The following is a 71,486-nucleotide window of genomic DNA, read 5'->3' as shown; positions in this document are numbered from 1 at the left end:
CTGCCCGTGGGCACGCCGAAAACAAATGCATTGAAACATTTGGTTAGAAAATGGTTTGGTTTGGGTTTTTTTTCTTTTTTCTTTCTTTTTTTTCCCCTGGGTCTGCAAGCCAAGGGTGAGTCATCTCCCAGCTTTCCTCAATGAGAGATCTAAAGCGCTTTAAAAAAAAAAAAAAAAAGACAAACCAAAACACGTCTGTTGTTTTAATCACGGCTCGGTTTCACAAGACATAGCTGGTCTAGGCTGTGATGCAACCGGGTCTCTTCTTCCAAGTCACACACACGGATTTTTATGTGTCTTCTGAGATCCTCTACCAGACTGGCAAAGCTGCTCCGCGTGCACCCCCAGGCCCCCCCGGGGACCTCCCGTCCCGTTCGTCTGGGAGCACGTCACGTCACAACATGATAAGCAGGACTTCTTGCCTTATTTTGTTCCTCTCCGGCATGGAACAAAGCAGTTGCTATTCTTACTTAAACAAGCAGCCGTTGCAATCAGCTGCCCAACAAGGTAATGGTGTTGCTGTGCATTAGCAGCCGAAGTGCCAAGTGGTTTAGGAGCCGGTGCACCGTGGCCACACGCGTTGGTGGCCAAACGCAGTTCGCCTTCTCCTCTGGCTTAGTCCCCGCTGTGCAAAGGCATCCGTATGCGTGCGAGGAAGGTTAAGGCGTGATTTGTTTCGCCCGTGGGAAGGTGGCGAGCTGCAGCCATGGGGATTTCTGATGTAAAATAACAATCGATCTTTATCCGGGGGGTAAAACCCAGCCAGAAACCAGGGCACGCTGCGGAGTACGGGCACAGCCAGCACGGTTTGCCTGCTCTGGGAGTGCTCGGGTGAAAAATGCAACAGCGAGAGGCTCTGGGGCTCGCTGCTGAGCCTGCAAAGGCAGGCAGCCGCGAGGAGCCTGGCATGAGGACGCTGGAGCAAAGGGCAGAGCTGTTTTCTCCTGCAGCAGCTAAGCCCGGGCAGCTCTGTAGGCAGAGCTGGTTTTTTTCTTCCTTGCATTTAATGCAAAAAGAGAGCTCACAATCCTGGTCTGCTCCATTTTCTCCCCTTCCCTCCAAGAAAAAAAGTCCCCCCCCAAATTATGGAGTGAGCGGGCATATTTACGAACTGAGAGAACATTGACCACAATGTTATTTATAAGTTCGTTTTTTGATAAGCACCTCTGGCTTTTCCACGATATAAATCAGCTGTTGGGTTGCGTTCTGCTGCGAGGTTGGTGTTTTGATCTGAAGGTGATATTTCCATCACTGGGAAACACCCGGAGAAGGCTTGTGTCCCACGGAAAATCATGCTGGGCTCTTCCCATCTGTTGTCGGGATCATTTGCCATGTGTTATCATTTAGAAACAAGCTCTTTTCATTTGGCCAGGCAGGAAAAGCGGTTGGAAAACGTCGCAGGCAGGAGTGACCCATGGAACCTTTTCCCTCCTCCCCTGCACCCCACGTCTTCTGGGGGGAACAGGGCACCTGGCTAACGTAGGCTCTTCCGTAACGTTAGACAGCCTGGATCTGGCCTGCGAGCCTTCGGAGAGCTGACGCTGACCATCCAAAAGCAGCATGAGCTGCCCAGTTAGCTCCAGTGGGCACCAGCTCCAAACCTGCTGGGAAGTGTGGGGAGGACCTTGCCAGCACCCTCCCTCACCCTGCGATGGGCTCGAGCTCTTATCGCACAGAAATTCCCACCTCCTCTTGAGAAGCATTAAATTTTCAATGTCTTCAAACATCAAGTCTTAAAATCTGCCTCTCCACAACGCATGGGAAACGTAGGCCTGGACTTACTATGAAAAATGTACAGTATTAAAAATATTAAACCTGCTTATTGTATTATACGTGTTTTCCAAACAATGGCTTCTCTTCAAACACGAGGCTAACCCTGCTCATGTGGGCACTCGCCACCCTCGTACCAGACCCGGAGCTTCCCTTACTCAAGGGGAAAATTAACCCTTGAATCCTCACCGGGGGCCGTGCAGCCCCCAGGGACGTCCCCTCGGGGGCTCTGCCCTCCCAACCAGCAGCGTGGTGGGCTTGGGCGCAGGGTCCCTTTGGGAACAGGGAGGTGGGCAGCGGGAGGGCGGCCCATGGGTCTGGTTTCAGAGGGGCAGGCGTGGGGAAGGGCTTGTCCCAGCCGCTTGTGGAGCCCCACGCTTGAGGAGCATCAGGCTCCCGCAGGGCTCTAACAGGCTGCAGGCAGGCTGGGCATGTGCCTGCGGGGCACTGGTGATGCTCCTGCAAAGGGAAAGGGCTTTGTGCATCTGATTTCAGGCTGAGGAGCTGCTTGAGCCTCTGCTCCCTACAGAAAGGAAAGCAATGCTGCAAAACAGGTAACTACGGAGCAGTGGGGTGGTGCTGCTTCTTGTGGGGTGTTCTGCTCCGTGGGGCTACGCTGTGGGTCTGGGTGTCAAAGCAAGGAGCGGGGAGATGTTAAAACAGAAGGAGTGTCTCCTGGAAAAAAAGAAGTTGGGGTTCTCAGCAACTGCAGGAGTCATTTATGGTTCTTGGAGGAGGGATTTTCTTTCTAGTCCAGAAGCCTGGAAGTAGCAACAGAGCAGTCTAAGGAGCCTCTGGGATCTGTGTGTGGAGACTTTGCTAGGAATTAAATGTACCTTTGCCCTGTGGTGTTTTAGAAATGTGCTGTTTGATTGCAGGGGTGAGCAGGCCCTGGAAGCACAAATGCAAGAGTGCATGCTCGTGTGTGCGTATAGAAAGGTTTTGAAACCAGAGGGCAGCTCTTCCCAGGCTGGCGTCACCCGGTGCTGAACCACAAGCTTTGAGAGAGAAGCTTTGGTGGAAAGAATACAAGACGCTGCATGAAAGGGATGGGGTAAAAGCTTTTGGTCCTGAACTCCACACTGGAGCAAATGCACTGGCAGACTCTCAGCTGAGATTTGTGGGGGTTTTGAGAGTCACAAAATCCTGTGGGTTATCAAACACCTCTTCAAACTCCCCGCCTGCCATGGAGGAGGACCAGGCGCGCTTCTTCCTCTTCATGTGGCGAGCCACGTGTGCCACCGTGCTGCAAGCTCACCAGAGGCGCTCAGATGAGTGAAGGTGGCCTTGCAGGAAGGCTGTTTGTTTTACAGTGAGGTAGGAGAGTAAAGAGCATATACACCTATGTGCTCTCTCCTACTACACATCCTAGACGTTGCAGACGGCCTCCCCGTGTGTGCTGCTGCTCGCATGCAGCTGGGTGCTTTGGGACTGGGGTATTGAGCAGCCACTGCTACAGGAGGGCTTGTTTGGGGTGGCTGGGAGCAAACAAATTGAATATTTTCTTGCCAGGCTGTTTGGGAGTTAGTCCAACTTGCCCCTTGCATGCTGGAAAGGGAAGAGAAAAGGCTGAGGCTCTGCTTGACCCCAGCACCGGCTGCACGTGGCTGATGTGACCCAGGAGGAGGGTGCAGCAGCTCGGCAGAGGGTCCTCGCTTAGACCCCAGCCCACAGGGCACCCGGGAGGGACGTGGTCGCTGCTGGCTGAAACAAATCCACTGAAAGGGCTGAGGAGGACCAAGCGGCATTAGCCGTGGTTATTTTTGACGTCAGGCTGTGATTTGAATACAACAACAACCACAGCAGCAGGAAGGCGAGGAGCTATGGTAGTAGATCTAGAGAGCGATTACCACTCCCCGAATCGCTTCTTGTGCCTGCTGCCCGCCGGGAGCTCGGGTCTCCTCTGCCTGCTCCTTGCAGCCCGCTGCACCCCCCAAAAGGGTCCCGGTCCCATCCAGGGGCAGCCACTGCAAAGAGATCTGCAGGGCTACGTGCTGATGCCAGGGCTTGGTTAGTCCTCCCCCCGCTGGGAGCCGTGCTGGCACCCTCCTAGAAAGCATGAGGTTTTCTAACTCGGAATAAGCTGTTTCCAGCGTAAATCCTGCCCAGAGCTGGCACAGGAACCAAGCATGCACAGAGGGAGCGTGGTGGCCTTGACCGCCTGGGGGAAGTGGGCTGAGAACTGGGCAGCTTGTGACTCGAGTGTGAGGCTGCCCTCCCGTTCATCCCTTCGTGCCCCGAAAGCAGGCGGGGAGGCTCGGGACGCGCCGGGAGGAACGGCCTCAGCGCTCCCATGCTGTGCCCTAGCCGGGCCTTTCTCCTAATTTAAAGCAGGCCAAAATTATGTGAGTGGTGAAATCCTGCCAGTGCCCTCCCGGAGGGGCAGGAGCTGTTGGGAAGCCCCAGCGCACTCGCCACGGGGAAGGAAGCAGTGCAGGACCTGGCACGTTGGCTCCATGCCACCGGAGGATCATCCTGGGCCAGCTTTGCCTCGGTTGGGGTCAGCCACGAGGAATCGCGGTGGCCGGGGCGCAGCGTCCAGCACTGGGCATGTAGGTCCCCACCGCCAGCCTCACCAGCAGAGCTGGGTGCGAAGGCGCCCTGTTCGAGGCAGAAGAGGAAGCAAGAGCGTATTTGCATGCCGCGGCTACACCCTGCCTCAACCAAATTACCAGCAGATGAGCACAGGCGCACCTCCTGCCTGTTCCCTAATTTACGGCAGCAGAAACAGGGAGGGGAAGGTGAGGGGGAGTAGAGGAGAGCGCAGCAAACACGGCCATTATATATGCAAATACAGTACTTTCTGGTTCTCCAGTGCTTTCCCTCTGAGCGCCCCTGCGTATTTTCCCACTGCTAACGAACCGGTTGTTATTCTGCACATTTCGGGGTGCAAAGGGCTTGGTGGGGAGAAGGGCAGCTCGTGCCATCCCGTCCCCGCTGTGGGTGCCAGCAGTGCTGGGTGTCTCCATCCCTGTGCCTGCCCGGCCGGACCTGCCCGGGCACCCGGGGCTGTGTGCAGGCAGAGCTGGTGCCCACACCTGCCTGCATGGCCGTGTGGGAACCCCGGTGCTCGCGGGCTCGCCCGAGGCCACGCGCTGTGTCTGGGACGGAGAACAAAGCCGGCGCTTCACCTCCCCGCCGACCCGAGCAGACTTCCTCCTTGGAGTATTTACCATTTTTCCAAGGCGGCTTCCCATGGGGACAAGCCAAGCAGAAACAGCCGTGGGGCTGGCCGTGGGCGCTGGGGAGGAGGTGTCCTCCTCGTTTACCTGGTGGAGCTGCCGCCTCTGAGGAGCCCAGCTACGAAACGGGGGATGCACTGACCCCCAGCTTGCTCGGGAACCCTTTTGGGAGGCACACTTCAGCCTTGGTACCTCTGGCTTTAGGTCGATCCTGTTGGAGAGGCTGAGGTTTGCCTGTCCCTGCAAATCGGGAGCAAACCTGCTGAGCAACTTTGCTATTAAAACAGCTAGTCCAGGATTAAGCAGTGGGAAAGCAGGATCAGTCCGTTTGCAGCTCCTCCAGAAAGGCTCTGTAATGAAGCGGTCCTTTGTGCATAGCAGGAATGGAAACAACAGCCCTCAAGTCTGACCCCAGACAATTGTTTTCAGCGAAGAGGGCTGGGGAGGCAATTAATAATGTTTAAACGAAAGAAATAAAAAAAAGCAGTACTGTATCTAGAAATTCTTCTGAGGGCCAGAGCTGTGACAGAAAGATATATGCTTTAGCATTTCTGTGAGAATAAATGACCCTCCTGAGAGAAGGAGTTTTTGAGGCTCTTTCTGCCCCGCTGGACATAATTTAAGAAATGCATTACTGCTAAAAATCACTAATTTTAGCCAGTAGATGAGTTGCAAAGGGTCATGTTTTTCCTCATATGCTGGAAGGACAGGGGATATATTATTAGAGAGCCATAATGCAAACAGTAGTTTCTGATTAGAAGAGAACATCGTCAGCATTTCTCCAATTAGGCGTGGGCATCAAGTTCCGCGGCACGCAAGGGGCTGTTAGCAAATCTTCGTCTCCTCTGCTGGGAGCAGAGGAGCAGGCTGAGAAAACGCAGCCCATCTCTTCAGAGCCGCCGTGAAGTTTCTCAGCAAGAGCCAACTTTTCAACTCCAGCTGTCGGTGCGCTCCAGCCCTGCCGCGAAGGGACCCCCTCTAAGAATCAGAAAAGAGGGCGTTTTTCATGTCTCCTTCCAGACCTTGCCCTTGCAGAGGAGCAGCGCAGTGCCGTTTTTTCTATGCCATGGACGCTCGTCCCCCGAGACATGAACCCAGACCACCAAATTCATTTTGCAGAGACCACCAAACAGCCATCTGAGATCAATTAGCTTGTCATTACTCATCCCCATCAGATCTGAACTGCTGACCTACAAGTGAAAGTCCATATATTTGTCTCCCAGCAATGTGCAGACCTGTCCAGCTATCTAATGAGAAGAGCTTCCTCCGTAAACAAAGCCGAGGAGGTCGTGCTCTGGCCGTCCATCGCCGGCTCCAATTAGCTTGAACCCAAGGGCCAAGTTGAGCTCAGCTTGATGGAGAGGTAGGAGTCTCCGGGGCGTCCAGCTCTGTGACAATAGGCTGCTGACTGGAGCAGAATGGCTCCCGTTAGTGACAATTTCAAACAATTTTAGAACTTGAAATGCCATTTGAACTTTGCATTTGAATGGTTGCTTTGTTATTTTAAACTGCTATTCATAACTAGTTAGTAGTTGAAATTGTAGCCTTATTTATTGAAGATATAAATATGCAATCCGGAGGCAGTATTTATTGGGTCGTGTGTATTAAAAGTTCATTATTTAGATGAGGATATTTAACATGGAAGGGGATATAGCCCTTTTAATTAAAGGAGCGTGAACTTGACTGAAGCATTTGCTGCCTGCAAAGGCTGTAATTATCACACATGATCCAATTCCTCATTTAAATCTAAAAGATCCACAGCCCCTTTCCTCATTTAAATCTATGTGTTCTTGCATATCTGTTTTCTGGTAGTGTATGGGGAGCCCTGGGAAACAGCATTAGTCCAAACTTTGAATTACTTCAGGGTGGCTGGGAGGCACCGGTGGGTTTTACACCGTTTGGGAGAGTTGCTCCAAGTTCCCAGAGGTCTGGCATGTGCGGATGCCGCGGCGCCGGTGCGGTGGGTGGTGGTCTCATCGTACGGGCTTGGGAACAGGCTGGGGCACGGTCGGAGGTAGCAGTTCTCTGCCCCTGTGGAGGGTCGCAGCTCCCTTCTCGCAGCCCCCCGCTCTGCCGGAGATGCTCTCCAGCAGCCAGCCCCTAAAAGAGCTCAGGCTGTAAATCATCCCCTCCACGCGACTGAAGGCATGGCTTCAGCTGGATGAGTACCTCTGAAGAGCAAGATGCTGTCAGCATCGCTGGGGCTTTTACTCATGCTTTTCTGGTGTTGGAAATGTGGTTGTGGGTACCAGCCTGCTCGGGGACATCTTCATGACAGTGACCAGCACAGGCAGACCGCTGGCGTGACCCTTCATCTGTGGCTATGTTCCTCTGAGCACAACTGTCAGACTTGCTTATAATTCACTGGCTTTACTACTGTTTAATTTTTCGACCTACCTACAGACCAATTGTTTTTCCCTTAGAGTGATGGAGAATTTTATTGTAAGCTGCATTTTCTAAAACCTTCTCGAGAGGTTAATAGCTATCAGGGAAGCAAGCGCTGGTTCCAGCGGGTAACTTTGTATTTGTCTTAAGCTTCCCCACTTTGGTGTGGGTGGGGTCCAATGTTGGCTCCTTTGGGTATTTCTAATTAAAATAATCATAAAGGCAAACGGCAGCAGAACATGACAGATGAGGCTAGTTTGGTGTTAGTGCTGCATGATAGAAACCCAAAAAGTGCTGTTCCGGTTTTTAGAAACAACGTGCCTCAACCTACACTGTTGATATAAAGAGAAAGCTTTTTGGAAATTGCCACAGCTTGGAAAATAATTGGTCCTTTTTTTAAAATGCTAGAGTTAATCAAAATTATACTCTTTATAATTACAGCTCTTTGAATGTTTTCTTTACTATACCTTTAAATTCCAAATAAATCAATGCCTCTATGGAATTATTCAATTGACACAAATTTCTTCCACCTAAAATGAATAGTAAGTCTGAGAAAACGATAGGAAATTGTTAATTCATCACTGCCCGCCTTCCCCCAGTACATATTTCTCCTAATCAAAATGCAACCTGATATTCAATCCAAGGAAAACATTTCAAAGTGTCCATCATATGCCACAAGCTTCCAAAACTTTTCTAAATCCGATAGCAAGAAAACATCGTACATCTTAGTCATTAATGTATGCTGTGGAAAGATAAATGTAAGGTTCAGTTTTTACCACAGTTGCAGCAACCTGTAACTGATGGCCTTTCCACAAGATTCATGAGCTGATGGAACAGCGGTAGAGGGACATTTCAATATACTGTGTTACCGTCTTGGGTTTCAGTGTTTAAACGAGCAGAAAAAAATATCCCATCTTTCAGGCCTTGATTCAGAACAAATCTGAAGCACAAGCCTGAGTCTCATTCAGGTCAACGGCTTTTAGGCATGTGCTGAATAAACGTCTTCCTGAACCGGGGCCGTTCTCGTGAGCACAGCGCAAGCACTGGTCATTGGAAACATATTGGCAATGTAAAGAAAGCAGCTGCTCTTGATCTAGTATTTCTGCCTTTACAAGTCGGGATAAAGCTGTGCTTGACAAGCCAACCCCTCAGGGCTAGGCAGTACATCTTGCAAGAAAATCCCACAAGAGTAAGGAAACTTTGGAAGAAAAATTAGGCTGAAGCTTAATTTTGCTGCTGTTGAAGTACCTCTGAGCTCTGTGCTAGGTGTGTGCACGTCTCGCTTGCACCGGGAGTGCCAGAAATGGAAAAGCGGGCCTTTCTTCACCTCCCAAGCCACCAGCAGCTGGAGCATCTTCTGCCCCAGATGGCTGTTTTAATAGCTGCTGCTGGCTCAGCACCCCAAGGAACTGTAATGGTCTTTTTGAACACCCATCTCTCACAGGTGCTCGGCACTATATTTAAGTTAGAGGTTCTCAGCAGAGAAATGGGCGTCCTGCTGGGGAACGCTTGTCATAGCAAAGGCTTCACGTGCTTAGAATGAAAATTAGGAAATCAAAAAGACAATGAAGGTATTTAAATAGTTTCTGAGTAGATTAATGGAAAATGCAGGAAAGTAAGAAAGGCAGCATGGTCTCTGCAAAGGTCCAAGAGTTTCTGAAACACTTGGTAAACTAAGGAGAGGATGGGCAAGGATGCATTAGGAGAAAGTTCAATGCTGGGCAGCTTTCACAAACCTATACGCAAATAGTTGGTGGGAATATAACTAGCTGCTACAGGAGACCAAGGCTGTGACTCGAGGTCCTGGAATTGCACTTGCTGCTTTGCTCTAGCCCATTTTATGCAGCTGAGCAGGGACATAAACTACACCTCAGTTTTCCTACCTCTGCTGTCAGGATTTGGGGTATTTTTTTAACCGTCTCTAATGTGTTTTCTGAAGTCTTTGAAGAGAAAGCAGGATGAAAAAAAGGGAGTACTTTGTGGAACTGCTAATGAAGACAAAGTGCTGAATTTTAGTCTCCTTTTAATCTTTCAGCAGTCATGTGTTCCCTGGCTACATATGTTTTCTTACAGAGCAAAGCATAATCAGCTTTGCATCCTGCATTGCCACGAGCACTTCCTCTTCAGTTCAAAGGCGGTGCAGAGGAATCGAGATGGAGAGACCCAGCTTTATGTCCATATTCATGCACACCTCTGCTTTGACTGTACATTAAATGTAGCTTCTTGCACTTAATAACTTGGGGCTCGTGATCCTGTTTTCTCACTTCTGTGTTGTGGCAATGTCACTTTCCTTGGAGAAAAGCTCTTGTTTGTCATTAAATACCGGTGTTTGAGAAACAAAGCGGAGGAGGACGGTGCTTTCAAACCAAGGGCAGCAGCGTGTTTAACAGCCTGCCTCCGTGCCTGGGACGGCAGCTAGTCATCCGAGGTACTCAGTTTTGCCTACGTAAGCATAAAAAAAGGTGGATTACAGGTGGCTTCAGAGAAAAAACATGCAGACCTGACTTTCAAAGCATTTTGCACGCCCTTCACATGAAGCGGAGTGAAAACCGGCACGCAGGCAGTAGCCGTGGGAGCAAGAAGTTCCCAGGCAGCGAGTTCAATCGCTGCACGGTGCTCCTGGGCTTTTGTTAGATGTTTGCTGACAATCGTGTTATTCCTAAATGCAGTGTTAGTGATAAATGCTGGGAAATGGACCCACAGGAGAGCACTGCTAGGACTTTCTGTACTCCTGTGCCTGGGTGGGGACAGTAGTGGTGTGTGGCTTCGACACTGAGCTCTGGTTATCTAAAGACCAGACTGACTCAACCAGCTTTAATTTCAGCGTGCTCCGAAGTAATTCAGGGACTGTAACTAATTGAAATTAAAATGACTAGGGTATTTTTTTAGTGGACAGAAAGTGGAGGCTTTTCCCAGCTTTGTGGTTCTCAAGGGGGAATTTGCTTCCTTGAGACACTTTCAGGTATCTATGGCTTCTTCTATGGGAGATAAAACTCCAGCCATGTACAGCTTAGGGGAGAAAACCCACTGAAATTCAGCCTTTCGCAACCAAGACTTACAATGTGGTGGGTAACACACCTTGAAACAGGGAGAGTTGGACCTTAAAGCTCTGCTCTGAAATGCTTTATCGGCAGCTCTTCCATGAAAGTTCAAGTGCTCGAATTAATATCTTCTGCTAAGAACAATTTCCCTGGTCACTGTCTCGTCCCCTCTCAGCTGAGCAGTGCCCAGACTATGTCTCTCCTTTGGCAGAGAGAAACAAGTCTGCCATGACAACTTACTAACTGGGAAGGAGCTGCAAAGTAACGGTTAGTTAAGCTTGTTTTCCCCTTCATAACAATCTGCAAGGTTTACCTTGGAGGTGATGAAGGACTACGCTGCCTGCAGGCAGATCTGTCAGGAAGGTAATCCTTGAGTGCCATTGCAGGTTGTTTTCGGCACACTTTCATCCAGACTGGTTACTCGTGAAGCCGAAGGTGTGAATCCTTTGAATCTGTACTTGGCTTTTACTGGAGGCAGAAGCCTAAACTGGGTGGCCAAACATACCCCTTCTTGACCCTAAAAGAGCAGCATGAAGACGCACGTGGTTTTCATCTTTGGAAGTGAATGTTGCTTCAGGTTCCTGTGAGATAAAAACATATTAAAGGGCAAAACTCTGAAATGGCAGTAGACTCCTTACGAGAGCAGAGAAGAGCCATTAAGATACCACAGTGGAAAATGAGTACGTTGCCAAACTGAGTGAGAGCAGATGTGATAGAGGCTGGGATCCAACACTGTGGGAAATCAGTCTGCAGAGTGCAAAACGAGAACAGATCCTGAATTAATTGTAGCTGTTTCCCATCTAGAGGCAAACCAAAGAAAAACAGGTGAACAGTTTGGTGCTACTGAGAAAAGATGACCATAAATATGAAGGACATGAAAATCAAGTCTAAAAGACAATGGGGTGGAAGAAACCAAAAACCTCTGGATCTCAAAAGATCTGTGAAGCTCAAAACTGATACTCGTAAATTTGTTGATACATGATAACGTGGAGGAAGGTGCTGTTAAGAGCAAAAGAGAAGTGGTGAGGAAACGAGCTGTTCCCGAGGTCATGAGCTGCCCACCAGACATCCTTGGCTGGGCAGCGGTAGGACGTTCTCTGTTGAATCTTCGTACACTTTCAAGTGGCTTCCTACGATTCCCAAAGGATTCCTCTTTGACTTTCTACAACTAAAATGAAGCCTTGAAAGAGAAGGAACAGAAACAGCAAATAAACAGGAATCCCCATTTTATGAAGTAGTTAGACATATAGTGAAGACCTGCCAGGTTGGAAGTGAAGGGAAGGAGCTGAAAAGTAGATGATGAAAACAGGGAGGAAAAGCTCCCATCCAGGATCTTTCCTCAGAAAGACGAAGCACAGCAGACTGCTAGATAAAAGGGACGTATGCAACCTTGGATCTGACAACAGAGTGGAAATCCCCTGGCTGGAGAATAGAAGAAGGAGATGATGAGGTAGCTGTAAGGAGATCCTAGAGTACTGGGCCCAGATAAACCCTAGAGCAGAAGAAGAAGCAGCCAAAAAAAGGAACTCCATCAATCAGTGGCCATGAAAATGTGTGTGTGAACTTTTCTGAAATTCCCAGGGAGAAGAACGATTTGGGTTGAGAAGCGATGAATGCAGAACTCTAAATACTGGTGTCATCAGCCTTACCCGAACTAGTTTTCTATGAGCATGGACAAGTCGCACAACCTCCATGTGCCTCTGCTTCATCACTTCTGTCAGATGGGGGTAGCGATATTGTCTCTGTTAAAACATGAATGTGAAAAATAGATCACTTCAACAGTTATAAAATCCTTCTACTAAGGGAAGAGCATTATTGCTCATTGTTAGCATGTGTAAATTATTATGTATAGAGTAAATATTGAGGAGTCTCGATGTGTCACCTGGTTCATTTTTTAGCTGTTCGTTGCTACGGCAGGGACGGTTACACTCCATCCGCTTCTGGCAACCTCCCGTGATGGAAACTGATTTCTCCTGGGAAATCTATCCCAGGACTCAAGTTATCTTTACAGTTAAATGTTCTCCTGTTACCTAATCTTGATCTTGCTGCGGCGATTTGAACCCATTCATTACTGCTCACCCTACCTGCTGTGGAGCACAGGTTTTTGTAGATACAAGAGGTGTCTGCGTTTTTATGAGTGGGTATGCAGCGATCAAGTGTGTCGGGTGGTTTTCATCGTAAGAAGCAGTCTGACTGCTTACAGCTTTGCCAAAGCTCAGCTATTTAGGCTAAAGCTTTTCCATGCCAGGCATTTCCCTCAAGCTGTTTTCCACCCCCTGCTTTTTTCCTCCTCTTTGCCTTTTTGTTTTAAAATGCAGCCAAAAATCTCAGCTGTTTCTGAGAACGAGGTTAGGGAACGATACCGCTGCATTATGGCTGAACGGGAGAGCTTCGATGATGGGACTATTTTTGGAAACCTCGAGTGCTCTGATCTGAAATCTGGGAGCGGGGCTGTGACTTGAAGATCAGCCAGCCAGGTGCTAACCCCCCCAAAATGACAGCTCTCCGTGGCGGACACAGGTCGGTTGGTCTGGCTCCAGCCTGGGAATCTCAGTTGATACCGAGATGTTTCTTGTGAGAGGTTCAGCAGTCACTCTCCTTGTCCTGAAAGGACTTTCTGTCCAAAAAAAGTCTCACCCTGCACAAACTCAGTTTGACACTGGACTCATAGTAAAGCAAGGTGTGGGAGATCACTACACCTGTGTGCCTTTTTTCCTCTTTTCTGTTCTCCTACACAACAAATTGTTGAGTCCGCAGGTCAAATTCAAGCAAATTTGAGAGTGGGAGGGAAAGTGGGTTTCAGAAATTCTTTCGACGGCTTTTAAATTAGGTGGTATAGGTGAAAGGGGAAGATGGAGGTGCAAATCCTGAGGGAACCAGCCTACCTTTGTTTTAATGCTCCCCAGAGCAGCCCGTGTTTGTGTAGAACATTGTCATTTGTTAACTCCCCTGCAACAGGATCCAACTTTGTATTTGAGCCATATTTTTCCTCCTTCAGCTTTCAAGGGTGGGGTTTTTTCCCCCCCCCAGTTAAGACGGTTCAAAATCTAGGATCTCTAATGAAACCAGATCTGCCTTCGATACGCATTAATCATGGCTGGATTATGGGGTTGGAGTAGCCACTGGAATTTCTTTCTGGTGAAACTGGAAGTGACCTTTGTTTCTCCTTGTTCTGTGGGTCAGTCTTGAGCTTAACTGGACATCTACAAACACTGCAGCTGCTAACAGAGACCACAAAGGTGACCGAGAGGTGAAAAGCAACCTCTGCTGCTCTTGTGCCTTGTTTCTTTCGCTGCTGCTGTAGCGTTGGCTCGTAGGCATCTTGCTGGTCTCCTTCCTGTTGGTAAGCACAGGCCTGGGCAGGGGGAGCAAAGCACAAAAATACAGCAAATTACAACGCCAAAGACTTAAGGAGGGAAAATTCACATCTAATAGGAAAATCCTGTGGTAGAGTGTGCTGAGGAATCTGTCTTGGGACGTAAAGAAGGCAAAGGGGCAGCTGTAAATATACTCTCCAACCTCAAACGTGCAATCAAATCGGCACGGGGAAATTCTTGTGCTCTTACGAAGTCAAGGGAAAGTCTATGAGACTTCGTTCTGACACAGGGCATGCCCGTTTGGATCAAGGTGGAGGACTGGGGCCATCCTAATTCCTAGTCAGTAAAAACAAATAGCTCTAGCAACAGAGGAGAAGCACGAAAACAAAGTTACCATCAACAACCTGCCTCTTTGAAATCCCTTCCAAATTCTCAAAGGATAAGATCAATGCGAACAAAAACAATAACAGCACTGTATTAAAAGAAGGTGAAAAGGCAGCTCCCTCAGCAGCACACACCCAAGAAATGGGCTTTTCTTTGCGTTCTTGGAGCTGACAGGAGGCAGGCAGAGTTCGGTAGAGCCCCAAAGCAGCAGCCAGGTATTTTTTTTTTTTTTAACTTTGCGAGCTCCATAATGAAAGCAGCGGTCGGCACCCCCCGTGCCAGAGCGCTCCAAACCTGCCCGCGATGGAATGTGCTGATAAAGAGGAATATTTCCTTGCGGACTTGGTTTGAGACACAAATTTAAATATTGCTAATTTCCAGTATCGGCCTCAGCAAGAGACTTCACCTCTCAGTGATCCATCTGTAAATGGTGGCAGCTCTTCCTAGCCTTGAATGGCTAATTAGACAACACACTTCATGAATTTCTCTCCCAGCCTCTGCGTTCACCTAAGTGGAGCACTGATTTCTCTGAAAGCACAATAAAACAGCCGACAATCCATTTGTTATGATACGACGTGGCAGCCTGGTGTGTTAGGTGTATGGAAATAGAAGGTTTTGATGTGTTTAGTGTGTAACAAGACAGCAGAACTCTGCTCAGTTCTGAAATGCAACTTTCACCTTGAAAATGAAATTAATTCTTTAAGTGAGAACAAGATTTTTAGAATAATCTGATGGTTTCAAAGTCAACACTTTGCTGCCTTTTATGAGGCAAATTTAAAGCTGGGCATGTGTCGTAAACGTGGATGAAGTGTGAGTGACCAAGAGGATTGAATGGCAGTAGAAAAAAATTACACTATCTTCAGGAAAACTTCCTAGAAACAGAACAGGGGATTTTAACAAAATTCTCATTAAGATTAATGCAAGTTGTGCTGATAAATCCTCTGGAGTTGTCTGACTCTTCTAAACAAATACAGAATTTTGGAAGGAGAGATCTTTTTGTGCATAAACTTCTTTGTTTCTCACCAGCAGAACACTTTCAGCTAAGATGTGCCTGTGGCAAATCTCCCCTCCTGTGAAGTTTATTGATATTTTTATTTCAGTTGGGCAAAGTCTTAAAATCCTTGATTACAGTTGGGAGTTCATTTCTGCTTTGACCATAGAGAAGGTAAAAAAGCTTCATAAATGCAATTGCCTTCCACCACTGGATCTATGAGAGGAAAGAATTACAGCTCAAAGCTTACAAGAATAATCTCTTCTGAATCTGAAGAGTCACTTGGACATTATCTGTACCAAGACTGAATCACCTCTAACAGTTGTACTGAGTATAATCAAAAGTATAACAGACTATAACACAGCTTGCTCAGCGATAAACATTCACATGTGAAACAAGAACAGGGCTTTGAGTCACCCTCTGTTTAGTTTTCTCCCCCATCATCTCAAATTCAACCCATGAACAGCTATCCCTGCAAGTGTTTGGTTTCCATGCTTTGAATACGAACATGCCCTGTGCTGCGCAGGCTGCCCTGCACATGAGCTCCTCTCTCACATCAGCCACCAACTCACCAGTTCGTGTCAACCAATTTCTTACAGTGCTGTATATGCTAACAGGAAGGGAAAAAAACCCCACCAAAACCCCCTGAAGACTGGAAACAGAAGAGGAGCAAATATAATTAATCCAGAGAGATGATGTTGCATTTAGCTTATCAGATAGAGATTTGGCTGGTGGAGGCTACTAGAGCATGTGCATGTTTTGGTTGTTTCTTAGACAGGCTCTCTGCTTGTGACCGCTTAGTGTCACCCTGATTCCCTCATGTGGAAGAAAACCTCAGATATCCTGGGTGGGCAACTTCGTGTCCACTCTGAGCTGCCAGAGTACTACAGCTGGCTTGTGCTGGGCCTGAGGAACTGAAACTGTCTGCATCGTCCATTCTCATGTCGCTTCCTGGAAGCCCTTGAGATCTGAAAATCTGCGGGGACTTCTAGAACAGCTACAAGATTACAGATCTTGTCCGTCCCTTTTATGTCTCGCTGTGCTTAATGTTTTAAAAAAACGTGTAAAAGGCTCTCTACCATAGCATGCCACCCCCCAAAACCGTGCACATACTTTTGAAGAAGTTTTTAATGGATTGAGAAATGCAATGTAATGAGACAGCGTGGCTGATAGCAGCACAGTAGATAATACGCAGAAAAAGCTATGCCTGAACAACATACAGCTGAGTGCCATTAGCATTGTCCGTATGCCGATAACAGCATCTTCAGAACTAATTTCACAAAGGCAGTTTTTAAACACTTCCTTTTATGTATGTAGGCTTGGGTGAGTCATGCCTTGCGCTCAGTTAAACTTTCTCCTCATTGCTCAACATCAGGGATAATGACAGTGCCTGGCTTTTTACATAGAGATCTCGAGAGCTTCATCTGGAGATCTTGACTCATTTGATAGGTGGGGGAATTGAGGCATAAGAGGTGAAGCGATATGCCCAAAGTCACTTAGCAGGCCACAGGCAAGGCTGGAAGAGGCACCCAGTCCTGCCCTCTGCTCGCCAGACAATGGAGACTCTGAGTTCAGACAATATTTCTTTGCACAGATTGTGCTGCGATTGGTAAAATGAAAAAAAGGGGTTTAATATAAAAGCTGCATAGTTCCATTGCCAAAACATGTATAGATACCACAGAATCATAGAAATGTATACCTGCTTCACTCATCATCACTGTTCCCAATAACCAGTATGAAAGTCAAGTAGCCTTCTGGGATAATCTGTTTTAGTTCTCTAACTAATTGTGTAGTTCAGCCTCCGTTGCATCATTGGAGGAATAATTGGTTTTGATGTTCTCGAGTTTCATTTCGTGTTGGTTTCTAGAAAAACATCTGTATTCCCCTGGTTAATTGAAAGAATTTAAACAGATTTTCAATTCATTATGATGTTGTGTTTTCCTAAGACAGTGCCAAGCTCAATAATCAGAGGCCGCCTTCACTACATCAGATTCCTGTACCTGGTATCACACTGTACTTCCATAGTTGCACGTCCCTGATCTTTTTATGATTAACTGCTGGCACGCAAGTGTCAGAAGAGTGTATTCAGGTGGATGTCCCAGGCTGTACAGGCCATGCTTCTGTGGGAGATGCCGCACAGGTATGTTATTGAAACAAAGGCTATTTCTTTGTGAAGCACGCTGTTAAACTGCCAGTGCTCAAAACCAGAAATAGCCCAGGGTGCCCAAAGCACCCAGCTGGGAAAGGATGGTTGTTTTTACTGGCTTTTCGCTTAGGCCTGCCCATGAAGACTTAGGTCTTTTGTTGCACTGTGGTAGTAACCCAGGTCGAAGCAGAGGTGTGAACGCAGCTACTCCAGCGTGAGAGTCCTTGTGACTAGGGTGCTCGGTGGGGAGGCTGGGAATTTGGGCTTCAGCAGCTTCAGCGTGGGAAGGGTCTCCTATGTCCTGGCTGAGTACTCCAAATGCTTGGGAACAACAAAGGCAGGCAGGAGTCATGTTCTGATAAAGGAGAGTCCCACTCAGTTATTTCAAGCAGCACCTGCAGGCATCTTCTTTTAGGAAAAAGGTTCCAGCTTTGGTATCTGGAGTGAACAGATGGGTCTGTCTTGTAGCCTGGTTTAGAGAAAAGAGACATCAGGTGCTGCTTCCTCCCTCATACCTGCCGTGCTTAGCATTTTTTACCTGGTAGGCAGCTTCCCACTCAATGCAAAATTAGATCATTTTGTTTAACTGTTGTGGTATGGCTCTCATCTCTCTGTGTGCCATGTAAGATATTTAGTTATCAACTTTGGACTTGGCCAAGTCCTGAAAGCCGTGTGTTGTCACATTTGGAGTCCCTACATCCATCTCTGCATAAAGTGCTTCCACAGACGTGAATTGACTCCGATAGCTCACGGCCCTCTGCATTGCCCATATCCCTCATTAGGGTTGTTTTGGGAGTCCTGAGATAAGATAGATCGTTATGCTGATGTATGCAGGCTAGACACGAAAGGCTGCTCTGGAGGTGAGTTAGAGCATTTCAGGATGGTTTCTGCATGTGACTGTGGGTCCACGAACGGATCAGCAACACCCCACGTCACTGGTAGCGTCACTTCAGCGAGGATATTCTGGCTGGGAGCATCGGTTGTAGTAGTAGGGAAATAAAAATTAGTCTGGGGGAAAGAAGTCAATTCATCTGCTCAATTTTGCCCCCTCTCCCCGAATTTTGTAGAACCCATAAGCATAGACCTTGCGTAAGTGGATTGCATTTCACACCTAATGTGCATAATTATATCTTGCAGTTTATTAATGGATCTATAATCATAGAGTAGCTTGTATATACATAACACTGGTGTTTGATTATGCTGCAGCTGCTGTAGATCAATGGATACACAGGAGCCTTGCTTATTAGCGTCTCACATGCGTGAAGTCTGGAGAACAATATAACATCAGTGCCACGCAGTTGTTCATCAAATACTGCTACCTAGGGGAAACCAGAGGTTTTGAAGACATGGCAGAGAAGGGTTATAGAAAGAACAGTATATACAGGACTCGTGACCTGAAGAAAGCTCCCTTTCTCAAAAACATCCCATCTGTAAATCTTTCAGTGGTATTTTGTCTCAATTATCTGTGCACGGTAAACACGTTAGATCTTATTTTGGAAAGGGGGCTGTTGTGAGAAATCGCTCTGAAAGCAGCATGCCTACAAGCTTGACCATTTCTATTTTCTGAAAGTGACTCACCCGGAGGCCCGATGAACAGCCTAAGTTCTTGTGAATCAACAGACCAAGGATTTGCAGACCAAAGTAAGCCTACTAACATTTGAGCAGCCTGAACCACGCTGAAAGGCTTTGCAGAGAGATCGCTGAGACACCTTTAGGAAGCAGTCGCGTTTGGTTACGCACAAGGAAAAAGATTCTAGCTCGTTTCGGTGTGTTGCTGATATAGCACTAAAAGCAAAAAAAAAAAAAAAAAGTTTGGTGAGCCGCAGAATTCCCATGAGTTTGTATCCCATCTCCAACACGATAACCTCAGCTTTCCCTCTCGTGTCCCCCAGGTACCACCTGCGAAGCTGCTTCTGATCTATGTTGACTGTCTGGCCGGCGGCCAGCGACTCTGGCCAAACAGGGTAAAGAACTGTGGAAATTATGCTCTAGCCTTTCTTGCAGCAAAGAGACGAATTTGCGTGCCTCTCCTCTGTCCAGCTTGGAACGAAAAAAGTAGGAACTTCGCTGTCTTTAAGACCTGAATTGCCTTGTTAAATGTTGAGGGCTGCACGGGGTAGAGAGAGGAAGAGCTGGTCCAGTTTTATAAGCTTTCCTTGATGAGAAAACAGGCCTAAAATAATTGTTTTCTCCCAGTTGTATCTGTTACAATATAAAGGAATCGGTTCCCTTCCCTCAGGAGGTGTTCTTCAGAGAGGAAGTTAACTTTTTTGTGTCAGCTTAGTGTAGAGAAACTGGATAAATTCAGAAAAATAATATGATACTGTGCCACTGTTTTCCATCTCGCCCCTTCTGCATCAGACCGACTGAGGCAACAAACACAGGCAGTGTCTGATCTGTCACAGACTTTCCGATAATATTGACTCTCTTTATTTAAAACAAAAACTTTGCAGCGGAGAGATGATAACTCCAGGATGACAGTTGTTAAACAAAGACCCGTGTGGAGGAAAGCGGTGAAATTTGATGTTGTTTCCAAAGTCTTGAAAAACGTATGCCAAGGTCAAAAACCCAAACTTGCTAGGTGATTATGTCTCCCGTTTCTTATTTTAGGGCTTCATAACCACTCATCTTGCTTTTGACCTTGGTAAATTTTTTTGCAAATTGTTGTTTGGAAGGAGGCACAGTCAGTTTGGGGCGTGAGGAGGTGGGAACTGGGCAACGTACTAGTAAGTAGTGAAAGATTATTGGGGGTTAAGAGAGCAGATTTCTACCTTATGAACTTGGCAGTTCTCCTGCAGGTCTACGCTCTTGGTATTGATCTTGCTGTAAGATGAATAGTGATATGGATTTTTTTTAAAAAATGTCTTATTTTGGGACCTTTAAATGTGCCTGACATTCACGAGAATTTTGCTTAAGGGTTCATATTAATCTAAATTAATCGAGATAATACGTAACATTTTTATGTTTTCAATCTCAGCGTCTTTTCAGATTTGGTTATTATTGAAGAAAGGTTTTAAAACAGTTCTTTTAGTGCTTTTAACTTCTAAATTTACACGTTTCTGCATTACGGTAACGTACTAAAAATGGGAAGATACAGCTTAAACACATATGGAGTTACTGCCTAAATCTGCAGTTCACAAATGTATTAAACTTCTCCAAGATTATTTTCTACATTTAGAAAGAAACTTGTACAGTTTTTTTAATGAAGCCTGTATACAATTAGTTAAGGGATACAGACACTTCCCTCATTTTTTATTAATTTGCTCGTACTTGATTCAAATCATGCCTCCTGGCTAACCTTAGCATTGCCCTCTTCCAATTTGCATGAGTACGTGTGAAGTTAAGATTGTAATACTGAGAGATTAGAAAACCTCATTTCTTTATCAAAAGATCTAATAAGCTCTAATATTTTTATGTTGGCAATAGGTATCGTAATACCCAACTGTTTTTTGGCATGTGCAGCTATCCTTACGACGCTCCAGAGCTGCTAAAAAGCTGGGGGAGTGGTTGTAGGAAAAAAATAATCAAGGTATGTATGAAGAAATGGACTTAGGGGCAGGTGATGTATGTCCTGCTGTGGTCCTTGATTGAATTAGCTCCTGTAAAATGCCTGTTCGTGAAGATGAAGAGTTCAGGCTGCAGCTTTGGTGCTGTGTGTTTAGCATGCGAGTAAGCGAACTTTTTTACGTGCTGGGGAACCCAAGCGCTGGGTTTTTTGCTCTAGGCTGACACCAAGATTTCAAAGACACCGAGCAGCCCTGCTGCGCATTTTGAAGTGGCGGGTGCTTCTGCTCTCCTCGGGCACAGGCCCCTCGCCTGCGCTCTGTGCGCGGCTCGGCAGCTGCTGCCGGGAGCGCCGGCTCCCCGCGGCTCTCGGACCGAACAGGCTGAGGCGGCCCCGGCGTAGCCCCGGTTTGGACGGCGGCCGGACAGCGGGGTGTGTGTGTGTGTGGGGGTCCTTTGGCAGCGGTGGGGTACGGTCCTGGGACCCTGCTTTGGGCTAAGCCAGGCCTTCACACTGACCCCTGGGCCGCGGCCGGCCCTCGCTGACCGTGAGGGGAGCCCGAGGAGGCCGGTGCGACGCCAGCACGGTCCCTCCCTACCTGCCCCCTCCTCACCACCACCACCACCACCCGCGGCTGGGGCGGCGGGGCCACGACGCGGCCACCTCTCCTTTCTCCCAGCCCAAGCGGGACTGCCGGAGCAGGTGCAGGGGGCGGCCCGGGAGGGACGGCCGAGTCCCCGCCGTGAGGGGATAGCGCCCCATCGCCAACCGGGGCGGCCGCTGCCCGCCGCCGGCAGGGCTGAGGCTGCTCCCCTCGAAGCAGGAAGCCGGAAACCATCGAGACGAGCCGCGTTACCGAGGGGGAGCGACCCCGCTCCCCTCAGCCCTGCGGGGTGAGTCACCGCCCGCCTCGGGGAAGGGGGGGGGGGCACTGACTCACACCTCCCCCCCCCCCCCATCGCCCCGCTTCCCGCCTCGGAGGGAGGCGCGCGAGCCCCTGCGGCGCATGCGCGGCGGCGGCGGCGGCGGAGTTGTGAATGGTGCGGCTGTTCGGCCGGAGTTTACGAGCCGGGGAGGAAGTCGGGGGGGGGGGGGGGGGCGGGAGCGGGCGGCGCGCGGCAGCGGCAGCGCGAGCTCCGGCGGCGGCGGCTGCGGCTGCGGCTCCTCTGCGCGCGCGGCGGGGGGAGGAGGGAGAGGGAGGAGGCGGAGGAGGGAGGGAGGAGGCGGAGGAGGGAAGGAGGGAGGGAGGGAGGGAGGGAGGGGGGCGCCGCCGGCGGGGGCTAACAAAGGGCGAGGCGAGCGCTGGGGCTGGGACAGCGCGGGGCGGGAGGGAGGGCGGGAGGGCAGCCGGCGGCGGCGGCCCCACCACCATGCCGCGGGTTGTCCCCGACCAGCGGAGCAAGTTCGAGAACGAGGAGTTCTTCAGGAAGCTGAGCCGAGAGTGCGAGGTGAGGCGGCGGCGGCGAGGCCCCCCCCCCCCGCTTCCCTCCGCCCGCCGCGGGGAAAGTTTCCGCGGGCCGCGGAGAGGCCGGGGGGAGCCCCGCGCCTCGCCTCAGCCGCGGCGGAGGGAGCCGAGCCCGGCGGCGCGGGAAGGCGGCGCAGTCTGTGCACTCCGCTGCCCCCTTATCGCCGGGATTGGCCCCTCCTGATTGCGCGCCCTGTTCCCCGCAGATTAAATACACCGGCTTCAGGGACCGGCCCCACGAGGAGAGGCAGGCCCGCTTCCAGAACGCCTGCCGCGACGGCCGCTCCGAGATCGTAAGTGGCGCCGCGCTCCCCTCGGGGCCCGCCGGGACCGGGCCGGGGCGGCCGCCGGCGCCTGTCAGCCGCGGGCGGGGGTAAAGCGGCCGGCCCCGGGGCCGGGCAGCCGCTCCCGGGCCCCTCCGCCGCTTCGCCCCTTTATTTTATTTTTAATTTTTATTATTTTTTTTTTTTAAATAAAAAGTTTCGGGGAGCCTTTGAGGAGGAGGAACAACGCTTGCAAGTAACTGAGCTAAAAGGCTTCGCGCTGGGTGTGGCGGGAGCGGGACGGTGCTCGGACGGTGCGTGGTGCCGGTCGGGTCTGGGTGGCCGCGCCGTGCTGAAAAGTTTTCCTTAAGGAAAGAAATTACATCTGCCGCCTTCCAGCCGCCGAGGGAAAGGGGGGCTGTCGTTAAAAGGCGGCGTTTCTTTCCCTTTAAGAATAGTGCTTTTTCGCTAAAATGCGTCAACTCGCTCTGCCTTCGCTGGAGCAGTAAAAATGTAGTTGAGTTGAGCGCTAGGGTTAAAGGGAGGTGATAGGTGGGTGAGGAAAGTCTCTCGGAGCCTTCAGAGCCACCCGCGAGTGCGAATTGGCTGTACTTCCTTCCCTGGGCACGTGTTACAATTATAAACTGCTTATTTCAATATTCAGCTTTTTTTCTTTTCTTTTCTTTTTTTTTTTCGGAAACAGTTAAGTTTCAGAAATGAGTAAAATTGTTCACAAGACGCTAGCTAAAAGTCTCGAATGAGCTGTTTGATGTATTTGTGAACTAAATCAAATGCTTTTAAAATTAGGCTTTGAAACTCGTAACTTCAGCCCCGTTTTTCTCATTCATTAAGGCTAGTTACAGACTATCTTCTGAATTAAGAAGTGAGATGAAGTATGGCTCGGAGTAGTCAAGAACTGACTAGTTATTTCCTGGTTTGATTTCTGCTATATGTTACTTCTGTAGGATCAGTATCTCATAGCATTGTTGTTAAGTTCTTAACTCTTGGCGGTTCTTAAAATGCAGAAGTAACCTCTTTTTCATTTACAGTATATAATGAAAGACAAGGTAAAAATTCCCTTCCCATAGAAAATAACTGTGACTTTCGCCAAGCTTGGTTTATGATGATTCTTTAATTTCACGTGGTATAGATATTGCTGGTCAGTGCACAATGAAATTATTCTTATGCACATCCAAACAAATATGATTGAATACCAGTTATTGCAACTGATCTTTTTCATTTGCATTTGTGAGTAAAAGGATATACACTCAAGTACACGGTTGTCTTTTACTGGGTCACTTTATTTTAGCTGAATCTTATCCCTGCTTGCTGTCTGTGGTCTTAGAACCTGTAATATTATTTTGTGAGAGGCCCCCTGTAGTCTGTCTCTTAATTTTACCTGGTTTTTTTTTTACATTCATTTTTCATTGCGCATGTTTGCTTCCTTTAAAAAGTCACCAGGGAAACAATGGGTAGGTAGGGAAAATGTAGTGTGCTAGCATTTGAAGTTCCTGAACAGGTGAAAGTGCATAGTATACCTGAGCCCTTCCCTAAAAAAAAAAAAGGGACATGTAGCTTATAAACTTGCTTTCTAATGCAGCCTATGCAGTTATTTATATAAGTGGGAAATCACTGTAGTTTCACCTTTGTGCTTCGAAGCCTGCTGCTGCCTTTCTCTGCTAGAACTCTGTCCCTTGGAAGCAACCAGTGATGCCTGTTCTATGCATTTTTACTTCTACTTAATTATAAAACAGCTTCTAAATTTCTTGATCTGAAACATCTGGTTTTGTTTTGTGAACAGGGCACAAGTAGTCAGGTTTATTTAGAAATGTAGTGTGTGTAATGAGTGATGTTAAAAAGAGCTAGCCATTTTACTTTTTTTTCAGTCTTGAATGTTTTTCCAGACATCAAGGATTTACCCTTTTATCTCCAAAGGGAGCCTTTGCAAATGACCTTACATATTTTTAAGCAGGCAAAAAAACCCAGAGAACAGCTTAGGGATTTAATGTGGAACCGGCAGTAGGTTGTTGGTTACTTCTGTCAAATAACTCTTGAATAAAGAAAATAGTTACCAGTATTACTGAAAAAGTAACTGTGACACATTAAATAAGATTTTGGGTTTACTGCTGTTGCTTTGATAACTTGAAAATAGCTTTACATGTTCAGTTTGTTTTGGGAGACTTCCTAACTATCTATTTGTTTGGAAGGTGCTTGTATTTACTCTGTCTACATGTGGGTCAGATCACCCTTGTACTACCTGATAAGCTTTTTGCAAAATTTGAGGCATATGTGTATGATAGCATTTCAGACTGAGCTTTAAAAGGTTCTGTATAGAAAATTATAATTTTCTTACTTTCGAGTCTAAGACCAAGTGAGTGTGATTTTTTTTTTTTTTTTTTCAATTTTTTAAAATTTGCTTGTTACTAGAAGAAAATTGTTGGGTTTGGTGTAGTCCTGTGTGGTTACTAGTGAGACTGTTCTCGAGTTTTTCAGTGTAGGCCTATGATTTTGATTCGAGAAGCACGTGGGTATTTTAATTGGATGGTTTTATCTGTTCAAAGGGAGGGAACAAGCTTCAAAAACCCAGAGAATAAATATCTGTGTAGCTTTTTAAATAGCCTACAGTTTAAATGTTGCCTGCATGACTCCATGAGGATGATGGGAATTTGTGTACTTTCATTTTCTTCTTTTCTCTGGTATTTTTCCCATGGTTTTTCATGGCCCTCTAGCACAAGTTGGGGGGTGGAAGCAGGGAGGCATGGGCATTTCACTGTCTCGCTCGGTTTCCCAGAAAACAAGTATAGTACTTCTGACCTAGTATCCTTGGGGCCTGCAGAAACTGGAGTGGTCTGGAGGGCTGCAGTAGTCAGCTGGTTTACACTCAAAGATCTCACTCCTTGGCATTTGGTTTTAAGTGTATAAATTAAGGAGTATAAAACACGTATTTGCTAAAGATGCTCGGAGGTGGGAAGGTAGTTCTTGAACAGACTTAAGTGGTGATGGCTTATGAGTCAAAAATATTTGGTGATAGGTATAATTTTTTTGTTGATATGTAAATAGAACCACTTAGAAAAGCAAAGGGATAATACAAGCTAGTCAGCCTGATACTGATGGTCTGCAGCCCTCGCAGTTTTGATGTTTCCTATTTGTGCAAGTGTATCCTCAGTGAAGCTTCTATTACATTGATTGAAATGTTTGTCTTTGCGTATCGTAGGGCAAACAAATATTAATATACCAATGCAATATCCCCCCCGATAGTAGTAGGACCGATTTATCAATTTTAATGACATTGAGAATGTGCTTAACAGGAGATTTTAAAAAAAAAAAATCTGCTTTTAAGGATAGTCTGGAATGGAACCTGATTGCAGAGTGTTAGTCTCCCCTGGTGGAGGGGAAGAAGTCAAGACAAAGCACTTCTACTTTCAAAATGGGAGGTATTAATCGTGTCACAGACAGCGTTGCAGTACATGACCGGAACTATCTTAAATAACATGTAGAGCTATTGTGTCATAGGTAGCAGTATGGTTATACCATAGAGTTGCTGAAATCTGGGTTGCTTGAAAGGAATCTGCTTGTCAGGAAATTCCGACTATTAGAGTAGTATTTGTATAGCTTTTAAGAAAAACTGTATTCTGGATTAATGACCGTTTAAATCTAAGTGATCATGGTAATCAATACAGTTATTTGATTGCAACAAATTACGTTTAACCCTGGGATTTTGAGTAGAGTTATATTCTGGGAGCTTGTTTGAGTATTTGCATGCTTACGGGACGTACTCACGTGTACCAGAGAAGGGTATAAATACTGTGAATCTTCTACTTGCAAAAATCATTTTTTATTTCATGTCTAGAAATTGATGTACTCCTCATGGCTTGGAGTTGATAAGATAACAAATAAACACAGAGAGTTTATAAAGAAAACTGAATCTTATTTTCATGTGAAACCATAGGAAATCATTTACTTGAAAGCAATGTATGCTTTTTTTAATATGGTTAAGTCAGTCCCTTTAATGATTTTACAAAGGGCTGCAGCTGAGAAGAATTCCTATGGTTGCCTGTTCTCACTGACACAGCATCTGCTGATTTGGATTTCACTGGTGCCTTAATGTGGCAAGAGGACTTTGTCATGTGAAGTTTAGTTGAGCTGTATATTGATGCTGCTTGCCTGTAGATGATAGAATAGGAATATTTACATTTCAGTTCAGATAAGTGTTTATCTAGGCACAAGTAGATTGTGAAAGAAAACAAGTCCTTTTCTTTCAAAAAAAGTTGTCCCTAGTAACAGATCTCAGGAGTTCATTTTCCTTCAGCAGTACTTCTTTTAGAGATACGCAAGCTCTTTAAAAAGCATGGGCAATTTTTAATGTTGCAGGTACTAATTTGGTGCAGGGTATCCAGACAGAACTGAAAGGACAGATTCTAATGTCAGCAAAACTGATTTGAAAGAAGTATTGATTCCATGTTGTATTTTATATCCGAACCAGCCAATGGCAAATGTTGTCAAAATGGAATCAGATGTTTGTAACTTAATACTTAAGAAAAATGATGAGTGCATGTTTTTGACTTTAAGTATTCTCTATGCTGCCTGGCTTAAGACATAAACTGATGTAAAAATAAATGACTGCCTGCATAATTTATGTAATGTCTTGCTCCCTGATCCTGTTTGTATTGATTTTTCTAAAAGGCTTTTGTGGCCACAGGAACCAATCTGTCTCTCCAGTTTTTTCCGGCCAGCTGGCAGGGGGAGCAGCGACAGACACCGACCCGGGAATATGTCGACTTTGAAAGAGAAGGAGGCAAGGTAAGAAGGAAATTGTTGTGACTGAAAGAAATTTTTATGTTGTGCTTATGATCTTATTAGTATAGACTGCATGTATGATGTGAAATTATTAGTAATTTCACATCTTGGTGCATGTCGGTAGTCACGTGAGTACAACTGAAAGCTGGTAGGATAAAATCTGGTATCGCTTTGTTTTAAAGCATGTTAATATTTCTGGAGGGAAACACGTGGGCAGTACTGGTGGCTTTTTATTATTTTGAAGAACAGAACTTTATTTCTACTGTCATTCTATGATAAAATTTTGGGGAACAATTTAAATTTGGTGTTGAGTAGGTGCTTCTAAAATGGTTCAGGAATTAGACTTTGGCCAGTGGATTGTGGTAGACTAATGAAAATTTGCGCTTTGAACAGGTTACTTCATTGGGTCTTAGGTTGCCGGTTGATACAGCAAGCATTCAGTGTGCTGCTTAGTGGAATGAAGCTTTTTTTTCCTCAGTTTTACCATGAGCTATAATACAGAAGAAGCATCACTTTCATAATTGATTTCTGAATATTTTTTTTCTGAGGTGGATGTCCCATAGACTGATACGGAAAGCTAGAATTCCCTAGTGACAGTGATGGTTACTGTGAAGCTGTATTAGATTTAAAGTCAGAAACCTTGCTTAGTCTCATCAGAAGAAAGTTACTGAAATCACTTACAGCTGGTTTTATTTTACAGGAAAAACATACCTTTAAAATGCAGATGCTGTCTCTTATTTATGCTACTGTAGATGCTTTGGGACTGATCCAAAGATCACTGAATTCAATAGGAGACTTTCTGCAGACCTCACTAGGTTTGGGCCAGCACTTAAGCCCACATAGCCTTTCTGTTTCAGGCTAGTTTCTGTATAATGTTTTGACTTAAAGATTTTTAATAGACTACAGAATTCTTGCTTTTGCCTAAAATTTTTTACCCACTCTTGTTACAAGTAACAGCTAATGCTACCAAACCTACCAGGCTGGAGGAAATATTTGAAGCATATTCAGGTTTAATGGCATATTGGGTCTTTTAAATGCTGCTAGGTGGAAGATAAATATTTCCTATAGTGGGAAAACTTGATTGGAAGAAAAAAAAATTCCTGAGGGCAGATATGGTATTTGGAATTCAAGTTAATGAGGTTTTTTGGAAAAAATTCTTTTTCCGTTTAGTCCTGTGAGGCTTGCGGAAGTTTGACAAATTGGGGGAGAAGGAGTAAAGTTGGCTATGCGGGGTCCTGACTGCTTTGCTAAGGAAACTGAATTGAATCTGGCTCTTATTGAAAAATATTGATTCTGGCTCACAATTGAATGAGGAATTTTTCTTGTAATGTGTAAGAAGACTGAAGTCTCTCTTCTTGCCAGTTCAAAACTAATTTTATTTACTCCTGTGATTTTTTTTAACTTTGTTTTCTCTGAATGAATTCTTGAAGTACTGAACTACTTCATCCATTTTCTTGTGTTGTCTTAATCATGTAAGAGCGTGGTAGATATGCTGTGTATTAAAATAGAACATGAGCCTCATTAATGAATGCCACTCCCTGTTTTATGTGTGTTTACAGTAAGTTCTGGAGTGCTTCACTAAAATGTTTAGAAGAATTCCTCTGAATGAGGCTAGAGGTGGACAAACTAATAAATGGGAATAGTGTTATGCTCTAGTATGAACAAATCACAAATTCACCGTTGTAATCAAACTTTACTGGTCTAAATCACATGTGAATGCAGGCTTGCTCTGCACAGTGTTAGACTTGGCTGAAAGTAAGCGACTCCCATAACTTCAGAAGAGGAGTAAGCAGAATGGGAGAATGTTTCTTATGTTATCAACAGAAACAGTTAAGTGTTTCATATGAATTGTCTGAGATTTTGTCCTCTATAGATTTTGTCGTTTGGTTTTATTAAGAATTTCTTTCAGAGGCTTCAGCAGTCTCTTAACACCATGTGATTTTTGTAGCTCTGTGCAACATTGTTTTATGAGCTTTGATTCTTGAGGCAGTGCATAATGTGTGTTTGTTCATCACTGGATTTAAGCCAGCAAGGCATGTTTTTAATTATATGAATAAAAAAAGGCTATGGGGGGAGCTGTCAGTTAATTATTATTTTAGGCATTAGTTTGAGATCTAGAATGTAGATAAACTTACCAACACTAGAATATTTTTATTCTGGAATTCTGCTTCGGTGTTTGGCTAAGCAAATGATGGCCCAAAATAGTTTATCCAGAGTTGAAATATGTCACTATTATGCCTAAGCAGTTTTGTACACAGATTGACAAAGCTACCAATGCAGCATCTGCTAGAATTGCTTCTTAAATTATTGAATTTTAGAAAGAGCAACACCCTTGTGAATCCATGTGAAAGTCGGGATTCTGTGAATATCTACTGCATAGGCTTGAGGTTTTTCGTTCTGGTATTTCTTAACTGAGGGGTTTTTAGTATGCTTAATTTGCCTTTTAATTTGATGCATCTGATGTTCACAACGGGTGGGTAAGCCTCTAGTGGATACCTTGTCTTCATTAACTCAAGAATTGGATAGTTAAGTGTTCACTTAATGTTTCTACTCATTTTAAACTCAAGCTTACTTTTTTTTTTGAGAAAGTTTTAACATTCTGTGCTGTCTGACCTGTAGCAAATTTAGTTGTGTATTTGAGCAATTTTTCAGGTTTGTCACAGCAAAAGAAAAAGTAGCACTAAAAATAGCTCCCTAGATTGTAAAAATGATAGAACGTTGTATTTCACTGTGATTGTGGGGGTGTGGGGGGTGTGTCAAATTCGGTCTATGTCCTGTTTCTGGATATCCGAACCATACCAAGGCTTCCTGATCTTTTGTGTTGTCAGCTAATGTCGAGGTTTTTTTTTTTTTTTTTTTTTTTAAGAACAAATGAATAGATATTGTTAAGGAATTCAGGGGCAGACAGTGTAGTAGTGTAATGTGTTGCCTGAAATCTCACATAATTGAACCCTGGAATGAAATGGAGAGCTTTATTTTCACCTTGGTTCTCTAGTATCATTAATTACTTAGACTAGTTTTATTGTGCTTAATGAAGTTCTTTAATTTTTACTTCAGTTTTATACCGATACCCTATGAACTTCAGGCTGAACTGTGCGTCTGGACTTCAGTGCTTCTTTAAAATCTAATTTTATTGAGAGTCCCCTTGTTTTGTTAAGAACTGTGTGACCAGCTTTCTTTGCATGATTCATTTTGTATGCTTCTTACAGTAAGATAAAATGTCCCCGGTTTTCATTTGTTATTCGAGATGTTTATATAGCTCTGGTCTTTCTTACCTGAAAGAACATTAGTTCTCAGATATTCTTTTTTATTGTTTAAATACCAGTCACCACACTGATGAAGTGTGTGAAGTTGTTTTACTTCCCCTCCCCTTTATAATACTATTCTCCATCTCGCTTCTAATGCAGTGTAACTTCCTGTCTGCTGTTCGGTGGCAGCTGCTCATAAACCAGAGTCTTCCACACAGGCTTATTTCAGTATAATATGCTATGAACGCCGCAACTCTGGAGGAAAGCGCATCAGACATGATTTAAATTGATTCAGAATGCCTGGTATGCCACATGTGTGATGTAGCTAGGATTTCTACTCATTAGAACATTAACTTTGTTCTAGGTCGAACTAAAAATTACCAGACTTCAGCTTTCTTCCTGAAGATGCTGAGCTTCTACTCGTGCAGTTTTTTGTCGTAACTAGGAAATTTTATTTGGCTATAAGTTGATGTTAAGTGCTTGGATGAATCTAAAAAACTGAAAATCTCTGTTGTGCTGCAGACATTACAGCAGTTACAGAAATGTGTTGAGAAAGAAAGGCGCTGTATTTGAATAAGAACTATATTTAAATGGCAGCCAACAGCACCAGTTTTCCACTTGTGTCCTTTTCTCACTAGAGGATTGATAGATAGGACTTGTCCCCAAAGCAACTGTTTCTTTTCTTACTTTAGCAATAAAATTTCATACATTATTGGGACGGTGTATTGGTTGCTCCATTCTCTGAGCAAATGCATTTTGCAGTCAAACATAGGATCACAGTGTACCCAGTGGAATTTGCTTGAAAAGTGAAGGCTTAATTTATGAGAAATATCTGAATATCAGTGCTAACCTGTATTGAGTCAGAAGTTTTACTTTCTTTACTTTCTTTGGTCCCCACCACTTTCTGAAGAATTTAGATGAAACATTAAGTCATTCAAACAAAGTTGGGCTAGCTGCTTTCTTTTTTCTTTCTTTAGGTATGCTTACTTTTAAAAAATCGGTAAGGGTGTCTGGGAAACTGATTTACAATTTCAGCTCTCATTTTACCCTCACTGTAGTGCTAAAGAGCCATATTCCTTAAGTTCCTGTGTTTTCAGTTCAGCAGGATTTGGGGTTTTTGCATTGTCACCATCTAAAATGTTCTCACAGTTAGCAGTTACTTGTATGTGTTCCCTGCAATCCACTGAGTCTCTGGACAAAAAGAATTTGAGTTTAACTTTTTTCCGGATCAGTGGGAAAGGATGTTTGATGTTAGGGATTTAGGAAAAAAGTATGCTAGAGCCATAATATTAATGGAAGATCATACTGTGGTGTGCCACCACTTAGGGCAAACTATCTCAGCCATGAGATGCATGTGGTCTTAACAGTTACCAAGACTTCATCCTTTTATTTGTCTGTAGTAATTTAATGCTCCTTCAAATTATTGTGAAGGTCTCTGTTTAAAGCACTTCAGGAGACAGTGCTACAACCCTGAAGAGCTGGGCATCACCTAACAGAAGTTCACGGGGCTGTTTATATGTGGCGGAGGCACATGGGCATGTAAGATGTAACTTAGTTAAAAAACTAGCAAATGTCAACCTTTAAGGGGTATCTTGGCATTCTTTGTGGATCACCTCTTAATATGTGAAGGCATCTGGTGAGGACATTTTGTTTCCCAGGAGCTGTCCTGCTCATAAACACTTTCTCTTGCAGAACAGTCTTGTTGCTTCCAGATCTGAAGTCGAGTTGAGGTTTATTGCGTGGCTCTGTACAGTCCTTGACTGATTTTTTAGCTGGTCCCTTAATGCACTGGTGGGTTAGGATAACGATATTTTGGGGTCAGATTTTTGTCATGTTCATCTGCTGTTCTCTCCCTTTGTGCTAGCAGAATGATGCAGAATTCCTCTTCTGGCTTAGTTTCAGCTTACTTCAGGAATGTGGAGCAGGGGAGATCTGACTGGTGCCTATCCTCTGAGCTGGTGCTTTTCCTGAGCACCCTTAAACAACTGTTTGTACTCCTACTCGGGTCTACCTGACGATCCCACAACCCCAAAACATTGTGATAACTGGGAGAGATTCTTCTGTGAAGAGCAGCTGGTGGTCAGTGAAGGCACATCAGCTGCTGAACTGGCTGTGTGCTCGGGCCCTTCGAGGTGCTTTTGCCTGCTTCAGCCCAGGGAAGTGGTGTTGTCCTGATGAAGCCCACATCACTGTCATTCCTTTTTATCTTTCTCAGGCTTTTTCTGTAAGCTTGAAACAAGAAAAGTCAGTGTGCAGTTATTCTGACAGCAGATAATTGGGTGTGCTGGTTTTGGCTGGGATAGAGTTAATTTTCTTCACGGTAGCTGGTATGGAGCTGTGTTTTGGATTTATGCTGAAAACAGTGTTGATAATACAGGGATGTTTTTTGTTATTGCTGAGCAGTGCTTACACAGAGTCAAGGCCTTTTCTGCTTCTCACCCCACCCCACCAGCGAGGAGGCTGGGGGTGCACAAGAAGTTGGGAGGGGGCACAGCCAGGACAGCTGACCCCAGCTGACCCAAGGGATATTCCATACCATAGGACGTCATGCTCAGCATATAAAGCTGGGGGAAGAAGAAGGAAGGGGGGGATGCTCAGAGTGATGGCGTTTGTCTTCCCAAGTAACTGTTACGCATGATGGAGCCCTGCTTTCCTGGAGATGGCTGAACACCTGGCTGCCGATGGGAAGCAGTGAATGAATTCCTTGGTTTGCTTTGCTTGCGTGTACGGCTTTTGCTTTAGCTATTAAACTGTCTTTATCTCAACCCATGAGTTTTCTCACTTTTACCCTTCTGGTTCTCTCCCCCATCCCACTGTGAGGGGAGTGAGTGAGCGGCTGTGTGGTGCTTAGTTGCCGGCTGGGGTTAAACCACAACAATGGGTTTGGTGGTGTATCCAGTTTGTACCCAGCCTGGCTAAACAGCTTAATTTTTTTCTTGGAATTGTGTGGTGGGAGTCCTGCAAAGGCTTGGTGAATGAGAAGAATCCACTTTCCTGAGTGGTCCCCTTGATCAGTTTTCATCCAGGATCATCTGTATGGTTTGGGTAAAATACTAGTTTTCTTTAGGTGCTTGTGATTCTAGATTTTATTATTGTGTTTGTGCTTAAGAGTCTTTTATTTAGCAGAGACTGCTCAGTTTCTTTTTTCTCTTTTTTTTTTTTTCCCAGATATGTCATTTCTTTGTTTATGCTCCTATACCATTTTTGCTTTAGAGGAGGGTGAAACTTTTTCTTGTTTTGTCTAGATACTTTGAGGTGTTACTCATTATGACCTGCTATTGCATAGAGGAGAGCTGTTTAATTGAAAGTCCATTTGAAGCTGGGTAGTCATAGTGTATCTTTGCTTATTCACTTTCCCTCAAAATTGGGAGATGCCTCTGCGTGCATCCAGTTTATACACTATTAACAGGAACTTGGATTTTGGGCAGAGAACTCTTTAGAGCTCATAGCTTGTTAGGTACATGTTGTCCTGTGCTGGCAAGCAGCCACTGGCTGAGATTCGGACAGTTGTTCCTGAAGAGTGATTTATCATAGGGTGCCCTCTGCCACTAGAGCATGAGTCACACCAGGCATCTCTCATGTGACAAGTATCCACAGCCTTTTCCCCATAATCCTTTCACTCCCCCCATCCTCCAAATACTTCTGTCGCTGCACACAGCCTTGTTTATGCGTTACGGTGCATGCAGTGACGATGCCATTTTGAAACAATGCTTATGAACAGTACTTACAGCATGGCTGTGCTGTTTGTGATGCCTACCTATCAACCCTTTCTGTACGTCATACGTACTTAAGATCTGTGATCCGTAAACCTGCTTTTGATTAGCTTTTATTACATGTTGTAGAAGCAGTTATTCAGTCATATTTTATATATTACCTTGAACTTTTTCCAGTGGTCTAAATGCACCCATTAGAGTTGTATAGACAAGACTTCAAATTTACTCATACCGTCATTCTAAAGTTTCCCAGAAGGGGAACAAAACCAGAGTTAGTGAGCCATATTTTGCATTTGGGAACCAGCTATATATAAGGACAGAGGAGTGCTGTGTGGATGAAAGCAGTACTTGAGGTCTCTGCAGCATAGATACTGGAAGAAATCCAGACATTTGGATTGTTGAATCCTCTTGTTTGCATATCAGTCTCCACTTACTAAGCAAAGTTGTTAACATTATGCTTCTCTGCTCTTCTTATAAATGAATGAAAAAAGAGCATCACTGTTGAGGATGTCTGTTTCTCCATGAAAATCACTTAATACTTCATATTAAAAAAAGAAAAGTTCAATAAGATGCTGAAACATTTGCTACAAGAAACTGTCATTTTTCTGAAAGTTACTGAAATGTTTCTTCAAGCTTTATTGTCCAAAGCACAAGTAACAAAATGAGCTAATTAGCTTGCATAATTGCATATTTGATGTTTAGCAAGTTGGCCTGGTGAAATACATACTGTGACAATAATATGGAAAAAAAAAATGAGGACTCTTGCACAAGACTGCTATTCCAAGAAGATGAGTGTTAATGAAAGGATCATTTTTTGGGGAATAGCTGATGCTGCAGATGTTTTGTCTAAGCAGAAAGTCTATATATTTTCTGTTACAGTAATGTCTAGACTTGTATATGAGATCCAAATTGTAGCTACTTGAGAACTTCTGCCTTCTTTCTGTATGTGAGATACTTGCTTAGACAGTTGTAGGCAGCAGCTCTATGTTGTGGGACTTCTGGGTATGCAACTTGTTTTATCTGTTCCTCTCAGTATAAATATAGAACATAAAACCTATGGAAGGTGACAGAAGGAGTTCTTAAACCTGGCATAATTTTTACAGTAAGGGTCATTAAACTTTTAATTTTCTATTGAAATACAGTGACTGAGGACAAAGTGTTGTCTGTCACACATTTCAAATACTTTTGGGTCTGAAATCTAGGGAAGAAGGCAGCTCTGGAACACTTGATGGGGGTTTTTATGTCCTGATGAAAGATCTCTTGACGGCAGTTGGGGAGTAGCCAGCATTGTTTGACAAAACAGGTTGGAGGTGACAAGAAGAAATTTTTGCTGCTTTTCAGCCAATGTATTCCTTTAAAAAAATAAGAGATTAAAAAAAGGGAAAAGCTTACATTCTTTAGTAGAGGCAATATTGGATTTTTCTTTCTCTTTTTGGAAAATTAGTACAAGCCTAAAGAACGCTTAAGAATAAGAAAACTAAGGCAGGAAGGCATCTAGACAAAGTAAAACAACTGTAGTAGTGTATTTGTCTCATGCTTCTCAAGAGCGTTTGGGGATTTATAATGCTTGCATGCTTCTCTCTCTCTCTTTTTTTTTTCTTTTTTTTAAATGTATTGAGGGCAAGCATTTTCACATGAGTAGAGGGGTAGTGGGTAATCATCTCATGTCTGGGTGCATCCAGCTAGGGGAATCAGAGTACAGTACCCTGCAATGTGCACAACCTGGTAGCCTGGTGGGTTTTCATTGCAGAAAACCATCAGGATTTTAGTTAGAGCAAACCAGAAAGCTGATGTTTCTGATCATTTCAAAAGGTCTTACAACAGACTGTTCATGAAACATACAGGATGGTACTTCCTGACAAAGCATTCAGAGAAGCAGTATGAAATTTTTTTAAGGTCTATTCTGATACCTAGAACTTGAGAATCAGAGTTTTGAGGAAGGATAGCTCATGTAAGCTGTAAATTTTTTGAACTTCAAGAAAATTAATTAGTAAGTGGTTTATAGGGAGTAAAAATAAATAGTGCATAAGAATTTAAATCCGTTCCCCTCTCCTGCGGATCATATGGTGTTGGTTCTGTCCTTTCCTGGTCTTGTGACGGGAGAATTCTTGTTGCATTTTGGCTAACCAAAACTGTATTTGTATTATTCACTATCTTTATAACTGTGTTGATTTTTTTTTCAGGATTTTGCTGTTTGGAGAACTTGGTATTAAATGTATATCTGAAAGTGCTAATTACTCTATTAAAGAAAATTCCCAGCCATTGCTAATGATGTTTCTCTGCGGAAGCTAATAGTTTTCTACAGAATAATTATGACACTATGAAATTTTATTGGATGATGAAAGCTATGTAGTTGTTATGGTATACAGAAGACAAAAAATTACTAACTTGCATTATTTCAAGGCTTGATGCAGCACTACTTGTTGAATAAATGTTCGTGCAGTTTTTCCAGACTTGAATCCTGCTTAAGGGGGAAGGGTGAGGCTTTCAAAGTGCTCAAGAACATAATGAAAGCCAAAGGGCAGACAAGGTAACTTTTCTTGCCCCTCTCCTGCTTGGGTCAGTTCCTGGATGGGTTTTATTAGTTGCCTGCCCATATTGTCAAAATTGGCTGTCTTCTAGTTGAGTATACTTGCATTACACGTTTCAAATTTTCAGTTCAAAAATACAGGTTTAATAGGCTGTTTATTTGCACACAGGTGGCATGGTGTGTAAATGATGTGTTTTAGATAAACCTCTCTTTCTAACCCTCTATTGGAGTTTCTAGTTATAACTGCTTTTTGCTATGCTATTTTCTGAAAGCTTGAAAAGAACTAATTTCCCAACCAATTTTGAAATTTCCATCTGGAAAACATATTGTGTCAACATGGCAGAAAACTGTGCGTGTCCCTGTTAGTTAACTGGTTTTGTGGGCATAAGCATTTGTCAGTTGCATGCATGCATACTTGCAGCAGCAAAACAGCAGCAGTCTGCTAGCAATATTTTGCTGCAAAAACATTATTCCTTTTAAATGTTGCAAGAAAAATTGGGTCTTTTTTAATGCATGCCACTTTGGCAGAGTAGATTTAAAATCCAGCCATCTTTCTCATATAGAATCTAGTGGTAAAGATGTACTGATAAAAGACCCTGTAAAGTTTCACAGGGGAAAACCCAAGCACGTGTTTGCCTTTCAGATTATCCTTATATTCTGCTCAGTGCATTTTTGTTGATTCTGAGTTCCAGCTATGTGGTTGGTTTTGTGTTTTTGAAGGTAAATGGAGTGAGTCGGAGCATGAGACGCATTTCATGTCGGGAGGCATTAGACCTTTTTGTAGTGACACTGCGAAAACAAGAAGCCACCTACTTTTTGCTTTGTATTGGGGTTTTTTTTGGTGGTTTTGGTCAAGTGTAGTATATGTTTCCTGCTCAGTCCAGCAATTGCGATATTTTGGCATGATGAACTGTGTCTGGAGACTTATTTATTATTAAACGATGAGTATAATTTCTGTGCAGTAGCATTTTAGTATTTTTCTCTGCTAGTGTCTAAGCATAAGTACTGACCAGTGTTCTTAATCCAGGAATAAAATGCTGTAGTCTCCACTGATTTTAATCACATTTGTTCTGACATCCTTAATGCTTCATATCTGTTCTTAATTGTAGACTTGTTTTTTAGTTAACTGAAATAGTAACTTGCATAATTTAATGAAACATTGATCTCCTTTTGAAAAGGAGTCATGATTACATAGTTGAGCTAACTATGCAGAAAAAACCTAACAAACAACAACCAAAAAAACCATAAAAATATCAGGTTTTCTAAAAGTGACCTGTAAATTCTGTCTCTCCTGTAAAGTGAGGACGATTCTTCTGCTGTTCTTTTTTTGAAGTTTTAGAAACCAAAACAAAAACCATCACTGTAGTATTTCAGTAATCCAGAAAGCATGTTGAGAGAGGTTTTGTCACAGCTCTGATACTACTTATAAAGACATTTTTAACATCAGTCCATACATGGATATTTTTACTACATAGAATTGAACAAATCGATTGTGTTGCATCTGAATTTTATCTAGATGGGCATTTTCCAAAACTTTAGTGACATTTGTATTAAAAACAGGTGATTTATATAAGCATACTGAAAAATTGGCCGAAGTACATAATACCAGACCATCAGGTTTTGCTATGAAGTTGCAAATTGTAGCAAGTATTTTCTGAGATGGTTTTCTAGTTGTGAATTGGAGTACATTCTTTCCTCAGGGAATATGCCAAGGGAATGCTATTACCTGTTACCCAAACACCTTCTGCTATAGTTAAGAGAGCTAAAATAGATTTTTGTGGTGTTGGTGTTCTTGAATGGAACTTACTGCACAAGTTTTTTGAGAATTATTTTTTTTTCTTGGCTGTGAAAAGCCTTAAGCTAATATTTCAAGCTGTATCTTGAATCACCTTTAACATTAGCACATATATATATAGGCATGTATAAATTTATAGGTTTCCATGGGGGGAGGGGAAATGCATCTAAGAGTCTAAAACTTAGATTTTTAAAAGAAATTGTATTCCTCTGACTCCTGAGTGGCAGGTACAGTATTTTGATAAGGGTCAGACTAAATTAAAAATCTTTCTGAGAAATTAAATCATAGTTGCAACTTTATTAATAGACTTTAAGCAGAAGTACGCAGAAGCAGAAGTACGCAGAAGCAGAATGAACCAGGGATATATTGCTCTAAAGGGGGGAAAATACAAGGGTTTAAAGTCTTTAACAACAGTTTTAATTGCTTATATACAACAAACCCCTGCAAATAATAGTTAAATTAGTTAGCCCCGTGCTCAGCTGTTTTTACTTGTTGCTATTAAAATTCTAGTACAGGCTGTTAGCAATTCATGGGATATTTTGTATTTCAGCAAATTCTTTTCTTCAAGATATTTTGTTCCTCACAGTTGGTGGATTTGTATTTCCACTGCTTTTTGTAATGTTAAAACATTGTGGTATGAAAGACTGCATTTAGAACCTTTATTTTCTTCTTTTTTTTTTTTTTCCTAAGCATAACAGTCTAGATGGAGACTCTTAGCAAGCATACTGTTTTGTTAATATTTCTGGCTTTGCTTAAGGAATCGACCTTTGTCATAGCTGATGAAATAGAGTAACCTATTTCATTTTGAATGCTAAACTTTCTTTCCAGAAATTATTCTTGTGTTCTGTAAAAACTAATGCCTGGGTCGTTGTTTTTTGGTCTATTTGTGTTTGGTTTTTGAGTGGGCGTTATGGCATGTGTAGGTAACATAGAGGAAAGAAGAAAACTAAAAAGTTGAAACGGGCTTTTTCCAAAGAATATTTCATGCACTACAACAGGCCTGGTCATGGCTGATCTTACCAGCCTCTTTTCAAATTACTTACATAGTCTGAAGTTGCAAGTGAAACGCCTTTGTGCGATCACAAAAAGGAGGAGCTATAGGAACAGGTCGCAGGGAGAGAGATGATGGTGCTGGGCACTGCAGGGTCTGCTGTGCCCACCGTGGTGTCCCCGGGCAGCCCTGCTGCTCTGGCCAGCACCGTACCGGGAGTCCCACACTGGCAGCCGCTCGTGAACCAGCAAGGGCCTGTTGTCGGTGGTGTGATACAGTTGTGACAGAGCTGCCACCCTTGAGAAACTTAGAGCTGTATTCATCTTGAAAGCCACAGCTGGGTCATCCATGTACAACTGTTTAGGAAAGACTCTTGTTTTGTCAGGAAGTATCACTTCCTTTGCGTTTTTACAGAATAGTATAAGGTTTAAATTTTAACAAAACCTCATTTTCATATAGGGGAAGCTGTTTCAAGATGTAGCTTTCAAAATAACTTAGAAAACATTTTCCTTTTGCGTTTAAAGGAAGAACAATAATATGCTTTGAGGCATGAGACAGAAGGATTGATCTAAATTTGTTGGATTTTTGAGCTCTTGTGATTTGTAGTGATGTGTCTATTGTTCTGAGATTAAAAACACTAAAAAGTCTTTCACTCATAGTGACTGTCTAAAAGGGGTCCTTTTCAACTGTTTCTATTTACTGTTTCATTCCCAGTTAAAACTATGTTACAAGCGTTTTGTTTCAGAATTGAACTTGCAAAGTTTGATAAATGCTGTAAATTCTGTCCATGACTTGGTGGTTTTTCTTTAGGTTCTTTTAAAATATGAGTGATCAATATCTAAAAGTGTAGTCTGAAGCCTTGTGTGGAGTTATCAGCTTTTGCTGTAACTTCAGTTGTTGTGACACTAATGAAGGTACTATTCTGTTTTGTTCCCCAAATAATTGAGGATTTTAGTGTATAAGTTCTGTTGCAAAGTTTTAAAAAAACGCCTTTTTTTTTTTTTTTTCCATTTCATAGACGCTTCCTCTCTCATGCTCTGCCCCCTTTTTGAAACCCAGGCTAGCAACCCTTCTCTGATTATGATATGAGAGTGAGTCTTGGTATTTGGGGGCAGGGGGACTGACTCAACTTTACATTTCAGAACAGTCATGCCAAATCTGTATGGCAAGACCACTGCATTTTATTTATGAAAATGTATATATACTCCTTTAAAATTTCTGTTCAAGGAAACAGATGAATACATGATTTCCTATCTGAACATTTTGAATAGGTCGTCTCCTTTTACTCGGCAGTGTATACAGACCATGTTAAGAGAAAAGCTGAAATGATGAGGTTAGCCTTAACCGATTTAACATCTTTCTTACTTGGAGTAAATGTTTACAGCTGTTTCTTTCTGAGTGGTCAGTGTTTCATATATGAAGTCACTGGGGAGACTGCTGTTCAAATATTTAAAAGTGGGGTATGATTCAGGGGAGGGTGGGATCAAAACTGGGACATACGCACTCGGCTCAACCAAGAGAGAGGCAGCTTGTGTGAGCAGTTATGAATGGGCAGATGTGTGTGTGATGAGGCAGACGGTGAGTCAGAACTGAGCCTCTTCTGAAAGAATGCGTTTTGCCCAAGTGTGCTGGGAAAATGAAAACAGAAGGGAGGGGACTGCACCACTTCACTGGGGACTGGTGTTTCCTGGGGGGTGAAGTTGGTCTCCTCGGTGGCAGTGGCTGTTGTGAGCGTGCTGATTCATTAGTCAGTGGGTGCCGAGAACTGTGTGCAGTCTCTGGGGGAGGAAATGGCTTGGCTGCTTTAGGGAGAAGGAACATTTTCTGTAACTGCAGGATGTGTGGATGGAGCATACAGATAGCCTATCTATAGCACATCAGTTAAATACCCTGGTGTTGTGAGATAAGGATTTACTAGAGGACTAAAATAGGATGCGAAACTGAGGTTTTGTCTTGTGCTCAAGTAAAGCAGCTTTTAAAGTCATTGAGAATTGTCCTCTGTCTGCTTCACTATATTCAAATCAAGTTTGGTTTTTAAAATACGAACGAATGGTGTTACAGGAGCCACCTTCCTCCCTATTTTTAACAACAAAGCTAACTCCCAGTTGGTTGGAGTTGGAGGAGAGGCTTGCTCATTTAAATGCAGATGAAAAGTAGCAACAGATTAGTTGAAAGAGTACAAAAGGGAAGGTGAGATACACTGTATATTGAAGGTGTGTCACAGAGGTCTTTGAGACCAAGCCAGCTGGTAGGCCGAGAAAGCACAAACACAGCTCAACAACTTAGAGCCTAACGTATTCATGCAGCACCTTCTCAAGTTTACATGTGTTGATGGTGCTGTTCATCCTCCATCCAGATAATCTGCCACATTTACTCTAAAAGCCTGTTTCCAGTGTAAAAGTAACATGTCTACTTTTCTCGTTTAAAAAATTCTAATGCTGCTTTGATTTGTAGTGGGAGTTTGAAATGGAAGATGTAGTTTGAGGTGAAATGAAACTTTTGTGTAACAGCCACCTGAACAAAAATTCAGCTGGTATAAGCTAGTAAAAATTGCAGATTTCAGTATGTGACAGTTTACCTGACAGTTTACCTCAGTCTCAAAATCTAACAAACTAATTAGCTTTGGCTGTGCCAGTGTGTGGAAAATGAGGGTGCAAAATGAGGGAGAACTTATTCTTCTCCTCCAACATGTGTGTGTAACTTAGTTACACAGCCGTCTGCCGTCACTGTCAGAAAAGCCATACCTTGTTTGGTTTATAGGATGGACTGTACTCTGAAAGGAGGCAGCTGTATAATATATCTTCTCCTCTTGTATGTCCCTATAATGGTGTTTCTTTATGTAATATTAAAGTCATTCGCTGAATATGAAATTGGTAGTTGCCTGACTTCCAACCCCTCCTTCTTCCTACTGCTCTCTAGTGCTTTTCACCCAAATGCCCGAATTTTACAAGACTGACTTCCAGATATTATTATGAAAAGCACCCAGAGGTGTGGGAGGATTTATAAAATTATGTAAACGCAGTTAATCTGGGGTTAGCAACAAAACCTTGAAAGAGCTATTCTAACAAAGACATCCTTTTATCTACTTTTAATCAAATTGTATGGCTCAGTAATATTAAGGGGGGAAGTTAGGGTCTTCATAGAAATAATGTGCCTTTTGCCTTTGCTCTCTTACTGTGACTGTCTTTAAAAACTTTCAGAATTCTCTATTCTGAAAGTTGCCTTAAGGACAACGTTGTGCTGGATTTTGAGGTGGCATAACAGATCATGTGCTCATAGACAAGAGCAGTAATTTATTAATAATTCTGTTAAGTTCGGAAATTGAAAGGGAACCAGCATGGCTTTATCTGAAAAGAAGGAAATATGTGGTTAAACGGTTTTGGCTACAGTCTTAGGTGGTTTCCATTCTCCAGAAAGAGGAGAGGGGGGAAAAGGAGTCTAAATTCCTTTCTCTAAAATAAAGGAAAAAGCACCAGTATGCTTTATTGTGTGTTTAATGAGAGAAAAGTTCCTGCGTAAGCACATGTGGTTTCAATATGAATTACACTAAATTTGAATGATTATATAGTAATTTTAAAACTCAAATATCTTGCTAAGGAATTCATCCTTTCAGAGGTGAAAAATGTTTATTATCTGAGTTTTGAGAACCTACTGAATCCAGTGGTGTAAGGCTTTAAGGGCTCTGATTCAGGAGCAAGGGCAGAGTACTTTATCTCGAAAGGTCAGGCTGCATGGCAGTGGTTTCACAAGCTGCTTTGTCAGCAGCTCAGCTGTTGGTCAGTGTGCTTAGGGCAGATAGTAGGCATCAGTAATCACATCAGCTCTGTCAACTTGTTTCCCTTTTCCCCTTTGACTTCTGAAGACTTTCACAGAATTTCCAGCACTGCTCAGGCTTCCAGGTGATGCGTGAGGCATTGCATTTGAAGTACTGAGCCCTCAGCAGCTCCATCTGAGCTGCCTACTGTTTGCACTGAGCTATGAAGTTTGCATATGGTGCACTAGCAGCTGCAGTGACCAAGGCAGCTGAACAGCCGCTGAAACGAGGCAGTTAGTGGGAGCATAATATTCCTAGTCAAAGAAACAAACAAAAATACTCTCCTTTGGGACAACTTGAAAAGCTAGATTTTGTCATCTGTGGGAAGTCCTGTGCAACTTTTGATGTCCCAGGCTTTTGTTGTGGGCCAGAAGGATAGGGGAGGCTAGGTGAAAGGTAAACCCTAAATGAAGATCAGCAAAATGCTTGTTTGCTTCTGCTAAAAGTAACTAGCATTAGAGTACAGACTGTTTTGTCTTTACAGACCCATAGTCAGGTTATGCTGCTTTTTTTTTCCTTTTGAATTATTCTGCGTTCTTCTTAGAAGAGAATGACTTTTCATTCTAGTAGCCTCTTTAACTGTCTTTCACTTCTAATTAAGTGCATCTATTAAATTGATGGTGCATACTTCGTTTATTTCTTGAGATGAATGAGTGAAGACTGTGCTGAAAGGGAGTAATGTTGTATTTCATATGTTTGAAACGATTAGTCTTGAAATGAGGGCTGTGGGAGGTGGTTTCCTGGTAGTCCACATCTTACTCACGCCTCTGCTAGCAAAAGCTGTTGGCTGGTAGATCTGCACCCTGCATAGTGTGCTGTCATCACGGAAGGCATAGGTGTGATGACTTGCATAGCTAGTCTGTGAATACAAGGACAGAAAACCCGTCTGTGCTCTTCTTAGTGGAGACCCTGCAGCAGGAGAGCTGATATGAAGAAGATATTCTTGAAATAACTTTTGTTTCTTCATTATTGAGCTACTGCATATTGTACTAATTAAAACTTTCAGAGTCTGTGACTTCAAACTGAAGTGTGGTAACTTGTAAAAATCAAGCTCAGAGATCAAATGTGTATTTTCTTTTGCAAATAACATTACTTGTTTGCCAGTTGGTTTCATGTTATTTGTTGCCTTTCTTCCACTCATGGATTGCCTTTCATGTTGTTTAGTGCTTAATTTTACCAGAACGGCCTTTGCATAAGGAAGGCTTACCTTCCTTCTGTACCTCCTGTATCTCTAAGCCTTTTCTTCTTCTGCTTGAGTGACCTTAGCTGATAAGCGTGGAACTGAGCAAGTAGGCACAGTCGGGGTGCTTTGAAATGTGCTATAGTGCTAAACATCAATTATACTTTGCTGATTTGCCAGAGGATGAATTTAGAGCTATTAGAGGAGATGCTGTGTGAGAATTCCGCTACCTAGCTGGGCCACTCCTGAAGACTGAAAAGACTTGACAGGATTTTGAATGTCTGGGCAGTCTTTAAATCTGAAGTGGGTGCAGGCCTGCGTGCATGGTTGGCCTCTCTGGCGATTCAACATAGACAAGCTTCTGTTCCATGAGGGCTTTCGACTTGCCAAGTAGGCTGAAATAATGACTGAAAGTTGATTTTTCTTCACAATTTAGGTAATTTTGCTGTGGTTTGTTTTGTGGTGGTTTTTTTTTTTTTAAGGCTGATGTCATTAAATATAAGGTGTCAAACTCATTTAGTGTTGTATTTGCTTCTTTTTAAATTTCCTGTGTGGAGCTTAATCTCTGGTCTTTAGAAGGGGAAATACTTCTGCTTTAAATCACTGTATTGTCTACCATTATCTAGATGTAGGGCCTTAAGCTCATGCATTATTCCTTGCTGCAGCTCAAGGCACTGTGCATGTTGATGCTGTAGATGGGTTTTGATCATCTGGTGTTGCTTCTTTCCAAAAGCCTTTCACAAATGCTAGAATAGATACAGGAAGACTTTGTCATTTTTAGCATGGTGTGTATATATAGTGTCTTTTACTAAACTCTGAGTAGTTTGTAGATTCGAGGAGGACTGAAACCAATGCTTGTTCTTTGTTGAAAGAGCTCATGTATTGGGGTAAAATACAGTGCTTCTTGGGAGAGGAAAGCATGTGTTCATTTAACCATTTAAATGTGCTGTAAAGGATCCTCCCTGTCTGGCAGCATGCCACTTTCTTTGTGACACGAAGGTAAGCTGACAAGAAAAACAGTTAACTTTAACTGAAAGCAGTAACAGAATTCTAACCAAATCCTGGTGCATGCCAGTTTATAAAATGAGAACACAGCTTAAATTTATTCCATCCAGTACAGTAGGCAAAAGTTACAGCACTCACTTGATTAAAATGCGTTCTTGGAAAGGAGGCAGGAGAAGCTGTTAAGTGGAGTCTCATGTTACCAGCTGGTTTGGATGCTCTTCTAAGAATACATGTAGAAGCTTCCTGCGTCAGTATTTTCATTGTGCAGGCCTGTGAGTAAATGCTTTCAAATTCATAGCATGTGTTTTGCTTTTATTTCAGGTGTACTTGAAGGCACCTATGATTCTCAATGGTGTCTGTGTAATCTGGAAAGGCTGGATAGATCTACAGAGACTGGATGGTATGGGCTGCCTGGAATTTGATGAAGAGAGAGCACAGGTAAGACAGTCTGCCCATGGCTACTGTGCCTTAGACATTTGTTTGTCCTTCTGGAAGGAAACACGCAGTCAGGTAGTGATTGCACATTCTAATTTGCTTGTTTTCTGCCTTCGCTTCGAGTACAAATTCCAAAGAAAACTTATAGTATAGAAGTTCAGAAGTACGTGGTTGTTGCTACACTAGTGTTTTAATTAGATCAAAATATTAGGGGCAGGAATTGTCTGTAGTTTACAACTTCGTGGGTGATTTAGCACAGTTACGGTGCTACAGAGTAGTAAATCTTAAAGTATTTGAAAAGTTATGTCTGTAACTTGTAACAATTTAACTGGCAAGTCTATTCTAGCTGTTTACTTTAGGGTGATTGGGGTTTTTTAGGTAGCTTTTTGTTTTATGACATGGGAGGAGGATGAATAGGGTTTTTTCACTTGTTCTCTAACACTGGTAGACTCTCTGCTCTGTTAAGGTATGGCAGCTTTTGAGAACTTCCTATCTACCTACTTCTACCACCAAAGGGACTGTCTAGCAGCTGAATCTTTGGACGTGCACAAGAACAAAGTAAACACAGAGGAAATGACTTTTTAAGTGCATATCACAGGTATAAGGTTCACTTACACAGCTGTAGAGTTCCTTAATTTAGTCAGACTTGAGGCAGATCTTCTTTGCTTTTGAGATGTGGGTTGGTAACAAAGCTACTTAACTGATATTAAAAGCTGCTGCACTAGGTTTGTGTGGGCTTCCACGCAGATCACCTGTCTGCAGTGGACAGTAAATTGGACGTAGTAACATCAGTTACCAGAGTTATGACTTACAATCTATATTTTGTGGTGAACTCAGCAGTTCGTTTCTGTAGTTTGATAATTTAGAAATGTTAGAACTATATGAAGGCATGGTCGAAAGTGCTTCTGAATACAAAGGTTTAAGTGTGCAGAGAAAAGAAGGATGAGCAATTTCCTGCAGCTTTTTTTTTCCCTCCCAAAGTTCTGTATTGATACTCCAGCAAAGGATTCTTAATACTTTACTCTGTACCTGCATATAGCCATTTTCTCTGAACTTCTCTCTGAAGGTTTCTTCTTTCACCCAAGACCATCATGACTTTCCCTAACTTCTCTGGAAACTTGAGTGGTTCAATTTGAACCACTGTTCAATGTCTCCTAAATGGTAACTCTGTCTTTTTCATCTTGACAGCATGATGAAACTGGAGCTTTATTTATCTCCTTCCTTTTGCTCAATTAAACTCAGGGACCCAAAGCAACTCACTCATACAAATAATTGAACTGGTTTGTGTGACGCTGGTGATTCCCTTTGTCTTTCTTTGTTACACCTCATGTATGTCACACACATGGGTGATTTTTGCAAAAACTTAATATTCACACAAACTGTTTGTTTTTCCAGATTACCTTTACTTTCCCTTTGTACCCTCTGGGGGGTTGCTTCTGCAGTTGTGCACTGGAACTGATTTAAATAAGGATGCGTTTTCTGTTTCCACTGTGTGTCTCGTTCTCAGCCCTCACTTCCTTGGGGTTTCCCTTTTAGTCATTCTACAGCTGCAGTTGGTCACTACGTAACAAGTAGGAACCCTTTGATTCCACCTAAATACCAAGAACACTCCTCTGTTCCAGGCATGCAGAACTGGAGGCCGTATTGATTAATTTGTTTCTGTTCCAAGAGCTGGAAGTATTCAAGTCATACTTTTATATGGAGATATGTATAGTTACAAGCTTTGTGGTGCCTTGCCTCTCCCTAACTTAAACCAATTTGCACGTTAATGAGATCATGTTACTGTGACCACGTTCTGGGTTAAATAGAAATACTTTGTGTCAAAAGAGTGTCTTTGAAATAGTCACAGCCCTGCATGCTTTCTTCAGGTTGTCTAGAAAGAGAGGGTATGCTATTCTGAGAATAGTCCTGCCACCTTTTGTTAATCCACGAGAAAAGCCACGGAACCAAGCTTTTACTTGACTGCTACTGTTCGCTGTGGTGTTCACTGCTTCCAAAACTGGGTGTCTGCATTTTGAGCTAGCTAAGTTCCTGTTGCAGCAGTGTGTTCTTTGGCAAGAGAGTAACTGCTGGAGACTCCATTGATTAGGAGGCCTTTAGACTATAATGGCTTACACAGCAAGGTCAAATGTAGACCCCGGAGGACTGTGCAAGATAAATTCCAAGGTTCTTGATCTATGACTGTTAAGTTTGATACATAACACTAAGTCGCATGACTTCTGAACTGAGAGGAGACTGGTTGGAACCTGCGCTCAGAAGGAGAGTGTCACTCTTTTCCAAAATTGGATAGTTCCTGAAAAAAGTGGGCACCCTTCCAAAAAGGAGGGTGGTCAGGTGACCTGTGGGTTAAATTTTTCTCTTTTTAATTTCCTGATAAATGTTTTTGAGTGCTCTTGGGTTATTTTAGTTTCCCAATGTGTATATGCTGTCTTAACTACACTTAAGAATTCCTTTTTGTTGTCTTCAGAAAGTTTTTGTGCACTGAGCATGAGATTTCTTCTTTTTTTTTTTTTTGTGAGGGGATGCATGCATGCTCTCAGGTGTCAGTGCTTGCTTGAGTTCTGAGTACAGGGTGCTGAGCTGGAGGTATTACACAGTACGGATCTACAGAGATATGTTCGCACTCAATTACAGGTGTGTAATTTGTTTTCAGTTTGTGCTTCTCAGCGATTACGAGGAGGTCATTGGTCATCTTATTTGCTACAGGAGTAGTACCTGAGAGTTCCCAGTGTCGTAAGGCACTACACAGACACAGAGAAGTAGCTGCACCCTTGTATTTGTTAGTATTGTAAACATTTGGGCAATCTTTTACATTCTTCAGTTTCCCTTTTTCCTGTATCTGTCATTTTGCTTCCTTTTTTAAAACTGTTTTAATATTGCTAGTGGCAGTTGACCTAACTGCTGACTTTGATCCCAGAATAACACTGATGTCAGAATGGGTTTAAGTGCCTCATACTATGCAGTGTAGCGCCTGTGGTACCCACTGTCTTTGGTAATAAGAGGTCCTCTTGGCACTCACACACACCCCCATACGCACCCCTTACTCCCATTTTCTGGAAGGCTTGTCTTATACAAATGTAATGCTCTTGCATTTTCCTGTCTCTTACCTCTTCTTACTAATACTGGGATCGGATAAAATATTTCTTTGCTGCCACACTTTGGAAATTATATTATCCTTCACCGGGTCAAAAAATATTTTAGGAAGAAAAAATACATGCATAGCAATAAAGTACTTTAATTGTAACTTCTAAGCTAGTGTTCTTTCTATTTAATTCACAGCCTGTTAATGTCTTACTACTAAGCTGTCTTACTTTTCATTACTGGAGGCCCCGATTCAGCTGCTTGTTCAGACTTCAGTGGACTAACACACACAAAGCTCTGCATACGTGCTTGAATATCTTCCCCATTTGGGGCTGACATTTCCCTGGATTTGATATTTATCTTGAGTGTCATTAAAAGACTGTTTCTGTCTTCAGTACTTTTGTATCTCTTCTGTAACAGAGCATTCTTGCTATGTAGATTCAGTAGTTATAAATGGTTGTTCTCACAAAGTCTTTTCCTACCAGGCTGCTGGCAGGGGGGTATGTGTATGAGTCAGGGTGTGTTTCAGCTTCTCTTTTCTTTTTTGTTTTTCTGGGTTGGGGGGTTTGTTTTGTTCTGTTCTCATGTTGATACGGCTCATGTTTTGCTTATTCTTCTTTTTCTTAGTAGATTCATACCAGGAGCATTTTTATTGATTAAAACTAAGATGGATAAATGATTGGGTCTCATATAGCTGAATTTGCTAGGCTATAATTACTAGATTTGAGTGACATTTGAAAAAAAGTTTGTTAAATTCCTGTTGTACAAGATCTTGAGATGTTTGTTAATTTCTGTTATAACAAATCACCAGGAGCAGAGCAGATTTTTTTTTTTTTACTCAAATAAGTTCTGATGCTTTTTTCACCCTTTCTCAGACATTAGTAAACCAGTGTTTCAGCTGTCAACATGTGTCCATTCTGGATGTCAACATACTGATTCTTTTCCTATGAATTTCTGATTTAGTTTCTTTTGGTTATGACCATTTCTTTAAAATATTCTGGCTGAGGCTGTATGTTAGCCTTTTATTTCATGACCACTTTAAATGATGGTAAAATGCAAAATTCTTATATATAAAAAAAAATCTACTTTCATTTAAGTCTGTTTATTACCCTCTCTCTTTTTTTAAAGACTTACATGGCTTTTGTAAATTAGAAATAAGGGAGCTTTTCGGAGAGACAAGCTTATCTATTTTAGCTCTATCCTTCTGCATTATTAAGAAGAAAGTTACTTTCCACTGTCTGACCTCGGTTGCTATGCATTGCATGAACATGAAGATAGATATAAAGGGCCAAATTCTACTCTTAAAAATAGTAGGTAGTGTTAAGATGTTATCTTATTGGCAGCTTTAAACATTGCCTTTCAACACAGCTTTCTGGGGACCTGGCTGTGTGGCGTTATTGACTGACAGATGTTTGGATTTAACTGTGTTAGGCCATGAGGGGCAGTCATTCACATCACTTCACAAGGTAGCTTCAGGGTGCACGATTGTGCCGACGGCAAAAAAAGCAATTTAACATTCTCTCAGACTAGGGATGCTTTATCTTAAATTAAAAAATTTATGCCCTTAATCCCTTGGTATATTAAAATTTAGTTGGGCTCTCAGCATGTTTATGTCCTCTAACAGTCAAGGTTAGGATTTTTTTTTTAAATAAAACTATCAACTTGAAAATAACATTTGTGTGTATGTGGGAATCATAAGCAGAGTTAGTAGTAATTATAGCTGAGGAGTTATGAGGAGGGAGAACCGGTATGGTTTATCCCTTACTGTTTTGTGGAACCCCTTTAGACTTGACTCCTCCATTCTGAACATTTTAAAATTCTGGTGGGGAACAGAGCCATGTATTTTCATTCTGAGCAAAGTATGTGCTAAAAGGTCTCTTTAAGAGAAATAATTTGTAACCCAATTAATAATGGCTTACATTTTAATGACACTTTATTTAAAACCTTTTTGAATAGAAAATATGGTTCAAAGGATTTTTTTATTTTGAGCGTTAATTTATTAAATCTATTCCTGTGCATAAGCCATTGTTGAAAATAAACAACGGGGCTGTTGAAAACCTGCAGGTTTCTTCTGCGTTGTATGGGAATGTGTACAAATTAGTGGAGGAATAGCTTCTGCTTTGCGCTTTTTTTATGCATCTAAATTTAAATAATTTAAATGATACATAAGGATTATGAATGTTCATACTGATGCACCTTCAGCAACTTTTGACAAAATGGAGGATTTATTTGGTTTGTAACTTAGATAATACTTTTTTTTAAATGAAAGAGAATTAAATTACCATTATTTATATAATGATGCTAGTGAACTCTGTCTAGAGGTACCTGTGGATACCGTCTTCAAAATTACTTTTATAAGGAGAAAAAAAATGTATTGCCTCTTTCATATAACTTTTGAGAATTCCTAGCTTTTAAAAAAACAGCAGCATTTTAAACTACTTTGGAAAAGCAGTTCTCCTTTGAAAATGTATTTTAGTGCTAGCTGCGTTGCAGCTTTGGTTATGTCTACTGCAGTGATGAAGGTGAGTATTATTTCATTAACCTATACTGGCATTTGCTGGAACTCATCTGTGTTCTAGCAGATTCTGTGGGACATACTTGTCTTTGCTGCCAAGTGATTCCTAATATTCAAAAGAAATGTGATCTGGTAGAAACGAGGGTAGTCTTTTGTGTCACTCTGTGTCATCTGGTTTGGTAGCAGGAGGATGCATTGGCACAACAAGCCTTTGAAGAAGCTCGGCGAAGAACTCGTGAATTCGAGGATAGAGACAGGTCTCATCGGGAGGAAATGGAGGTGAGGGTTTCACAGCTGCTGTCAGTAACTGGTTAGTACTTTCCCAAAACTTTAGATTGTTTCCATTTATTTGTCTGTTTGTACAATGTTGTGTATTTTCTGTTTACTGTTCGATGTTGTCATATAAAAATTGCAGAATGCATTGTTTTTAACCCTTGTAAAATGAATTTCAAGTTTTTGAAGTTTTTATAAGAATTCCCTGATTTTATCCTTTTTTTCCTTTCTGTAGATGGCCTTTTCTGTGGGTCCTTAAGCTGTAAGGATACATTTGTTCACAGAGCTGCCATCTCTCTCTCAACTGATACTTCAACAGCAGAGAGAGGAATCTTTTGCCCCATGCATTTCTCATGAACACAGGAAAGGCTTCAGGAGCTGCGGGCACGTAATTTTGTAGCTTGCTATCCCATCTTGTGGGAAACATTACCAGTAAATGTAATCAGATGCCACAGTTTGCTTTCTTGTACGAGCTAGTTTTATTTTCCTCTCACCTTTTTCTTACTGGCAGGGAGTCTTATTCCTCTTCTATTTCACTGGTGTAGTTCCCCCTGTCTTGTTCTTTGCTTCTTTAGGGCCCCACAGTCTTGAATCTTGTTCTTTCTTGATGAGAGCAGAAATTATTGGGATCAAGAAAAGAGGAGCCAGAAAAGGGAATGGAAACCAGCTGCTCTGAGATGTCAGAAAGGCAAGAGCTGTAAGAGGACAAGTAATACGTAAAGAGAGTTGGCAAGTTAAGGCAGGCTGTAGGTCAGGCAGAGAATAGGGAGAAAACAGAAACACTTTGAATTTCTTTCGCTTACTAACTATGTTTCCTACTTCCTGCTTCATCAGTACAGCCTGACTTTACTATAATCAAATGTGATCAATCTGCTGCTTCTCAGGTCTTTAGAAAATTTGATTGTTGTTATTGCTAAGCTACTTTTCTTCTGGCATCCTTACTGATAATGGAGATGATGAGACAGACTTTCTTCCCTTCCAAGTACAATTGGAAGACACTGAGCATGAGAGTGAGAGGGAAGAGGCAGATGCAGAGAATAATAATATCTCTTGCTTTGAAGGGGTGGCTGGTGTGCATCTCCTCGCAAACACTGATGCAGCCAGGTCAGATGTCAGCTGTAGCAAAGGTAAAATCCTTGCCTTGGAGGCCTCACTACCACTGGATCCCTGGAGCAACAGCTAGATTACCTGAATTGTTCTGCCTCTGTCACAGCATAGCTGGAACCTGCTTGTAAGTTGAGTTCAAAAGGAAGGTAGAATGAACTTAAAGCTGTTCATGAAGATCTGTGGCAGCCTGCCTTAATTTTAACAACACAGTAGGAACTTTAAGCCCGGCCTTATGTCCTTGACCTCAATTTACTTCAAACTTTTTGTGATTTATTTTCCTTTACTGTGCCCTTCTTCCCCACTGCTGTTACTACAGAGAAGCAGCCATGTGCTTACTGAATGCTGAAGGTTAAAAAAGAATGAGGCTTCTTGAAATAACTTCTGGAGCTCTGTGAGACTTATTCTTTCCTCCAAGTGTAGGAAACACTTATTTGCAGCTAGGATGTGCAGAAACTCTTTCAATTAACAGTGAGATTGAGGTAATATTGAGCATCTGGGGCTTCATGACAGACATCAAAACTTGTGACACTGAGACACAAAAAGCCACATCCCTGGCCAGCCGCAGGAGCTGGATTCAATAACTTCTGAAAAGACTCTTGCTTTTAATAAGGCAGCAGGCAGTTGTTATTAAATGATGTCCTTATTAGCTGCCAGCACCCATTTTCTCTTAAAACAACAATAGTCATTGTCCCAGCTCTAAAGCACTGGTGTAGATCACCTACAGAAAGGAAGAAAAGGAAAAATTACTAACTTTGAAATATGTTTAAGCAGAATGAAAAAGTGTCAAAAGGTACTTCAAATTTATGTGATGTCAAATACAGGTTTTTAATAATTGCAATACATCTTGTTATGCATACTTTTTTATTTTACTGTACATGTTTAATATGTATAACCAAGAGATCTTTGCCTCAACTACTTGTAGTTCTGTAATTGGTTTTTACATTTCAGTTTTCATTTGTGTGTTTGGGGGAAGATATCCTGGCCACATATCTGGAATGTTTACAGATGAGCTTTTGCACTCTGGATCTTAGGACTGCATAAAAATCAGGATCTTTTGGGGCGGGGCAGGGGAGGGAGAGGAGGTAGACTTATAATGCATTCCTAAGGAGGAATCAGGTTTCCAAACCATTCATTGTTTCCCTGACTTTCACTTCAGTTGTATTCTAATACAGCATTCGGGCAGAATCAAATGAACTTTAATCAGTAAGCACTTACATAAGGTGCTCATGATCATCATATAGAATTCTCAATAGAAAGTAATGCACAAATGTTCATTGCCATGTTTGTTGTATTTATGGCCTGTATCGAATTTTCCTGTGCTCAGTTAGCTTGGAAATACGGTTTGTCAGTTGTACCCTTCTGATGATTGCATTGCTGACAGCTATAAAAACGTTAGTCCAAACTGTATTGTGTACTGTTTGTGTAATTTCAGTAGGTCAAATAGTATTGTTGGTTGCACTACAGAAATGATACTTAAAGGTTTTTATAGAGCAGCTAGAAAAGGTGAGTTCTAAGTGTGCTGAGTGAATTTTTAGGTATGTTACACTACACACAGATGAAGATGCCCTCAGCATAATCTTTTTAATATGATATCTATATACCTTTCATCATTACTAAAACGTAAAATTTTTCTTTCCTGCTAAGTTTGACATGGACAGTAAAATTTGGAATTGCCAGACCTACAACAGGATCTCATCAGTGTTAATGATTGTTTTAGGAATTGCAACACTATATAAAAAAAGGGTATTTCAGACAGTAGAATTACAGCTGAAATGCCTTTAATAGAGACCAGATTCTGCTTCAGTGGGGGAGGGAAGGGGAATCCTGCAATATTCCACCCACTCCTACCCAAAACAGAGGCGCCAGCTCTTTGGAAACATTTATCCATCCAAAGTCTGGCAGCATATGAAAATGATCAGATTCAGTTCTTTTATTTATACAGCTTTCTGTGTAGAAAAGATTCCCTATTCTAAGTCTCTCTAGACTTTTAAAACAAAGTGGTATATCTTTGCCTGGGAGTGATCAGCGAAGGTTGTTGAAAACAGTTAAAATAGCTTGTATGTGGCAGTTGGATATTAGAGTGGTGATACTTTGAAGAGGGGGAAAAACAGCAAGTGCAGTAACAATTTAGGAATAATCGCTACACTGATTTTCAAGTATCCTAAAAAAAACAACCAACCAATAAAAAAAAAAACCCACAAAAAAAACAGAAAACCACCAACAAAAAACCCCTTAGAGTGCTGTCGGGTTTGTTTGCCTTCCTTTCATCACATAGTATCCCTTCCATTCATGACTTCATTAGCACAACAGATCTTTATTTTAATGAACATATTCTTTGCATCTGAGGGCAGAATCAGTAGCGGTTGGTAGGTTGTGCTTGAATTTCCAGAAGTGATCATATTTTTGTGCAATTACAGCACTCCTCTAATGTAAATAGGGTGTGAGTGGGTTTAGGAATTTTCATTGAAGTTTTTAAGTGCCTCTGAGTTGGACGGCGTTCTGTTGTATTTTTAACATAGTTTCAGTTTTGAATACAAGACGCTTTGGGGTTTTTCTATCAACTTATTACCTTGGTCACATCAGATACCACAAATCTTGCCTCACTGTTCAGGATTCTTTTGTTTCAAAGATGCTTTTGAAGTCAGTGAGTGTTTTTAATTAATGCCTTCAAAATTAATAATGTATTCCAATGGCTTTCACTTTTACAAAAATGTTGGAATGTTGAGACAGTAAATGTTTAATGATACACATGAAGAAAGACCTTATCCCCAGTTAAAGACTATTGTAAAAATAAATGATTGTATGAAGCTTCATAAGTTTAGGAACACTGAGCTACTTGGCGAACTTGCACTATTCAATGGCTTCGTACGAGTCGAAGGCAAAGTTCTCTTTCCATGAGCAAGTGCCACACCACAGGGAGCTTGGTCCAGGGCCATTACTTTAGGGGTGTATTCTAGAACTGATGCCATTGAACAGGTACATGACCTTGAAGTATTTGTACGTTTCCCTTTGCCAAACTGATAGAAGAGAGTGAGGAGACTGAAGGGACATCAGTGAGGCAGATGGTTAATTTTCACTGTCTCTTTATCCCCTTGTGTCTTGGTTGAGAGACTCAGTACTAGTGTTTTCTTCTGTTTGGTACAGTTTCAGTATGAATGACCAGAGTTCAGTGACAGGATAAGAAGTGTTCTGCAGAAATTACTGTGAGGTTGCTGTCTAGACATGCTTGAATCTTCCAGTAAAAACTTTTTGCTTTTTATTGCGTGTTCTGGCCATAGTAGCGTGATGCAAAGTGTTTTATGCTGTCCAGAATGACTTTGAGAGATTTAAGCAGCCCTTGGTGAAATTAGAATACATTGAAAGCAACGGCCTGTGTTCAGTCCAGAAAAGCAGCAAGCAGGTGCCTCCTGCCAGCTCTTCACTGGAGCAGAAGGTACAAAGCGGTGGATTTTCAAGGGGATGGATGAAGAGAAGAGGCTATCTTGTGTGTTGCTGTGTGCAGATAGGTGGGGTTTTTTTTGTGAAGGTTTGTTTTGTGTAGGCAAACTGTAACTTCAGAATTGAAGTGATCTATTTGAGTGCACGGTTTGTCCTACTCTGTAACTCTTGAGCTTAGCTAAGGATGTTCTTCTGATTGCTCTGCTTGGGGGTGGGTTGGATCTCAGTTTTCCAACGTAATTTGTTCAACCGGCTTTTTTTTTAAATGTCGTATTTTTCTATTTTGTGTTCATTTCCAATGTTACTGCCATGTTCTTTATTTTAGCAACACCGTGAGTAAAGAGGCAGAGTGGTTTGCTCTTCCTGAAACAGTCTAGTCTAGCAATCTGTCTGTTTGTGGTCTTGTGCTAAATATAAATTACATTAATGGCTAAGCAGAGCCATTTTAGGAAACTGCATGAAATTCCCATTTTAAAAACCTTCATTTTGCTGAAAAAAAACCCAACCCTGTTTTGAAACTTTTGTTTCTTCTGGTAGAAATCCCTCTCAATACAAAGCACAAAAAAACCCCACCAACCCCACTCTTCAAAAATTGCTGGAGTAAAAATTTACCTAAATTTTAAATACTCAGTCCTGCCCTAGGTTTCTACACATTTTCACTGTTTGTTGGGAATTATGAGTTGAAATGGGAGAGATGTATTTCATTTAATTGTGCTGAAGTTGTGAACTCTTAGAAAACAGGATTTTGCTACAGAAATGTAAACGGTTCACAATTGAAACAAAATCAAATAGTAGGACTAACTTTCCTATTCTTCCAAGGTTCTAGACAGTGAAGTTATTCTCCTTTCTTAAAAAAAAAAAAAAAATTAAGATGAAACTACTAGTGTAAATAAATGCTCAACTAATTAGAATTATTTTTGTCAAATATAACTGGCTTCAGAAGAAAAAATAATATTCCAATAAGGTTCCTTCCCCCCCTGATTTTTACGTTTTTTTTCCTCAAAATTTAATCTGGAATTAATCTGAATTTAATTACTACTTATTGTATGTACTCTCCAAACTGACAATGATATAGAAATAGTATAACCTTTAATACAGCTTTTGGGACGTGAAGGAAACCCAAACTGTTAATTCTTCATATGCTGTGGGTAGTGCAGACTTGGTATATGCTTGTGTGTGTGTATATGAGCATATATACATAGAGATTTATATGATTTGTTTATATTCCGGATGAATACAGTGTAATTTAGAAAAAAGCACTAAAATATGTGTGTGAATATGCATTGCCTCAAAAGGTTCTACAATGTGAGTACGGTACAAGTAGGCCAGTAACGTTATGACTAAATTGCTTCACAAGAACTTTAAATAGCTGGTATTGTGTAAAAGTGCTATGGAATGCATATATCAGAAAAACAATTTATACTGTACAGAATCAATGCTGACTGTAGTACAGAGGAGATCAATCTTGCAAATCAGGGAATACTGTAATATAAGCGTCTTCTTTCAGTCAATGGAAGGTTAGAAAGGGGCTGAGCAATAGAGGAATACTGTCTGGAGGCAATCAATATTAATTATAAATTTATAACCTTTATACCAGCCTTCAAACAATACTTTCTAAAAGGGAGCATTTCAAGCTTTTTTTCCCTTGGAAAAGAAGTTTTCATGCAAAAGTAAAAATTTTAGCCTGTACTTGAAGCTCTTAAAAAGCACAGCAAGAGTATAGCTCTTCCTTTCTTGGCTTCCTGTTACTTTAGTCCAGTTACCAATGTGGTGTACCAGAATCTGTAGCTTCATAATAGCTTTTAAACAAAGACACAACCGTTGCAAAGATTTCAGGCGAGAGAGCGCGTCAGGATTGGTGAGCAAATTATGCTACTTGGCCTGGTCATGCTCTGTAGCTCTCTAGCCGCTGGTGGTGGGAGAGCAGACTCAGCATATAACACAATTGATGTGCGTTTTTAGCGAAGAGTACTCTGTTTCTAGGAAGTAGATTGTTGGAAGCTTGAAATGAAATCTTGATGGAGGTAGGTGCTAAATGATTTTTATCTATGGCCTTTGTCAAGAAAATTGTTTAGTTTGACTCTCAGTGAGCTTGAAAGGCAATCAGAATGGCTGTAGGAATAAAAAAGAGCATCGGTTATAGAGTTCATAACATTGATCGTTCTACAAGGACTTTAGTCTAACATCCAGACCTCTTAGCAAATTTGAGAGACTGTTTTCCATTATTTGCATAATTTAGGTGGTGCTTGACATTACAATTAAGAAAGATCAAGGCTACTTCTTCCCAGCTTCAAGTGAAAAAGATAGGAGATTGCAAAATAGATGTTATGGCCCGCAAACAAAGCAACTCCAGAGGCTGGATCTAGGCTACAAAGTCTTATGCCGATAGCTACACCTGCTAGGAATGTGGTAAAAACCATATCCCATACTGACTGCCAGCAGCTTATAGATGCAATATATAGTGATGATGGGGTCCCTTTGCTGCTGTAGCTAAAGTTGTTCTGAGAAGTGAAGATTGAGAGGGAGAGTCTCTTTTCAAGCCCCCCAGAGACCTGAAAGCATACAGGGTGCTTCTAACTGTGACCAAGGAAGTTCTATTATATATAAGCTGTCATTCTTACTATGTTGTAGTGACCCGGGTTTGCTGACTTTAATTCTGAGGCGGCTGAGTTTCCCTGCCCCTACTCTTCTGTTGAGTAAGGGTAACTGAAGTGGAGGCATGGCCAGCATTTTAACCATGTTCACATCTCTACGGGAGAGGCTGTTATTAACCAGCAGCTCAGAGAAGAGCTTTCAGTTTGTTGCTTTTCTTCATGTGGGTTTGCCTCAGTTAGCAGGACTAATGTGGAGGTGTGCTTGATTGTGACTGGTCATTTTTCTGAGTATTGCTCTTTTTATTTCAGGGTTTTTTTTGTTGGGGTGGTTTTTTGTCCTGCGGTTGTATGCCTTTTAGAAAAGTATCTGCAATGTGTTCTCAGGTTTTGGGGTTTTTTCTAATCCTTTTCAGGAGGTTGACAGTTCTTCTAAGAGAATCCAAATGTTCACTGTTTAGTTTTTTATAACATAGCCTGATTTTTCACTTATTTAGTAAATTATAGATGACAGATTCCAAGGCACGTAATGCATCTGCTCTGTCTGTTTCAGCAGTGTGGAGTTGCCAGAATGCAATTAAAGAATTGCAGTGGAGTTGTCCATGGAGAGACTTTATTTTGGCTATTCTTTGTGACAGCCCTTCTTCAAATTATCTCCCTCTTCCTTCCCTCCTCTTCACCAGTGTCCCAAGTTATATATGCAGTGCATATTCTTGTACTTGTGATTTCACTGCCTAGTATTCAGAGGTCCCAATTTTGCCTGCTGTTTCTTTAAGTGATTCATTGAAAGGGAGGGCCATCTGCATGGCAACCCTGTCCATCCTTACTAAATTTACCTCCAACTTTCCCAGTTCTGCTTTCTCAGAGCTATCATGTGAACCACATGGTGGGACTCCATTATCTTTTCCTGATGAACTCATGTGGTAAAAGGAGTTGGTTTCCTTAGGTATGTCGGAGGCCTCTGAACATGCACAGGAAGGGGGTAGTTACAGATGCTTTCTCAAAGCCGCCTTAAGGAGTTTCATTGGCACTGTTGAAAGCACCATCAACTGCAGCATGGGTCAGGATTGAGTGGCCGGAGGAGGAGGATGGCGTCCGACTGTCTTGGCTGCTGGAGGAGCTGCTTGTGTGTCACCTTCCTTAAGTGCCATTATTCTTAGATTTGTTTTTCCTAGGTGCCCCAATAACAGATGTAAATGCTCCAACGTGATCCTTGTCCAAAAGAGTCACAATTCTAAGTTAATGATTTGATGATTTCAAGCTATCTAATTTATTAAGAAGAAAATTAATATAATACAGATATTACTGCATCATACTCTTGATACGAAATTTTAGCCCATACGAGTTAGCCTATATTTAGGCTTGGGGAAAAGCCCAGAGATCACAGGGTTGAAGAGAGCATGGGTGTATGAGTATTGCAGGGGATACTTTTTGTGTTTGCTTACCCTCAAGTCAAAATGATTTTGTTAGTAACTTTTCTCTTGTTTGTTAGTATGTTATTACCCCTATGGTGTCAGCATTATGAGTTCAGCGTGAATAAATCCAGAATAGCATGTTATAGGAGGCTTCGAAATGTTTTTTGCCAAATACGTTCCTGCAGTTCTTTCAGTTGGTCATCATACCGTCTCCAGCATTAGAGATTTTAAATGGCTTGCGGTCAGTTATAATTCCCTCCGTATTGCAGAAGATTTGCATGGCTTCACGTGCTGAAAGCTGAGTGCAAAGTATTTTTGGGTATTGAAACTCCCTATGTGTCCATCACATTAACTGTTCAATTTCAGGATATTTGGAAGGAAACTGGCAGTGTTGGTTAAAGTACATTCAATTTTAGGAAAACTACAACTGTGGTGGGATCTGTGTACTGTTTACAAGTCTTTCTCACAAGCAAATATTTGTTATCGTTTCACTAAATAGCAGATGAATAACATTCGAAGTAGTGGTCCTTCAAACTTAAAATCAGCATTTGACTGAAAAATGAAATATGCTGAGAAAGGATGAATAACTACTGTTTTCTCCTGACTCATTATGCATGACTCATGGCAGAGTATTCCATTTCCCAATGGCAAAGATAGATGCATCTTTCTTAATTGAAGCAAGTCTCCTTAATCTTTGAGAAGCTGAGCTCACTATTCACTGAGAGTAATTCTGATGCTTCTGCATGGCGTCATAAGGTATGCATTTCAAAAATTACAGCAAATACTGCAATTCAGAGGATTGATTAGCTATGCTGAGAGTATGGGACCCCAAATTGAGAGAATTCTGGAAATTGCCATTTTACGTCTATAAAAGGGAACTTGTAGCTTCCTGTAACAGACTGAGGAGAACTACCAGATACTACCATACTGGTAGTCACACTCCTTCTGCAAGTGAGTGTTAAGGATCTTGTGGTATTTCTTATGAAAGTTGTATTTTCCCCATTGTCAGTGGATAAAAGTATCACCCAATGCCTGATGCTTTACAGTGTGCTTGCTGTCTACATACAAGGTGATTTCTCCTGTCTTTTATGAGTGTTTTTTATTTTTTAGATACATACATATGTGGTGCTTTTACTTTTTTAGCATGTAAAGCACGGTTGTAGTTGCTACATACTGTGCACATGCGCCTTGGCAGGATGGTGACTGATAGAAGAATGGTGTTTCACGTGTATGTATTCTTGCATAGTAGTATAGCACAAGTAAGGGAGGGTGTCTGAGTGAGACAGAGCTGTCATTCCAATGTATTGCAGTTGCTTGTGTAAATCCCCGCTTACTGAAATGCAAAATTACACCTTTATCCACATATACTAGTGTAAGATATTGTAATGACTGCTTTCGGTACATTTGAGGGTAATTTGTCATGCCTCTTGCATATCACTTGAAAGGGCAAATCTGGTAGTTGTTCAGTAGTGGCTTCTGCAAACTCTACAAGTAGCAATGAGGTCATGAATCATGTGAATTCTTTCATATGTTTTGAAAGAAAAGGCCACTTCAGGCAAAGCATAAATGCAACCATATGCCCATACCTTGGAGTCTTCACTGAAATTTGACAATAAAATTGCTGTGCATGTGATTTGTTTTCTGAAGAAGAAACTCTGTTGCTTTTAGAGCAGTAGTATAGCAGCGATTAACTTGCTGTTTTTTTTCTAGTTAAGTGTAAAAATGTTTATCGAGTACAAAATTGGTAACTAGATTGGTATAAGTAAGATTCTGGTAATTCTTAAAGGCAGTGCATGCCTTTGTTTCCTTTTAGAAGAAAGAAGCAGCAGTGAAAACCAGAAGAAATCTTGTTGCAGTCTGTTCAATAGGAGAAAAGTATGCAAAGTGGAGCAGTTATCCTTTTGGTATTCGTAGTACAATTCTTAAATTAGTGTGGAAGTATCTATTTAGACTTGTTCAACAACCATTTTGTATTAAGAAAAATCTTTACAGCGCAGTTTACTTTTCTGTTGAAGGAAAAAAAAAAAATGTGGGCTTTCCCTTGTTAACTTTTCCACACTGATCTTGATAGTCAAAGCTGAATGATTTGGCTGTTGGAAATAATGTGAAAATCTCAATTAAATGCCATCTCCCAATATTCTGCGTCTCCACAAAGAGGGCAGTTTGCAAAAGTTGCTTCAGGGGCTGAAAGGAATACGCCCTTTAGCACTTAATCTGCAGTGCTGTATGTGATTACAGCTGTTTGTTTTAATGCGATTCCTCAGAAAGATTACTGAGAAATCTGTGGGTTTTTGCACCAGCAGTGATGTCGGTTGTCACATTCAGAGTTCTTCTGCATGTAGGAAAAGCAGATGGTTTCCTTCAGTCAGGGTATGACCAGTGCAGATAGAACAGAGCGAGAAGATCTCACCCCTAAATATCTAAAATGCAACCAACAACGGTACGGGATACATAAATGTAGTAGGTAGTGACTGTGATATTTAAAATAGTGAGGGTGTTTCCAAAACAATGATGGCAATACGACCACTAAAGAAAGTGCAGGAGGGAATTGTCTTCTCTGGAAACATGCTGATTGCTAGAGGGATTTATTGAATGAGCTCTGTGTGCATCAGAATGGGATCATTGCACAGGAAAGGAAAACGTAACTTTAAATCGGTATTTAAATAGGAGAAAGAAGCAACAGTTCTCTGTTTGGGTGAAGCTAACCAATTGCTCTGGGAGCATAAAATTAGGCAGACAAGAAGAACGGTAGATAAGGGAGGACGAAGCGAACAGAGAAAGAAAACTCTAAATTAGAGAAAATGGTGTTGGCAGTACATGCCAGAGGGTTTGGGAGTTGACAGACTCTGCTCGCTTGCCGTTTCATAGGGGAGCGAACAAGCTGTGAGCTGGGGTAACTGCCGTGCTGGCGGGAAGGCTTCCTCTGTGTCAGTAAATATGACTCAGAAGAGCCCAGGGAACACCTAAGAGCAGCACTCGTGTCGCTGTTAGTCACGGTTTAGTTGAAGTACTCGTATTGGTCAGTGTGATTGTGTAAACGTGGTAATCGCTTAAACTGCGTATTTCAGTGGTACAACTGCCTGCATTGTCTGTTCCCGCCTCTTTCAACAAAATACAAGAAGCCTTTCAAAGGGGGGAAGTGGTCACTTGTTTTGCATGTTTTGGAGAGCATTTTTTTTGAAGGACTGAATGTGGCAGGTTATTGCAGCTGGTGAAACTAATGGAGCTACACCGAATAATGCTTGTGTAGTGATGCCTTCCACCAGCTGAGAATGTGGCCCTGATACTATTTGGGTCGCATGGTAGTTACAGGCCAGGGTGCCAGCTATTCACTCTGTAAACGTTAAACAAAACTATCGATACTAAACTGTCTTGAAAAACAGCTGGCGTATATTAGATGTTCCCAGAATCGAAGTATTGCTTTAAAATTTAAGTATGTCAATGTTTTTAAGTATCCACCTGCAGCATTTGTGTGTGCTACTTGAAAGCAGCCTGCATGTGTACAGGTAGAGAAAGTAGATAGCAGTGTCTTTTACTGTGACCGTCCTTAATTTCCTCTTTCAAATGCCATCAACTCAAACTGTTTGTCAGAATCATTTATTTAAAAGAGAACTTATGTTACTTTTTTTAATACAGGGGCGCAATCATAAGTACCAGAGTCTTCTCAGTTTTGTATTATTGCTAACTTTACAGGTGCACCAAAGAAAAAAAAAATGGATGCTGCAGTAAAACCCCAACTTTTAAGAAGTGTTAAAATGTGTGTCAATCTATAGATTAAATTGTGCTAGTGTCTTACCACGTTATAAGTCTCTTTATTCCAGAAAAAGCTTAAGTAAATGTTTCCCACATAAAAATGCTGAGGGGAGATTTATTTGGAAGTGAGGTAACATGCTCTGCCATCTTGCATTGTAGCCTTTCTCCCCAAAATCTTGATCCTGAAAACACTTAAGGAAAGGTTAACAGACAGGAATTTCACAGGAAAGAAAATGTGTTTTGGAAGGAGAGACGCAAAATTGTTGCCTAACTGTTCTGGAAGTCTCTTGCTGATTGTTAAAGTGATGTTGAAAAGCGTTTCAGCCTGGCTGCAGGAGGGCCTCTGAGGCAGTCTGAGTGTGCACGTGTGTGTGCGCACACTCGCTCCCGAGGGTGCCAGCCTTGCCTGCCCCCCGGCTGGATGCAGAGGCAGAGCCAGAGCTCTGTGCCCCTCCAGAGAGAGGACGGTGCCTGACTGCTGGGCCCGCAGCCCTCCTCTAAGATTCCTCTTGCTTCGGGGGGATTATTGAATTGAGGGGGAAAGAACGATTTTGATCTTGAAAACGAACGCGTTGGTTACTGCTTGAAATGTAAAGTTTCTGCCTTTAGAATTGGTTATGGTCTTAGTCATGTTAATACACTGAAGAAATTAACTGAACTGATAACTTCTAAATCATTTTTTTGATCCTAAATATGTGTTTGTTAATGCAGGCAAGAAGACAACAAGACCCTAGTCCTGGATCTAACCTAGGAAGTGGCGATGATCTCAAACTACGTTAATCAAGAGCAGCAGGCGTACCATGGGTCTGCACACATGCATTGCTTCTACTTGGCAAAGGATTTAATAAAAGACCAGAAACTGTGATAACTGGGTATACTATGGTCTGTTTCCTGACCTGCGGCAGTCAAAATCACCATGAACTGCCATGGTTTGCACTATGTTTATGTTACAATACCTGCATTTCCCATTTTAAGCATGTAGCCAGTGGCAATTTGAAATTTTGTTTTTCTATGCAAACTTATTTTTGTTGGCACTATTTTAGTGAAATGGAAACTTATGCAGCTATAAAACCATTTTTCTCAACTGTAATAAAAATTGTCACTTAAAAATAGGTCAAGATATTACAGATTTAAAACTTCTTTTTTTGTTTTTTATTTTTTTTTTGTAAACTGCTGGAAGCCAATGCATTCCAAGCTTAATTTTTTTAATATGGGCTTTTGGAATTTTGATTGTCCTTATTGTGCTCCTGCTTTATTTTAGATACGCATTCTTATCTTTCTTTCAGTTTTCTTTTTTTCTAAATTTGCAAGACCTTCTTAAAACTGCTGACATTATTTTGCATTATTTCCAAGCTAAACCCAGTGAATCAGAGCTGTTGGAATCAGTTTTCAAACTTTGTGGGTTTGTAAACGTTACAGTTGCAGTATTCTTTTAACTGCTAACAATTCATTGGTTCCACTTTTTAAATGATGAAATCTTAAAATGTATATTTTCATGCATTCATGCATTCTGCCCCAGTATCTGTCTTAGATTTTATTCTGTATCACGTGAGTTTGGGCGGTTATTATACCCCTGTATATAGTACTTTACTGAAACTCATAGGAAGTCGCAGGCTGGCTTCTGTTTTATTCAGGGATTTTTTTAAATAGTTCTGAAAAGGGATACTGCAACTCTACAATCAGATTCAACAGCGTGTTAAACTGGGAACAAAAGTGATCAGCTGCCAAGGTGATATGTATTAAATCATGTTTAAGATAGCTGCTTTAAGTATATTTTATATCTTAGGCTTTTTGTAAAGTTGTGCTGAATGGTGAAAAGTTGAGATGAGGTTGTGTGCAGAAAATCTCATACTGTGCATAGGACACTTCTATTAAATCTTATGCAAATTAAGACTACATTGCAGTATATATTGCATTTTCTAAGAGGATAAGATTTGGGATGAGGTAATCTGTGTGAATTATCTTGTTTTATTTGGGGTGATGGTGAATGAACTTGTTCCAAATTTTTCATTGCATCCAATATTTGAAGAAAGTTGATTGGAAATGTGATGTCATTTGGCTCTGTTAAAATGTGGTGCTTCCTGTACAGCCTGATTAATTAAAATGTCACTTAAGTACCTTTTTAACATAGGTGATCTGACTTCGGTATTTTAAGAATTATTTTGAAGGTAGAAACTCTGTATGGTTAGAACAGTTAAATCTTTATTAAAGTCTATAATTAAGATAATTACATTCCTCATTAATGGCAAAACAATTGATGCAAAAGAGGTCTTGCAAAAATGTAAGCAGATGTCAATGTGAAGGAGAATCTTTGTATGTTAATAATATGAATATTTAACATTCACTTAAAAATGTCAATATCTGTAAACTGTGAGAATGTCATCAAATAGAAATATTTTGATACTTCAATTTAAATGTGATTCACCTGAAAGATAACCTTTTTCACTCTGTGGCCACGTATTCTTCTTGCTCTTCTTCCCCCAAAGAAAGAATTTTTCTAAAGTGTTTCTGCAATGAGTTATTTAAGGGACACACGCATGCATCCACACGCATCCATAGCCTTGGATCTTCTCTGCCATCTGTGTATTTTTGATGGAATAGTCTGAAGATTTATTTTAAAAGGTTTTCCTAACGTTTCAGACAGTGGTTTTAAACCATAAGTACACAGGAAATTATGCTATCAGATATTAATGTTGCTATCTTTGTGTAAATACTGAACTTTCCCTATCATCATTTAGCACTCTGCTGCTTTCGATATCTTAATGCTGGCATTAAGATCACAAGCCCTTACCCTCTGCTGGTTAGTGCAGACTCTTTAAAGTGCATTTTAAGTTATTGATGCAATTTGATATTTTTCATAATTTCTATTTAAACTGAAGTTGCATCATCTTTCTTGGATTCATCTCCTGTAAGAGTTGCCTTAAGCTACAGGATTGCTTTTGCTACTTTTTGTGTTGTATGTTTAACTTTCATAATAAACTTCTGTGTAGTGAAAACAGGTTGCTGTGAATTCATTTCTGACATCCTGGTAGTCCACGCCGACATATTGCGTGTTTATGGGGGAACTTCCCAGCCTAGGGCCAGTGCAGGGCTGCCTTGGTGCCCATGGCTAAAGCAATAGTGACATCCAGTGGTCACTTAACTAAGCCCAGCACCCCCCCTGCTTAGGGACTGCCCGGGGGGGTACTCATCGCTCTCTCAAAACCTTTAACCTAAGGGCATACGTTGGGGAAAATGCCAATTTGCTGCCCTAAAACTCTTGTGGGTTTTTTTTTTTATAACTGATAGGCCCTGCTTACTCTGAAAGCATGTATCTACTTAAGTAACCCTAAGAAATTTTATCTCATCGGGTTGCAACAGTTGTGCACGCTTACAGAAGAGCGTTGTTTATGGGCGCGTTTTTATAGCAGCCATTAAACCTTGCTGACTGTGCTGCTTTGGAGGAGGAGGAAAACAAGGTAGTTTGCACGTTGAAATAGGGAAATGTGGTAAAGTACTGCGGGGAAAACATGAATGTTACGTGCTACACCTGAAAACCTCTGAAGCTGCTAAAATTTTAGGTGGTATAACTTGAACAACAATGGTGGTTATGTACTGAAATCATGTAGTGGATTGCTTGCTTAATAACTTGAGACCTGCAGTCTGCTTTGGAAGAGTTCACATGCAAAAGGACGAAGTACAACCTTATGTCATACTGTTAAAATCTGACTGTAAACAGATCAGAGAGCGCCTAATAAAAATGGCATTGACTGTGACCTGTGGTTCTTCTGAAGGTACTCTGTAGTTTGGAAGGGAGGTAGCTTTTAAAACGGACATAAATGACAAACTGTGTTACTCTGATTCTGTGTTCCTGATGGCAGCCGCTATCTTTGTTAGCTACTGTAGGCTCTGCCATCAAAGCAGCTCATTTTGAAAGGCGTCTTTAAAGAGCAGTTAGTAAAGCCATTAGAGAACTCGTCGGTTTGCCCGCAAGTTCATGGAATGATTCGCTTTTCTGCCCAAGGTGCGTTGCAAGTGGAGGAGTACCTTACTTGTAAAGCCTTTTCTTGAGCGGAGGCATCTAAAGGACAGAAGCGCTTTGTCCCCTGACTCCTCTTGGACGGAGTTTGCCTCTCGGGTGTCTGAATGGCAGAGGGAATCTGAAAATCTTCCGGCGTGAGGCACCTACAGCAGAAGAGGATTCTTAAAACATTACAATCCTTTCCCTCAATTAGCGTGACTTAGGGATGGCTGTGTTCAATTTGGAAGTGAGAGACCACTGGAAATAAGCTGGAGCTTACTGGAATGGAGAAGGATGCCGGTGACCTGGAGCCCAGCCGGAGCAGGTGAGGTATGGTCACTTCTGGCTTCCTTTTTTTAACCTCTTGCAGTTACACGGCCTCTTTCTAACCTGAGAGAATCCGGAGTATTCACTTCAGTCCATTTTACTGAAGTTTTCAAAACCTGAACAAACGGGTTTCCTAGTCTCTCTTGAAAGAAACGGCAGCTATCGGCTGTCCTGGTCTGGGCTCCTGGTCCCCCCTTTTCGAAGCAGGAAACTATGAAAATGAAACTGTGGGTGAAAACAGCAGCTTTTCTGTTCCTGCAGATCTATGGTGTTTTGTCTAATAATAAGCCTTGTTCAGGTAAGGGCTGGGAAGTCAAATGAAGGAGACGTGGTTTTGGAGAACTCTGAAATTGCATGGCCTGACAGGATCTTGGCAGGACTTCTGTATTTTTTTTTTGTCCGCCATTGGTTCAGGACTCCACTCTGTTACAGATGTATTTAGGAATCCATCCTGTCTGCATAGAAATAGGACCAATTTCTGTAAAGGTACATTATTTTGTTACTACATTTCCAATGCAAATAAGAGAATGACAAAAATGGCTTCAAGGATGAGAATTACAGTGAGAAGTTACAGCAGAGCGAACATTTGCATAGGCAACATTTCTCATAACTCATTTGCCTGACATCCTGTCTTCACACTGCCATGAAGTGTAAATCCCAGTACATGCATATTCATCAGCTGCTGCACGGCTCGGAGCTCCTCAGGCTCAGGGTTTAAGTAACTTTATTAAATAGCTTTCTCAATTACAGGTTGAGATAAGTGAATTTCCAGAATTGCCTTGGGCTCATTTCTTAAAGCTCAGGAGTGAGAGGGGAAAGAAGTACGGCAGAAGAGCCGAGTGCTGCCTCGGCCGCTGCTGTCACCCTGCAGCGGGTGGCTGTGGAGAAATCGGGTGCCTGTAGGAGGGGAAGAAGGGGGAAATGGGAATGTTTCTTGCTCAGCTGTATGCTTCGTACTCAGCCTGGTGCACAGTTTATCAGAGCTGGTGAGACTTTTGCGAAGTCTTTGTTGCTCCCCACAACTCTTCTGATGAGTAACTCGGTGTTTTCCAGCCTGTTAGACTTGACAATGGTGTCTTGGGGGGCACGGGTTTTCCTGGTGCTCCACTTTCCCTCATTCCACAGGCTGCAATTCTCCTATTTTCACGGGAGCTGGTGGCCTTATAGCCTTTCACCCTTTACAATCCTCTCTCTTCCCATAGCAGGTGATGGGTTAGCTTGAAAACAGAAAAACTTTCTAGAGCTGGAGAAAACTTTGCTCCTGCCTTTTCCAGCCGTTATCAGCTGGTTTGCTGAAAGAGACTGTCCCTATGAGCCTCGCCCGCTTGCATCCCCCAGCCCTTTCAGCTTTTGCTATTCATACTCTGCAAAAATCCAGCAAAATATAAGTGTAGAAAAACGAGCAGCGTAAGAGAACTACAACTTTTGGCTGCTGGATGCACTTGGCCTTGATAGCTTCTTATGTGAATACACTGTTACCGAAGCCCGCGGCAGGGGTGATGGTGCTGCTGCCGGGATGTTTCAGGTGTATTTCGGGGCTTCGACCCTTCGCAGCAGCGATGCAGATCATGGCTCTTCAGGCCATGCTCCTCGGGGAGATCTCGGACGTGAAGAGCCGAGGTCTGTACAGCGGGAAGTAAGCCAGTTCATGGAAGAAGCCACGCGAAGGTGGGTTTAACCGCAGAGGTTGGGCGGTAAGGCTTTGCCTTCGGGAAGTGAGGAGATACCCGAGCACATCAGGTTGGGAGAGAAAATGGGAGTGGGTGGGAGGGAAGGGGGGACCCGCTGGGGCAGGCATTACTGATGCCGACCGTTTCCTTCAAGTCTAGTGGGCACTGTTGTGTTTGCCCTTGCCCAAAGTGGTTGTGGCTCTTGGCTTGAGTCTTGAGCAGAAGAGGGGACATGCGGTACTGAGGGCTCACAATTAGTGCAGCGGTTCTGGGTGCCAGTCAGTGGATTTGTTCTAGTCTATGGATTTGGTGAGAGAAGCGGGAGGGATATCCCTCCGTACAAGCAAGGGTGCCGGCGTCTGAACCCCCTGCATCCTGCATGAGCCCGCTTTCTGGCCCGCCTGCCTCCTCTGCCTCTGGCTAGAGATACAATCTCGAGTCCCTGTCCTCTTCCTGCTCCAGCAGAGCTGAGCCCTTTGCAGAGCTATATTTAGGTCTTGTTTGCAATCCTATATCATATCATGAAGCCTTGCAGGAGGCAGGTCTGAGAGGTGAGCGGTGCTCACCCCAGGGGCTGGTTCCCACCAGGCAGCTGAGCTGCTGCTTGGGCGAATGCTGCTGGACGGAGACAGCGTCCCTGCTTGAAGGCACCTCGCTGCCCAAGTTCCTCTGGGGTGGTTGGGCGTTCAGTGGCATTCGGTGGCCAGAAGTATTGAATGAATTGCCAAGGCTCATTCCTGGCTTCTTCAGTTGACTTGACCATTTTAACTCAATGGTGCAACACCTGGTTCCTATTTCATACAGTCTTGGTGCAGCGGGCTGCTGTTCTCCGCCCCTGAAGGCAGCAGGGCAGGAGAGGTCGGTCTCAGCTCGATGTACGGCTGTGGGTTTCTCTTCTGTGCGTTGTGCTTTCTTCTGCAGTACGTGCCGATGCCTCTTCTAAAATCCTGCCTGTCTTGGTGTTGAAACTGCTCCCAAACAAGGGCCTTGGTCTGCATCTCTGCTGCCACAGCAGCAGTCTTCTCCCATGGCAAGCTATTTCTCTGCAACCCCCGTTTCTGAGCACACGGAGCTGCACAGGGGGAGCAACCTCTTGGTGAAACCCCGGGAGCTCTCTCCTCCTCTAGGCATGGAGGAGAGCGGAGAGGTTGGCAGGAGAGGCATGGATTTACTGCTAGATTGCAAACAAAGCCGGGGGGGGAACAACTCTTATCTCATCAGAAGACAATTCTTAAGAAACAGGTGGCTCCACCCAGAAACACCAGAGTAACCATCACCTCTGAGCTGGGAAGGCTGCTGAGCATCTCGCTTCCCAGAATGATGTGTCACCTACCCAGAAAGGGGGCCAGGTCCGCTCCC

At 42.5% G+C, this 71,486-nt stretch overlaps 1 protein-coding gene across 4 annotated transcripts; it reads left to right on the top strand.

The window, feature by feature from the left end:
- The first annotated feature begins 22,091 nt into the window (after positions 1-22,091).
- CBFB (core-binding factor subunit beta) lies at positions 22,092-67,126 on the top strand. Of its 4 annotated transcripts, none has more exons than XM_050904219.1 (6): positions 22,092-22,169; positions 22,393-22,479; positions 27,133-27,249; positions 45,844-45,960; positions 51,737-51,832; positions 64,842-67,126. In XM_050904219.1, exons 1-6 carry the CDS (start codon positions 22,092-22,094, stop codon positions 64,908-64,910), a joined length of 564 nt encoding a protein of 187 aa, XP_050760176.1. In that variant the 3' UTR covers positions 64,911-67,126. The 4 variants fall into 4 exon arrangements, with proteins under 4 accessions (XP_050760176.1, XP_050760177.1, XP_050760178.1 ...); XM_050904220.1 differs by having other exon boundaries at positions 51,737-51,863; XM_050904221.1 differs by lacking the exon at positions 27,133-27,249.
- The last annotated feature ends 4,360 nt before the right edge of the window (positions 67,127-71,486 follow it).

Source organism: Gymnogyps californianus, chromosome 12 (assembly GCF_018139145.2).
Source record: "Gymnogyps californianus isolate 813 chromosome 12, ASM1813914v2, whole genome shotgun sequence".
NCBI classification, from domain to species: Eukaryota; Metazoa; Chordata; class Aves; order Accipitriformes; family Cathartidae; genus Gymnogyps; species Gymnogyps californianus.
This window is presented reverse-complemented; position numbering and strand designations above follow the sequence as displayed.

Bases quoted from the DNA above. Each gene is read 5' to 3' on its own strand.
- CBFB (XM_050904219.1), top strand. From the start codon at position 22,092: ATGCCGCGGGTTGTCCCCGACCAGCGGAGCAAGTTCGAGAACGAGGAG. The intron at 22,170-22,392 runs GTGAGGCGGCGG...TGTTCCCCGCAG, and splicing joins AGCTGAGCCGAGAGTGCGAG to ATTAAATACACCGGCTTCAG. The intron at 45,961-51,736 runs GTAAGACAGTCT...CTGGTTTGGTAG, and splicing joins TTGATGAAGAGAGAGCACAG to CAGGAGGATGCATTGGCACA.